General features: G+C 37.9%; 3 protein-coding genes across 7 annotated transcripts in view; 1 reads left to right on the forward strand and 2 right to left on the reverse strand.

Annotated features, from left to right (window-relative positions):
* Positions 1 to 21803: 21803 nt before the first annotated feature.
* LOC134842966 (uncharacterized) lies at positions 21804 to 33320 on the reverse strand. Its single transcript, XM_063859514.1, has 10 exons — positions 33206 to 33320; positions 27755 to 27889; positions 25364 to 25450; positions 24905 to 25107; positions 23514 to 23656; positions 23275 to 23393; positions 23120 to 23209; positions 22911 to 23053; positions 22384 to 22825; positions 21804 to 22153 (listed from the first exon to the last, which is right to left on the reverse strand). The coding sequence occupies exons 1-10, from the start codon at positions 33306 to 33308 to the stop codon at positions 21939 to 21941; spliced, it is 1680 nt and encodes a 559-aa protein (XP_063715584.1). The 5' UTR covers positions 33309 to 33320; the 3' UTR covers positions 21804 to 21938.
* Positions 33321 to 33590: 270 nt separating this feature from the next.
* Positions 33591 to 46659, forward strand: LOC134842965 (gamma-aminobutyric acid type B receptor subunit 1-like). 2 transcript variants are annotated; one of them, XM_063859512.1, is made up of 17 exons: positions 33591 to 34064; positions 34523 to 34666; positions 35512 to 35682; positions 36045 to 36143; positions 36429 to 36689; positions 37246 to 37509; positions 37595 to 37655; positions 37841 to 37927; positions 38094 to 38250; positions 38563 to 38695; positions 38966 to 39175; positions 39517 to 39534; positions 39779 to 39877; positions 41222 to 41420; positions 41493 to 41620; positions 41932 to 42297; positions 46052 to 46659. In XM_063859512.1, exons 1-17 carry the CDS (start codon positions 33591 to 33593, stop codon positions 46232 to 46234), a joined length of 3054 nt encoding a protein of 1017 aa, XP_063715582.1. In that variant the 3' UTR covers positions 46235 to 46659. The 2 variants fall into 2 exon arrangements, with proteins under 2 accessions (XP_063715582.1, XP_063715583.1); XM_063859513.1 differs by lacking the exon at positions 39517 to 39534 and having other exon boundaries at positions 46052 to 46658.
* Positions 46660 to 64269: 17610 nt separating this feature from the next.
* LOC134842648 (multiple epidermal growth factor-like domains protein 10) overlaps positions 64270 to 71587 on the reverse strand; it is a 185935-nt gene continuing 178617 nt past the window's right edge. For all 4 annotated transcript variants that reach the window (XM_063859087.1, XM_063859086.1, XM_063859085.1 and 1 more), the window contains exons 9-11: positions 67245 to 67426; positions 66804 to 67028; positions 64270 to 64853 (exon numbers count right to left, since the gene is read on the reverse strand). In XM_063859087.1, the coding sequence (XP_063715157.1) occupies positions 64359 to 64853; positions 66804 to 67028; positions 67245 to 67426 (902 nt within the window). In that variant the 3' untranslated portion in view covers positions 64270 to 64358. The remainder of the gene's footprint in view (positions 64854 to 66803; positions 67029 to 67244; positions 67427 to 71587) is intronic.

Consider the following 71587-nt stretch of genomic DNA (forward strand, 5'->3'; position numbering starts at 1 on the left):
GGGTTTAGCAACTAGTATCCTCGTATCCTCAAGTATCCTCAACCAGTATTCTCAAAGCATTTTGATGAAAACATCATTCAAGGGAAAAGAACAGGAGACCGGGACTCAGAGGAAGACTGTCACTTTCGAAGAGCCCGATCAAGAATTGGTAGAAGTCGAATCGAAAAGCCTGGAACAAGAGAATTTGTCCGAGAGGTGGAATGTTGAAGAATGTAGATACATAAATGGACAAAACCAGGCGGACAACGTTTTTTCCGGGGAGTTTAGATAGATGAGTTGCTGTTGTATGTCATAATCTGCCGTTGAGACTTGTTTCACGGCAGACTCATCGGTCGACAACACCTCGAGGAAATCGGAGATTGACACATACTCTGACAAGAACTCTAGCACTGGATCAGAATGGTCAGAGTTGACAATCCACACATTGCTGGCGGAGACTCGAGCAAGAGACTTGGATAGGGAAGTATTTCAAGACCCTGATAGTGATCATCACCTGTTCCCTAGTGAGAAAGTCTTTGATAACGCGGCAGATGACCTAGAGATGATAGCGGTATCAAAAGGTTTGATGAGCCTTTTATCACAGAAGGAAGCAGTCAGGAGGGAAAAGGATTGTGTAAAAAGGGTGTAAAAGAGTGTAAAAAGGGTGTAAAAGGGTGTAAAGGGTGTAAAAGAATTGGACTCTGGTGTCGATGTTGAGGGTGTACTGTTCCCAATATATGACTGATTGGGATAGATGTCTGCCGCAAGTGATGGGAGCTTATAACAAATCGCAGAATTCCACAACAGGAATTAGTCCGCACATGATTTTCGCTTTTGATTTTCTTTTATACACACTATGAAGGAAAAAAAACATCGCCAGACATCTATATAAGGGATTTAACCAGACGTCAGCAGGAGCTGTACGATTCATGTAGGCGCAATACGCAACAAGCTCAGGCGACGCAGAGGAAAAGCTCTGACAAGAAGGCAGCTGGTGCTAAAGCTTACTCGGTAGGACACTACGTTTGGTTTTTCAGAACTTGATACCACCGAAAGGAACGAAGAAGCTCTTGAAGAAGTGGATGGGTTCGTTCATTATAGCGGAAGTGCATCAAGAGGGACGTTTATACAGACTGAGTACCTGCCGAGCTGCGCACTTTGAAAGTATTAAACCGCATAACCAATCCACAGAAGACTGGTGCATACCTTAAAGCATGGATGAGGGTGATTACCTGATGATGGAACGTGCTTGCGAAGTCGATGAGAAAAGTACCAGGGAAAAAAACAATGGTATTGAGGTGTTGAAAGAAGGAAGAAGTCCGCCACTGGACCTGGATCCTAATGAAATAATTGAGACGGACGAGGAAACCGGACCCTATGCGCAAGAGGACGGGGAAAACCCCGAGCAGATAGAGGTTACCAAGAACACTGAACCGTTTCTTCCCTTTTCAATGCTTCAAGACAAAAAGAAAAGACAAGAACCGCAAAGAAATGAAATCCTCGTGAAGACGACTTCGTAGTGGACAGGATAGACCTGAAAAAGATAAGTGAAGACCTCGTGGGTCTAGATGAGATACCCGTGTCACAGAATACAGACATTGTCGATGATCAAGACAATGAATGGATCGATGATCGATCGAAACCTGAAGTGGAACTTGACGACGAGCAGCAGAAGTCGTACGAACAAGGACTAACAAACCTGCGCGTCTTGGAGTGATTGAACGAAATGACATCAGATCCAAGGGAAACTAGTGTCACGATTCAGGACGAGGGCGACAGAAAAGCAGCACGTGGACCCTGAAAAATGGGCTCCGTCCCTAATGAGACTAAGAGACTTCTTAGTGGAGAGGGGAGTGAAAGAACTCTCGCTTCCGGTGTACGATCGAAACCGAGTACGACTGCATCCTCGGGAGCTGTATGCGCTGATACATGCGATCTTTTCGGATACCTATATTGAAGTATCCATACATAAGAAACATTATTTGAAAATAGGTTGAGTGTAGGTCGAGTGTAGGATGTGTGTTGTGTTGATGTGTTAAGTTGTTAGGATCTTGGGTTTGAAAAAGTTAGTGACCACGAATACTCAAACAATTACTTTAAGAATAGATCCAAAGTTTGGACTGTCCATTTTAGATCAAATTTCAAAGATTTAGAACTGAACTGATTTTCAAAGATCAAAATCTTCTTACTTGACTGTTTTTAAACCTGTTTTAATTTGAATTTGGAGCAATGTTGAGAGATGTGATAGTCGTGATATTATTTCTAGATCCGGGTTGATCAATTTAATTTTTGAACTTCAACCTTGTGAAATCAACTTATCGAATTCATTAATCAACATGGTCAGTTTCGACAAATTGACGGTTTTGGCCGAGGCGTACGTAGGGCCAGTCATAGACGAGCTACTGGAGATTATAGGCTGCTGGGGGAGGGGGGAGATTGTGCTCAGGATGATCCGGAGGTGGCCATTTTAACGGCTGCTCTGACCAACATCCTTGCAAGCAAGGAGTGCTGGATCGCCCGAGTCTGCGTGTTATGCGATGGAGAAATGGATCTCTCTCGGGAAGCGATTTGGCGCACGAATCCGGTGTGGGTACCACACGGACGTACCAACCTGGAGAGATGCCTCTCCCAGCCAGGCCTAGGCCCGGTCTGAGGAGTAGACATCAAGCTTTCCATCAGGAAATGAGTCTAGCTCTTAGTTGAAAGTTGCGGTGCCTGCCAAGAGACTCAGAGTGGTAGAAGAAATGCAGACGAACGAAACAATGGAACATCTAAACGAAACGAAAGACGAACTGGAGCGAGTTAGAAAAACCTTGCTCTGAACTGAAGAAGATAAAGATAGAGAAACATGGAGAGGAGATAGAACGCGTGAGGCAGGAAAATAAGGAGCGAACGGATCGACTATGATTGGCGTCATTGGAACGATCATTACCCGCAGGGAGTGTTCCTCGTGGGCAGCCCCCGGTGGAGCTTCTGACGCCTCGCGAACTAAAACAGGCGACAAATTTGCAAATCCAAACAGCACCCAATAGAGTAACGATATTTGATCCAAGTGACACCCTGGCTGATCCAGTAGGGGAAAGAACCATGCAGCAGCTGGTGGAAGCCGCAGGCAGACTTGTGGCCAGCAGAGGTGTGCCAAGTTTCGGAATGACTGCACCCAATGGAACAATCATTGGAACAATCAATGGATACCGGCAGATTAGAGCTCTCCTCAGAAGTAGTGAAGAAAACAGGAGCTGCTACCGTTACTAGATTAGCAAAAATCGCAAAAACCTCCGACATCAAGATAACGGAGTTGCCAATGAAAAAAGTATCGCATGTATTTGACATACAGAAGAATAATCAATTTAAAAACAGCTTCACAGGAGTCCCAGATACGGACATGCGAGCATGTTTCAATCAATCAACCTAGATTCCAGCAGTGAACATGCAGCAACCACCCCTTGGAACGTCGCATCTGATATTGGGCGATAGTTTGGTGAGAAATTTAGAAAAATTGAGAACCTTATGGATCACAATGGTGATGGCATTCGAATGTGTCACAGTAGCCCAGGTGTATCGGATGGTGGAGTTGATGGACCCAGGCAGAATAGTGCACATAATGATTCTAATAGGCGCAAAAATTGTGCCCAGAAGCTCGGACTCAGAAGAAGCCCAATGGTTGGCAATGCTGGTGGGCTTGTCTACCACAGTGTGGCAAAGTTGCGGTTCGCGGTTCTGATTGTTGGCACCATATCGAAGAGCACAAGAACGCAGTCATCCACAGGTAGAAGGCACAATGAAAAATTCGTGAGGTGGAACAACTTAGTGCGTAATCTGGCTCTACAAGTTTGCTGTCCTTGAGGGGCTGCCCTTAGACAACACCATGGGTCCCATGAATAAAAGGCCTCTGCAAGATGTGAGGATGCATCACAGTGAACAAACTAGATAGGAAAGACCAGGGATATTTTTGACAAGTACAGCACCAACGGGGCAACATGTAAAGATGATTAAACAAGTGCGAGCGCCTCCAGCTCATGTGGAAGAAAAAGCCTATCCGAAAAAAGTAACTCTAGAAGCTGAAAGATATGATGAATTGATTTTCCGAATATACGAGGCCATCTTCGCCGCGTGCGACAAAGCAAAGATGAGGAAGGCAAAGATATTAGTGATTGCAAACTCGGTCTTCGTGTATACATCTAAGTTCCTGTTCTGGCCCGATGTAGTAATGTTGACGGGAACCGACATGGATTGGATGCAATCCATATCATTGGCAATCGGGGTTCAACGACAAACCGAAATGAATACGATCACAATCGTGTTCGTCGGCATTGATGATTACCTGCATAGTAGAAGTCTCCTGAGCAGACTCAGTGAGCTAGCGACGGCGGAAGATGCTTTTTGGCCAGCAATTAAAGACATTCTGGAGTCCATGGGCGAGCTCTTGGACGTGGTAAAGGAAGGCGGGTTCCAGAAGATAACGCCAAAGCCAGTATTCGTGTTATCCCCGGGGTATGCACAAATCCCGGTCGGACTTAAATTTGTGGATGCAATGATAGCGTCACTCTCAGAAGAGAGATTTGATGTGATCATACCTGCCCCAAACCGCGGAGTGAAGGCGAAGAATCTGAGGCCAGTTGGGTTTGGAATTGCCTGCAGTCTGGTCGGATATCTCAAACGCTATGAGAGGATTCAAAGACCATTCGCTACACATGCTAGTGTTGGATGAAGTGTTGGGATTGAAACTGTCAAAATTCAGCAGACAGCTCAAAATGAAACCAGGAATCGACGATGATCATCAAGTGATAGTGAGAATGTCTAACAATCTGTGGTTCAGAGGAATGGAGTTCGATGGCCCAACAGGCAGAACGCCAAAGAAACAAAAGTTCACCTAGAAGCTATGCTTTTGCGAATGAAACCGGAGGCAAACAAGGGACTGCACTTGACTCCTCGAATAACAGTATTGTACATAGACGCTTTTGAGCCGGGCTCAACGTTGAAAACGAAGATCCATGCTTACCTAGTAAGAGAAATGAATTTGGCGGAAAATGAGGGAGAGAAGTCAGTGGAGTTCATAGACTGGATGAGCCAGATAACACTCGAAGCTTTTTGGACGCAGAATGTGAGAGCAGAAGAAGGTTTCCAGAGGACATATAGCATGTTGGAAGGGTTGGGAGCGGGAGGGGCCGCCTCCTTCCTGGCAAAAATTTACCCAGTACTCTCCCACTATCTAATACAGAAATTCCTTAAGGCCATCACGGGACTTTCTATCGTAGTGATCCTGGGACTGTTCGGGACGTTTGGAGCAAAAAATTTCATAAAAGTACCAGCAGTGCTGCTCACTGAAGGAATACAAAGTCTCCGACTGGATGGACTCCTGACATTAATTGCGATCACGCATGGAAAGTTGGTAGGGTTGATAAAATTAACCCGCTATCCCGAGCAGATGAAGGAAAACGTGAGAAATTTTGATAAGAAAGAACCAACAGGAACTCTCGCGTATGAACATAAACAGCCTCTCATTGCTGAATAAAGAAGTGATTCGGATGCTGGGTGGATTGTTAGAAAGAGAAGTGTCTAGAGATGACCCTGAATGGGCAGCAACTAGGGCATTGCTGACAGTCAGTGAGAAGGTACGAATAAAACCATCACGACGCCAGCACAAAAAAAACGAAAGGGATTGTATGACAGGGGTTTAGCAACTAGTATCCTCGTATCCTCAAGTATCCTCAACCAGTATCCTCAAAGCATTTTGATGAAAACATCATACAAGAAAAAGAACAGGAGACCGGGAGGACTGACTGCACTCTTACTGGAGCCACCCTAGAAAAGGAAATATTCATCCAATGTGATGAAAGTACCCTTCGCAATTTCAGACCATCGGCCATGAATCACAGAAAGTGAAGCGTCATAGGACAGCTGACCCCAAGAAGAGTACAACCGATTGACAGTATTGGACGCCGTCACGATTGACAAACCCGCCGGAGGATACGAGGAAATGATGGAGTACAGGAACTCCGCTAGAGGACACCTGATCACTCTAGAAAATAAAAGCGCCATGGAAGGTTACTTGGAAGAAATGATACAGGGCACGACGATGAAGCAAATGGCGTTTGTAACGCTAGTTTCCTCAGAAATGCAGGCGGAAACTGTGGATCAATTGGTGAGCTTACCTTGGAGAGCAGTAGTACTACGTCACTTTGAAAAAGAGATGCAAACTACTCAGAAGATACATGCTCTGATAGCAAGTTCGTACGTCAGAACTGAGTTGCAACTCAGATGATTTGCTTGACGGATGACGGGAAGACGATAAAAGAGCATGACTCGGAAGGAAAGAAGAGGTCAAAAAAAGAGAAGGCGCTCTCGATGACGAGTCTAAGAGACCAAATGCTCTGTGAAGGAGCGGCAGTAGCGTGTGCGAAACAAAAAGACGCTCTCTGTTTCGTCCAGTTCATGTTGGATCAAATGTCCGTGCCAGCAATGAACACTTCTGCGAAAATGCTAAGAAAAGTCAGTGATTTAGCAAAGACCTTGCTCTTACAAGCGCTATTAGACTTTCATCAAAGCAAGCCAATGCGGTGAACATAAAAAAAACCTGTAGAATTAGAACCCTTGAAGAAGATCGATGAAATCCGAAGATTCTCAAGCAACGAGCTTAGGCTCACAAAAGAATCAATGGGGACACTGCTGAAGTCCAGTGATTACTGTGGACCGATCAGAAATTGTCATACCTTATGTGTCTGGAACTGTTGGAATGGCATACAATCCTTTCATCAATGAGGACATATGTGATTGTTACTTCGATTACGAACAAGCTGTGTTGCTCAGACTCTGTTCATCAAGAACTTCAAAGATAAGAAGCATTGCCAGTCAGCAAGTCAAATTAGTTTTTTTATTGGAAGAAAAGGCGACTGCACCTTCCATACCAAAATCTGATAACCCAGTGAAATTTTGATTGGGTTTCTCAGATGAGTTACTGAGGACGAGCCTGATGGTGGTGTGCGAGTTAATGAAACCATCATGGTGCCCGGGTCCAAATGCTGATTCTATAATACGAGCGACGCATGATGTGCAAAGAGAATTAAACACAGATTGCAAATTGCAGAACCTCAACATCATCTTCAACTTGATAACAACAGCCTCTAGGAGCAACCGGGAGAATAAAGGGGGACCGGAAGACTGGTTCAAACCTGGAAGCTGTCTCGCAAAAGTCTGTGAACTAGAAAGTTATGTGTGGGGGTCTCGAATGCGTGAAGGAGAAAATCGACAAGAAGCAACGACTAAAGAACAGTTGGAGGAACTTGATTGTCTAAAAGCTTAGATCTTCTTAAGACAATGTGCAAAATCTTGAATATCCCGATGAAACGAAAGAAAATATGGCCAGAAGACAACTGATGCCATGGTTCAGAACCAACGAGACTGCATGGTTGTACGAGTATACCAAAAAGCATATGTTGAAGCAGAGCAGAATGTACAGTTCGTATCAGATGGTCATAGGGTCAGAAGCGTTCAAACGAGCTTTTGTGACGAATCGGAATGCAGTGACCACCGCAGTGAAGCGAACATTGTAAACGGATGATTGTGATGGGAGAGAAAGAGAAGAAATGTTGAAGGAAGATCTGGAAGCGAATGTGACGTTGTGCCTCCACAATAGTTTCTGCAGAAATAGGGAAACCAATATGGACCCTCCACTTTGTAGCAAACAAAGGGTAGAAGAGCAGAGGTATTGGAGGACTGCCTCCAAAAGCGTCAGAATGGCCACCGATGTGTTGCAAGACAATGAAACCGAGAGTGCGGAGTCGATGTCACAGGAGGAGGAGAGGGCGTAAAACAAAAAGCTGAACGACAAGATGCAAAAAGGAGAACTTCTAAACCACGAAAATCAAAAAAAGGAAAAAACGAAGGAGTAACAAAGAAAAGAAATTAAAACTCAAATGAGAAACCAAGCATCTGAGCTTGAAATTGAAACTGAATGAAAGAGTTATTTTAGTTGTTTTTGAGTTTAAAATTTGATGCATTTATAAGTTTGCATTGTGCTTTTAGTTAGTATTATAAGAGACACTTGCTTTTTATTTAGGGAGGCTTGAGTGGACAGCATATTAAAACATTCCGACCTGCATGATTTTTTTTATTGAGTTAAGATGATTTTTCACTTTGTGGTGACATGAAAGACTTGAGTTATCTTTTGAAGAGGGTAATTCATTGTTTCCTTCCTTCTAGGCGCCGAGTTTCTTAATTTTAATAATCAGGACCAATAACAACTAAATTTCCGAAGAGAGGAAGTAGGATAACTTTAGTTAGTTGTGAGGCAGGACTGTCCTTCGTCAAAACACCTTTTTTAACCTAGGAGAAGAAATTTTAAATCGAGATAATGGCACTGAAAGTCAGAAAAGTTATTTTATCTTAAGTCATACCCTCAGGGAGCAGATTGATTAAAAATGTTGGAAGACTATAGCGATGTAGTATGATGCCAATAGTAGCTTGCAGTGAGTCGATATGATGCAGATAAAGGTTTTTTTTCATGCATTTTTTTTGTGACACTGTACCATTTTAATGAACTTCACTAGGTTCAATGAGGACATTGAGCGGGCTGTCCGGGGCTTATGTGACATTCGACCAGAGTGGCGACCGAAATGCATGGCAACAACGAAATTTTGTGGTGACATTTGAGTGGGAAGATTGTCTGTTTGAAAGGAATAACGGTGTTTTCTAATCAATCACACGAGCTAGGTAGGGTCAATTTGCAATGACGAAGTAATTTTTAAAAACTGGTTTGAAATTAAAGACACGTCACGACCTTGTTTTGCAGTTTATGAAAAAAAGCGAGTACCAGAACAACAATTTTTGCGCAAGTAGCTCAGGCTCATTCCACGACGTATGATCCCCAAATGAACGGCTTAGTGTAAAAGAATCGGACTATGGTGTCGATGTTGAGGGTGTATTGTTCCCGATATATGACTGATTGGGATAGATGTCTGCCGCAAGTGATGGGAGCTTATAACAAATCGCAGAATTCCACAACAGGAATTAGTCTGCACATGATGTTGACTGGACATGAAAAATTTTCGCATTTGATTTTTTTTAAACACAGTATGAAGGAAAGAAAACATTGCCAGACGTCTATGTAAGGGATTTAACCAGACGTCAGCAAGAGCTGAACGATTTATGTAGGCGCAGTACGCAACAAGCTCAGGCGACGCAGAGGAAAAGCTCTGACAAGAAGGCAGCTGGTGCTAAAGCTTACTCGGTAGGACACTACGTTTGGTTTTTCAGAACTTGATACCACCGAAAGGAACGAAGAAGCTCTTGAAGAAGTGGATGGGTTCGTTCATTATAGCGGAAGTGCATCAAGAGGGACGTTTATACAGACTGAGTACCTGCCGAGCTGCGCACTTTGAAAGTATTAAACCGCATAACCAATCCACAGAAGACTGGTGCATACCTTAAAGCATGGATGAGGGTGATTACCTGATGATGGAACGTGCTTGCGAAGTCGATGAGAAAAGTACCAGGGAAAAAAACAATGGTATTGAGGTGTTGAAAGAAGGAAGAAGTCCGCCACTGGACCTGGATCCTAATGAAATAATTGAGACGGACGAGGAAACCGGACCCTATGCGCAAGAGGACGGGGAAAACCCCGAGCAGATAGAGGTTACCAAGAACACTGAACCGTTTCTTCCCTTTTCAATGCTTCAAGACAAAAAGAAAAGACAAGAACCGCAAAGAAATGAAATCCTCGTGAAGACGACTTCGTAGTGGACAGGATAGACCTGAAAAAGATAAGTGAAGACCTCGTGGGTCTAGATGAGATACCCGTGTCACAGAATACAGACATTGTCGATGATCAAGACAATGAATGGATCGATGATCGATCGAAACCTGAAGTGGAACTTGACGACGAGCAGCAGAAGTCGTACGAACAAGAACTAACAAACCTGCGCGTCTTGGAGTGATTGAACGAAATGACATCAGATCCAAGGGAAACTAGTGTCACGATTCAGGACGAGGGCGACAGAAAAGCAGCACGTGGACCCTGAAAAATGGGCTCCGTCCCTAATGAGACTAAGAGACTTCTTAGTGGAGAGGGGAGTGAAAGAACTCTCGCTTCCGGTGTACGATCGAAACCGAGTACGACTGCATCCTCGGGAGCTGTATGCGCTGATACATGCGATCTTTTCGGATACCTATATTGAAGTATTCATACATAAGAAACATTATTTGAAAATAGGTTGAGTGTAGGTCGAGTGTAGGATGTGTGTTGTGTTGATGTGTTAAGTTGTTAGGATCTTGGGTTTGAAAAAGTTAGTGACCACGAATACTCAAACAATTACTTTAAGAATAGATCCAAAGTTTGGACTGTCCATTTTAGATCAAATTTCAAGGATTTAGAACTGAATTGATTTTCAAAGATCAAAATCTTCTTATCTGACTGTTTTTAAACCTGTTTTAATTTGAATTTGGAATAATGTTGAGAGATGTGATAGTCGTGATATTATTTCTAGATCCGGGTTGATCAATTTAATTTTTGAACTTCAACCTTGTGAAATCAACTTATCGAATTCATTAATCAACATGGTCAGTTTTGACAAATTGACGGTTTTGGCCGAGGCGTACGTAGGGCCAGTCATAGACGAGCTACTGGAGATTATAGGCTGCTGGGGGAGGAGGGAGATTGTGCTCAGGATGATCCGGAGGTGGCCATTTTAACGGCTGCTCTGACCAACATCCTTGCAAGCAAGGAGTGCTGGATCGCCCGAGTCTGCGTGTTATGCGATGGAGAAATGGATCTCTCTCGGTAAGCGACTTGGCGCACGAATCCGGTGTGGGTACCACACGGACGTACCAACCTGGAGAGATGCCTCTCCCAGCCAGGCCTAGGCCCGGTCTGAGGAGTAGACATCAAGCTTTCCATCAGGAAATGAGTCTAGCTCTTAGTTGAAAGTTGCGGTGCCTGACAAGAGACTCAGAGTGGTAGAAGAAATGCAGACAAACGAAACAATGGAACATCTGAACGAAACGAAAGACGAACTGGAGCGAGTTAGAAAAACCTTGCTCAGAACTGAAGAAGATAGAGATATGTGGAGGAGATTGTTTGAGGATTGCAACAAGAAACATGGAGAGGAGATAGAACGCGTGAGGCAGGAAAATAAGGAGCGAACGGATCGACTACGATTGGCGTCATTGGAACGATCATTACCCGCAGGGAGTGTTCCTCGTGGGCAGTCCCCGGTGGAGCTTCTGAAGCTTCGCGAACTAAAACAGGCGACAAATTTGCAAATCCAAACAGCACCCAATAGAGTAACGATATTTGATCCAAGTGACACCCTGGCTGATCCAGTAGGGGAAAGAACCATGCAGCAGCTGGTGGAAGCCGCAGGCAGACTTGTGGCCAGCAGAGGTGTGCCAAGTTTCGGGATGACTGCACCCAATGGAACAATCCATGATACCGGCAGAGTAGAGCTCTCCTCAGAAGTAGTGAAGAAAACAGGAGCTGCTACCGTTACTAGATTAGCAAAAAATCTCAAAAACCTCCGACATCAAGATAACGAGTTGCCAATGAAAAAAGTATCGCATGTATTTGACATACAGAAGAATAATCAATTTAAAAACAGCTTCACAGGAGTCCCAGATACGGACCTGCGAGCAGGTTTCAATCAATCAACCTAGATTCCAGCAGTGAACACGCAGCAACCACCCCTTGGAACGTCGCATCTGATATTGGGCGATAGTTTGGTGAGAAATTTAGAAAAATTGAGAACCTTATGGATCACAATGGTGATGGCAGTTGAATGTGTCACAGTAGCCCAGGTGTATCGGATGGTGGAGTTGATGAACCCAGGCAGAATAGTGCGCATAATGATTTTAATAGGCGCAAAAAATGTGCCCAGAAGCTCGGACTCAGAAGAAGCCCAATGGTTGGCAATGCTGGTGGGCTTGTCTACCACAGTGTGGCAAAGTTGCGGTTCGCGGTTCTGATTGTTGGCACCATATCGAAGAGCACAAGAACGCAGTCATCCACAGGTAGAAGGCACAATGAAAAATTCGTGAGGTGGAACAACTTAGTGCGTAATCTGGCAAGTCGCAATGCTGGTCGAATGATCTTGATTGACTTGGAGCATGAGCTGAGGGCTCTGGATCAGAGCAGATTCACCACCAGGCCAGGTTGAAATACATTTCGATAGTATAGAAGGACAAGGCTGGATGAATGTGTCTTCCACGAGCGACTAGATGAGTTGGAAGTTGAACTATTTGACACTGGAGCACTCAGAATGGAAGAAGCGACGAACTTATCGGCGATTTCGACCTTTGTGCCTTCTAATCTGGAGACACGCTTGGGATCAGTCCCAGCCGTGCTACAAGTAATGAAAAGCTCGAGTAAGCAAAAACAGAGGTCAGACGTGCTGAATCGACTGGGTGAAGCACCAGTAAGGAGAACCATCCATCCCCGACGAAGATTGGGACCAGTCAATCAAACGACGGATGTCACCTCAGGCACCTCGAGATCTGAAACGACGTTGAGTACAAGCAGGGAAGAGCGATATCAAGATAGAAGTTTTCTGATGTGGTCAAGCCCGATACCGTCCCCCTGGCATGTCTACAAGCAAGATTTAATGAAGAGGAACTTTCAAACATTAAGATTTGCAGCTGATGCGATGAGAATGCTGAATGGCGCGAGACTATCACTAAATGGACTGTACTCGATTGTTGCAGTGGACTGGTTATTAGCAGCAGGTATCAACTTCAGCTCTACAAGTTTGCTGTCCTTGAGGGGCTGCCCTTAGACAACACCATGGGTCCCATGAATAAAAGGCCTCTGCAAGATGTGAGGATGCATCACAGTGAACAAACTAGATAGGAAAGACCAGGGAGATTTTTGACAAGTACAGCACCAACGGGGCAACATGTAAAGATGATTAAACAAGTGCGAGCGCCTCCAGCTCATGTGAAAGAAAAAGCCTATCCGAAAAAAGTAACTCTAGAAGCTGAAAGATATGATGAATTGAACTTCCGAATATACGAGGCCATCTTCGCCGCGTGCGACAAAGCAAAGACGACGAAGGCAAAGATATTAGTGATTGCGACCTCGGTCTTCGTGCATACCTCTAGGTTCCTGTTCTGGCCCGATGTAGTAATGTTGACGGGAACCGACATGGATTGGATGCAATCCATATCATTGGCAATCGGGGTTCAACGACAAACCGAAATGAATCCGATCACAATCGTGTTCGCCGGCATTGATGATTACCTGCATTGTAGAAGTCTCCTGAGCAGACTCAGTGAGCTAGCGACGGCGGAAGATGCTTTTTGGCCAGCAATTAAAGACATTCTGGAGTCCATGGGCGAGCTCTTGGACGTGGTAAAGGAAGGCGGGTTCCAGAAGATAACGCCAAAGCCAGTATTCGTGTTATCCCCGGGGTATGCACAAATCCCGGTCGGACTTAAATTTGTGGATGCAATGATAGCGTCACTCTCAGAAGAGAGATTTGATGTGATCATACCTGCCCCAAACCGCGGAGTGAAGGCGAAGAATCTGAGGCCAGTTGGGTTTGGAATTGCCTGCAGTCTGGTCGGATATCTCAAACGCTATGAGAGGATTCAAAGACCATTCGCTACACCTGCTAGTGTTGAATGAAGTGTTGGGATTGAAACTGTCAAAATTCAGCAGACAGCTCAAAATGAAACCAGGAATCGACGATGATCATCAAGTGATAGTGAGAATGTCTAACGATCTGTGGTTCAGAGGAATGGAGTTCGATAGCCCAACAGGCAGAACGCCAAAGAAACGAAAGTTCACTTAGAAGCTATGCTTTTGCGAATGAAACCGGAGGCAAACCAGTGGCTGCACTTGACTCCTCGAATAAGAGTATTGTAAATGGACGTTTTTGAGCCGGGCTCAACGATGAGAACGAAGATCCATGCTTACCTAGTAAGAGAAATGAATTTGGCGGAAAATGAAGGAGAGAAATCAGTGGAGTTCATAGACTGGATGAGCCAGATAACACTCGAAGCTTTTTGGACGCAGAATGTGAGAGCAGAAGAAGGTTTCGAGAGGACATATAGCATGTTGGAAGGGTTGGGAGCGGGAAGGACCGCCTCCTTCCTGGCAAAAATTTACCCAGTACTCTCCCACTATCTAATACAGAAATTTCTTAAGGCCATCACGGGACTTTCTATCGTAGTGATCCTGGGACTGTTCGGGACGTTTGGAGCAGAAAATTTCATAAAAGGACCAGCAGTGCTGCTCACTGAAGGAATACAAAGTCTCCGACTGGATGGAATCCTGACATTAATTGCGATCACGCATGGAAAGTTGGTAGGATTGATAAAATTAATCCGCTATCCCGAGCAGATGAAGGAAAACGTGAGAGATTTTGATAAGAAAGAACCAACAGGAACTCTCGCGTATGAACATAAACAGCCTCTCATTGCTGAATAAAGAAGTGATTCGGATGCTGGGTGTATTGTTAGAAAGAGAAGTGTCTAGAGATGACCCTGAATGGGCAGCAGCTAGGGCATTGCTGACAGTCAGTGAGAAGGTACAAATAAAACCATCGCGACGCCAGCACAAAAAAAAACGAAAGGGATTGTATGACAGGGGTTTAGCAACTAGTATCCTCGTATCCTCAAGTATCCTCAACCAGTATCCTCAAAGCATTTTGATGAAAACATCATACAAGAAAAAGAACAGGAGACCGGGAGGACTGACTGCACTCTTACTGGAGCCACCCTAGAAAAGGAAATATTCATCCAATGTGATGAAAGTACCCTTCGCAATTTCAGACCATCGGCCATGAATCACAGAAAGTGAAGCGTCATAGGACAGCTGACCCCAAGAAGAGTACAACCGATTGACAGTATTGGACGCCGTCACGATTGACAAACCCGCCGGTGGATACGAGGAAATGATGGAGTACAGGAACTCCGCTAGAGGACACCTGATCACTCTAGAAAATAAAAGCGCCATGGAAGGTTACTTGGAAGAAATGATACAGGGCACGACGATGAAGCAAATGGCGTTTGTAACGCTAGTTTCCTCAGAAATGCAGGCGGAAACTGTGGATCAATTGGTGAGCTTACCTTGGAGAGCAGTAGTACTAAGTCACTTTGAAAAAGAGATGCAAACTACTCAGAAGATACATGCTCTGATAGCAATTTCATACGTCAGAACTGAGTTGCAACTCAGATGATTTGCTTGACGGATGACGGGAAGACGATAAAAGAGCATGACTCGGAAGGAAAGAAGAGGTCAAAAAAAGAGAAGGCGCTCTCGATGACGAGTCTAAGAGACCAAATGATCTGTGAAGGAGCGGCAGTAGCGTGTGCGAAACAAAAAGTCGCTCTCTGTTTCGTCCGGTTCATGTTGGATCAAATGTCCGTGCCAGCAATGAACACTTCTGCGAAAATGCTAAGAAAAGTCAGTGATTTAGCAAAGACCTTGCTCTTACAAGCGCTATTAGACTTTCATCAAAGCAAGCCAATGCGGTGAACATAAAAAAACCTGTAGAATTAGAACCCTTGAAGAAGATCGATGAAATCCGTAGATTCTCAAGCAACGAGCTTAGGCTCACGAAAGAATCAATGGGGACACTGCTGAAGTCCAGTGATTACTGTGGACCGATCAGAAATTGTCATACCTTATGTGTCTGGAACTGTTGGAATGGCATACAATCCTTTCATCAATGAGGACATATGTGATTGTTACTTCGATTACGAACAAGCTGTGTTGCTCAGACTCTGTTCATCAAGAACTTCAAAGATAAGAAGCATTGCCAGTCAGCAAGTCAAATTAGTTTTTTTATTGGAAGAAAAGGCGACTGCACCTTCCATACCAAAATCTGATAACCCAGTGAAATTTTGATTGGGTTTCTCAGATGAGTTACTGAGGACGAGCCTGATGGTGGTGTGCGAGTTAATGAAACCATCATGGTGCCCGGGTCCAAATGCTGATTCTATAATACGAGCGACGCATGATGTGCAAAGAGAATTAAACACAGATTGCAAATTGCAGAACCTCAACATCATCTTCAACTTGATAACAACAGCCTCTAGGAGCAACCGGGAGAATAAAGGGGGACCGGAAGACTGGTTCAAACCTGGAAGCTGTCTCGCAAAAGTCTGTGAACTAGAAAGTTATGTGTGGGGGTCTCGAATGCGTGAAGGAGAAAATCGACAAGAAGCAACGACTAAAGAACAGTTGGAGGAACTTGATTGTCTAAAAGCTTAGATCTTCTTAAGACAATGTGCAAAATCTTGAATATCCCGATGAAACGAAAAAAAATATGGCCAGTAGACAACTGATGCCATGGTTCAGAACCAACATGACTACATGGTTGTACTATTATGCCAAAAAGCATATGTTGAAGCAGAGCAGAATCTACAGTTCGTATCAGATGGTCATAGGGTCAGAAGCGCTCAAACGAGCTTTTGTGACGAATCGGAATGCAGTGACCACCGCAGTGAAGAGAACATTGTAAACGGATGATTGTGACGGGAGAGAAAGAGAAGAAATGTTGAAGGAAGATCTGGAAGCGAATGTGACGTTGTGCCTCCACAACAGTTTCTGCAGAAATAGGGAAACCAATATGGACCCTCCACTTTGTAGCAAACAAAGGGTAGAAGAGCAGAGGTATTGGAGGACTGCCTCCAAAAGCGTCAGAATGGCTACCGATGTGTTGCAAGACAATGAAACCGAGAGTGCGGAGTCGATGTTACAGGAGGAAGAGAGGGTGTAAAAACAAAAAGCTGAATGACAAGATGCAAAAAGGAGAAAAACTAGAGGAATTTAGAAGTCTTCGAACTTCTAAACCACGAAAATCAAAAAAAGGAAAAAACGAAGGAGTAACAAAGGAAAGAAATTAAACTCAGAATTGTTTTTGTGCGAGAAAAATTCATATGAGAAACCAAGCATCTGATCTTGAAATTGAAACTGAATGAAAGAGTTATTTCAGTTGTTTTTGAGTTTAAAATTTGATGCATTTATAAATTTGCATTGTGCTTTTAGTTAGTATTATTAGAGACACTTGCTTTTTTTAGGGAGACTTGAGTGGACAGTATATTAAAACATTCCAGCCTGCATGAATTTTTAAATTGATTTAAGATGACTTTTCACTTTGTGGTGACATGAAAGACTTGAGTTATCTCTTGAAGAGGGTAATTCATTGTTTCTTTCCTTCTAGTCGCCGAGTTGCTTAATTTTAATAATCAGGACCAATAACAACTAAATTTCCGAAGAAAGTAAGTAGGATAATTTTAGTTAGTTGTGAGGCAGGATTGTCCTTCGTCAAAACACCTTTTTTAACCTAGGAGAAGAAATTTTAAATCGAGATAATTGCAATGAAAGTCAGAAAAGTTATTTTATCTTAAGTCATACCCTCAGGGAGCAGATTGATTAAAAATGTTAGAAGGCTATAGCGATGTAGTATGATGCCAATAGTAGCTTGCAGTGAGTCGATATGATGCAGATAAAGGTTTTTTTTCATGCGTTTTTTTTTGTGACACTGTACCATTTTAATGAATTTCACAAGGTTCAATGAGGACATTGAGCGGGCTGTCCGGGGCTTGTGTGACATTCGACCAGAGTGGCGACCGAAATGCATGGCAATAACGAAATTTTGTGGTGACCATTGAGTGGGAAGATTGTCTGTTTGAAAGGAATAACGGTGTTTTCTAATCAATCACACGAGCTAGGTAGGGTCAATTTGCAATGACGAAGTAATTTTTAAAAACTGGTTCGAAATTAAAGACACGTCACGACCTTGTTTTGCAGTTTATGAAAAAAAGCGAGTATCAGAACAACAATTTTTGCTTACAAAAAACAACAACGGTTCTCGACAGTGAAGAATAGACGTGAAGAAGATTGAAATTACAATTGATACTATCCAAATTGTAATGATTGTTCAGCTAAAATTGTTACGGAGCAGTTCCCGAGAATTCGATAGGGTATTGGGAGGATTCAACTACCCTTCTTAGACTGTAACAAGACCGCTCTTCGACAATGGATATGATGAACCCAAAACCTATGGGTCGATTTATCCATTTCTATCGTGTTCACTCTATCCGGATCAATTTGGAACCAACCCGACGCCTCTGGGTCGATCTGTTGTATGTCTACAATATTAATTCTATCCAGACCATTTTGAGACCAACCCGACGTCTCTGGTTCGATTTGTCGCATTTGTACCATATTATTTCTATCCGGATCAATTTGGGACCAACCCGACGCCTCTGAGCTGATTTGTCGCATTTTTATCATATTCACACTGTCCGGATCATTTTGGGACCGACCCGATGCCTCTTGTGGATTTATCGCATTTCTATCATATTCACTCTATCCTGATCAATTTGAACCAGCCCGACATCTCTGGGTCGATCTGTTTTATTTCTACCATATTCACTCTATCCGGATAAATTTAAGACTAACCCGACGACTCTGGGTCGATTTTATGCTTTTCTACCATATTCACTTTTTCCGGATCAATTTGGAACCAACCCGACGCCTCTGGGTCGATCTGTCGCATTTCTTCCATATTCACTCTATCCGGATCAATTTGTGACCAACCCGTCACCTCTGGGGCGATTTGTCGCATTTCTACCATATTCAGTTTATCCGGATCAATTTGGAATCCAACCGACGCCTCTGGGTCGATTTGTCGCATTTCTAACATATTCTTTCTATCAGGATCAATTTGGGACCAACCCGACCCCTCTGGGTCGATTTGTCACATTTCTAACATATTCTCTCTATCGGTATCAATTTGGGACCAACGCGACGCCTCTGGGTCGATTTGTCGCAATTCTATCAAATTCTCTCTATCCGGATAAATGTGGGACCAACTCGACGCCTCTGGGCCGATTTATCGCATTTCTGTCATATTAATTCTATCCGGATCAATTTGGGACCAACCCGACGCCTCTGGGTCGATTTGTCGCATTTATACCATTTGGGCCCACCCAGACGTCTCTGGGTCGAAATGTGACAGCTTCTTTTCTCGTACTTGAAGAATTACTTTTTTGTTTTGTACATATATTTTCTTTTAAGTCTTTTGATACTTTTCATGTTTTTATAATTGTATTATTGTCTTTTTAGAAGACTTGAAGTTACACTTCTTCTTTGACCGGATCCGATAATCCGGAAGGGTCATGGTAAGAGACTGAATCTGGTTTTCGAACAATTTTTATCTTCTTGAACTCAATTTAATTAACATCTAATTCTATTTCCGGATGAGAGAAGCTAGGAGTTGAGGGAAAGGGTTGATCCATCTCCGATGGATATGATGTATTTTATCTACTGAACAAAAACAATAGAATTATGATAACAAGTTGTAGCCCTGTTACTAGGAGTGACCTTTTGGTCTTGGTATACTGATGTAACAGTCGCCTACTTAAGTCATATATGAGGTTAAAGAAAAATAGGCCCTTTAACCATTGGCACAAGAGTCAGGGACACTATCTCTTGCATTTTTCTACCTCAAGCGGTCGGAGCATGGTTACAGCTTAGAGGCCACTACGAAACCCCCCCCCACACTCCAGAAAATAAAGACGCCCTCATACTCAGGTCTCAAAATACCTGAAATACGCGAACGCCGTTAAAAACAGGGTCGGAACTTTATGCAAAGTTACTTTTCATTAGACAGTGGACCTTTGATCTATTTCAGCATTTCAGATGGATCAACCTAAAATCTCTCCCTAACTTAACATAACATTATAAAACACACTGAAGAAAATTAAATTAGGTACTCACATACCGAAACGACCTCTAGAATTGAGTAACTAAACTGAAAAGCAACTCTAGAATTGATTGAAAATTGAGTTTAACTCGAGAAGGTTGTAATGAATAAGTTTAAGCTCAAGAAATAATTTTTGGGTCCGGACCATTGGGCAACTTCGGTTGTCCACCTTTCCACCGAAGGTTCACTCTGGTCCACTCGAGTTTACTGACCCTCCACTCGCTATTACTTTCTGTCTCATGCCAAGAATAGGACAGCTCTACTTTCGTTCGAATTATTTATTTATTAGAAATTGCGAATAGCAATTTCCCGCTGCTATTTTTGACTACTTTCCAGCAATTGTAGTTCGAATCTTCTTATCTTATTTTTCTGATAGTTTCAGTTGTCGCGAGAAACTTGAGCATGACATGCTCAATTCGAATTTTTGAAAAATTGCACTTCATCACAAAATCAAGACTTAACGTTTTTCTCAAGGTCAAACTTCCAAATATGACCGACTGGCACATGAGACCCAGCCATGAGCTCACTATTTTTGCATGTAACTAAGTTAATTTGCGCGATCTGGCCGATAGCCTTAATAGTAACGATATTTTCGGCCCGATTTTATTGGACCACACATTGAACTGGCTTTGGTAGAGATGGTTTAAAGCATGTGAAGCTGTGTTTATACGCCAGCCAGTCGTTTTTGGACCTAGCTTTATTTTCCGTCGGTATCTACTTCCGGGCGAATGCTACATTGCCGAAATCAGGTAGCGTCTTTTATTGATTGGTTGCAGGCATGGTCTTTGTGCCTTTTCATTCCTACCTTCGGTTAACTGTCGTTTTTTAGAATGTTCCTCTCGTGACCGGAATCTAGGAAAATTGATTTTTCGCACGTCCGTTCTTTGGACTGAACTCTGAAAACAACTTTTCCGATGAAGTGACTAATTGTATCGTTGGTAAAGTCATACTATAGAGCGATAGTCTGCTTATCTGCAGAGACTATCTTCAATAGCGTGTTCCTCAGTTTGAACTCAGCTATGACGTTATTTTATAATTGACTGGATTAATCGAACCCAAATACAACAGCATGCGGCCTGACGAAATATCGATTATTGTTTCAAATTGACAATTTTCTCCAGCTTCGTCAGTGTATTTACACCTAGATTATTTACATTGCTGGTATTAATTATACAATTACCATTTTTCCTAGATTTACTGAATCTATTTACTTGAGCCTATTCTGTCCGATCATGCTGAGATTTGGTGAATTTTCGGTTGATCCATCAGAATTCAGAAACGGATCAAGTACATACTTTCTAGGAAAAACTAAGAAAGTTCTCAACCCTGTTTTTATTGACATTTGCTTGTTTAAGGTGTCTAGAGATCTGGCCAATGGGGTGTTCTTTTTTCTATCCAGAATGGGGGTAGCATTTTGGTAGTGGTCTTTAAGCTTCAACAATTCTAAAGTTCGTTGTCTAAGCGAAACGCGATTTGGCTCCTACAGAATTGGTGCCCGACATCAAACCGACTAGACTTCAAGCGAATATATATAATTTAGAAGAAAATAATTTTGAACTTAATATGAACTGAACTTGCCTAAGATTTTGAGAAGATACATTTTACAGATGAAAATTTAGCGTTTTAAGGTGCTTGTGAAGTTTAAATCTCGGTATGAAGTCCCGTCGACCTGTTGTCCTAGACTCGATAAATTTAGGTGTAAGAGCCCGAGAGATAGTGTCTGTGGCTCTTTAGACAATGACTATAGAGCCTCTCATTCGTGACCTCATATGTGGTTTAAGTGAACGACTCTTACAGTCCTTTAGATCAGTTCAGTGTTAATACGATTCACGTTGTTGCGAAGGCGTTTGTAAGTTACTTGTTAATTCCTCTTTGATTATACTGTTACGTTCAATGTCTTATTTGTTTAATTTATTGGTGAAAAACGAAGTTTTTGATCTACTTTTGAGAAATGTTTGCTTTTGTCATTTGGTCAAAATAGTTCATTTTTTGCAATTGTTTTTGTCCAGCTGTACTTTTTCCTCAAAATTGAGTAGAATTTTTGAGAGGTTGAGATAATTGAAAAAAGAGTTTTCATCGGACACGAACAAACAAAAGTAAATAGACAAATTCAAGCAATGAGTCAAGGAGTGAATTTAGCTGGTTGGGCGATTAATGGCCCTTTGGGCCCATCAGCAATAAAGAAATTGTACATCAATATGTTTTTATGCTTTCGCAAGTCAAATCATTACACAAAGAATTACTATAAGTTTACATCAAAGCGCAGTCTCCTTGACCGTTTAAAATACTTCTCTCGCGGTCTTGCAATGCAGAAATAATTATTTCATCGGAATCATCTCGCTTAAGTTTGGACTTGGTCTGGTAGAGTGAATGTAATTGTCTTTCGGCATCCCAGATTTGTCGATACAGGATATCAATCTGCCATGAAATACTTTCAATATAGTCTTGGGTTTCGCCAATGAGCTCTGAAACAGTTTTTACGCATTGAATATTTTTTGTATCTAGCTGCAGGGATTGGAAATATCGATGTGGCCTGAAACATCATTCTACCTTCAAATTGCAAAATTTCCGATTGCTCAACAATCTTCAAAACAAACAAAATTTTTTAAGATGAAATTACAAGGAAGCAATGTATACGGAATTCGGTCTTCTGCTTTCCGACCACATCTTTTTGGTAATTGAATGCAATGCTTACCTTCGAGAATAGAAATCTTCGCAACCTTTTTACCGGATGATCTTGTTGCCTCATAAAGTAGAGCTTTATTGCTGTCGATTCGATCTAAGATCCCGTGACTAGATGTACCTACTCTGTAGAATTCCTCCTCGAAAGGAGGTTCATCTTCAGGGGGAGGCGGTGGTGGGGGTATCGAATCGTCTTTTTTTGCAACTGTAGCAGGCTTTTCTGATTTGGCGGGCACTGGTTGTGAAGTTATCACAGGTTGTTTCTTTTTAGTGACTGGTTTCGCTATTAGTTTTTCTACTGGAGCTTCTAGCGTTGGCTCAACTTGCACTGATTCAACTTTCTGAGGCATTTCAGACGGATACTTGTTGCTTCTCAGATCGTTAACTTCTCTTTTCAGTCGCTCATTTTCTGCTTTCAGCTTTGCTAATTGAATCTGCATGTCTTCAATTGCGGACTAAAAATTTCAAATCAAGAAGCATGGTAACATCAATAAAACATATATTACGATGTGTTTTATGGCTAGTTAGAAACGTATATACCTTAGATAAATTGGTTTCGTAATTTTTAGTCACAGTGAGCTTTATCCCTGAAACTCTCGCTGCGAACTCGCATGTTCGTAGCGCAGCGTCTTTCCGAGAAATATCTGTGTTCATGGTTGCAATCAGCGCAGTATTACTATTGCCTAAAAAGAGGTCATAGAAATTGTCCGCTTAAAGTGACGTTTTATAAAAATAGTATGTATTCAAACCTCCGAGTGAATCCCGTAGCATCTGAGTAAGTTTTGAGTCCCTGTAGTTGATAAAGGATTTTCTCTCTGATAAATCATCGATTACTTTGCCTAAAGAGAACAAGTTTTTCGTTTCGATTTTTCGACATTATAAATTCTTTAGTTTCTAAATTTACCGAGTGCAATTAATGACATGTTGATTTTCTTTGCCTCCTCTGCAGTTACGCCTTCTGAGTCACCCAATCGCTCGGCTCCTGCCAAGTCGACCAAGTTCAGTTTTGATTCCACACTCAACCTGTTAGCGCAAATAAGACTCATTGAATTTTCCAATTCGGTTATAGTTTCTAGTATTCTTTGAATTGAATTGTTTTTAGTGTTGCGGTGACCTAAATGAGAAATGATTGTGAGAATTTACCCAGTAGAATCCGGCGTTGAGGTTGTCCTTCTTTTGATGTAAATTGTGAAAATTCCATGAGATCGAGATGACCTCATGTTATGTGAGGTCGATTTAACTGTCCGATTGAGACAGGCGGTGGTATACAGAACATGCGCATTCTCCTGAAAACAATTGTTCAGCAAGAAAAAACTTGAACTTTACAGATTTTTCCACCACTCGATTATTAGTAACTGAAAATAGCCAACAGACAGTGACAATGAACGCAAGGAAACAGTCAAAATTAGTCCCTTGTTTTTTTGAGAAAACTTCATCTTTCGTACTTCTAAAAAAATTATGGCCTTCTTTGAACATTTTAAGTTTGATAATTTTTTTTTGATGAAATAACCCAAGTTGAGAAAACTGGTTAAAGTTTTTTTCCGACGGGAAATCTAAAAATTAAAATCTTTCTTCGAACCTAAAAGTCATTCCCGTTTTTGTGTTTGATTTGCATTTTCGAAATTGGGGAGCGCAATTTACATTCCTTTTAGCAAACGAATTGAATTGAACTTAAAAAGAATTCAAAACTGCAACAGATCGAATTCGGCGAGAATAAATTTTCTTGAAAAAAATAAGCATGACCTATTTTAGTGGCTTCATTACGTTTATTGAAGCTTAATCAATAAGTAACTCAATGAAGAAGATAAGAATTTTGGAATGCGGTAAAAAAAACAGACAAGTCAAAAAAGACACGTCATAAGTCAAGCAGAATCGAGAAAAGAAAACAACTGTACGCATGAATAACAAGGATAGCCGGTTCCGACCGTAGTCTTAAAAAAATTGAAATTAGACCCATTCGACAGTCATAGCAAAATAAGCCAATTGGAAAACAATTTTCGTAGAAAAATGATTAGAAAAACAAACAAAAATGCAAATAAATCAAAAATGGCGCTAAAAACTTCAAAAAGTTAATTAATTTTTTACGGCATAAATTAAGCATAAAGAAGCTACTGTAGGCCTGGACGCTCACCTTATTAGATTGAAATCAAAACAAAAATCAGAAATTTCAAATCAAATATTTTAAATAATGTCAGGCGAATCACGACTGAAAGGGCTTTAATATGATATATGACTCAGCCCAGTGCGATGACTATTGGTACCTAGTTTTGCGTGGAAAGCAAAAAAAGTAAAAAAAGAAAACTAAAAAACACCCGGATGCAAAAGTTCTCCACCTTTCTCAAATGGTCGGAGCAAAAAATATATATTTTTTTGACTTTGTACGTTTGTTTTTTTTTATCTCGATTCTGATTGGCTTACTACGTGTCGACTTTATGGCCTGGCTATTTTTTGCTATGTAACCCAGAATTTTCCTTAATTTCTTGTTTTTTCTTGTAATGGTGAAGATCAATTCACATTGTCCAGGAATAACTTGCCTCAGATTGACAAATAGGTTTATTGAGTGTCGAATCCAGCCTTTCAACATTGACTCTCTGGAAGTTGCTCTTGTCTTTGTTCTTAGTGTTAAGTAGCATCGTGTCAAAGATCTGCTCCATCCAGATTTCTACGAATGATAGTCTAATCTCAACGCCAGAAGAGCCTGCCAGTCTTTGAAAAAGGGTTGAAATGCATCTCCGAGCTAAAGCATGTAATGAAATCTAGAACAGTTGGGATCAATCTCATCAATACCCTCTTAATTGTTTTTACCATATCATCGCCTTTGAGACGCGGTAATTTTTTTGGAATGATCCCTAAATGCCTTCGGAATTGATATTTTCAACTACTTCGAAAGAAGAAATAGGAACTATTTTGGTTAAAAGCATAAAAATATTGAAAAAGTAAGGCGTTTTTCCTAATTGGACATGGAAAATTGATGTAATGTTTCTTAAACTAACCGAGACCAGCTCCTTCTGTGAAGGACTGTTTGTTGTCCCAACTGCCTTCTATTGTGTGTGTTTTCCCCGTGCCTGTGTAGCCGTAAGCTAAAACTCTATCTTGCTAGATTTTTAATGAAATTTAAAAGAACAGTAATAAGTCAATTATCTGTCTCAGAATTTTGGCATGAAAAGAATCCTGTTTAAATTTGTGATACAAGGGTATTGCAATCGGGTGCGAGGCTTTTTTTTACCACTGACAACTTTGTCAACAGGATTCTTTGTCAACAGGATTATCGCAAGGGTAAAGTTTTTTACCCTTGCGATAAGCAAAGGTTTTGCAATTGGGTACTAGTTCACTGGACTTATCTCCTGAACTCATTCATCTACTGGCCTTTCGTTTGCAACAGACATATTTTGATGATGATAGCATTTTAATTATTTGGCTTTATCGAGATTTATTTGTTTTTGCCTGTTGTCATTTTACCCCTTCGAATTGTTAAAATTTCATTGTTAAATTTTAACCGAGTTTGAATTTGAGCTTTTTCGACATGAACGGTTTTTGGCTTTGTTACCGCTTGGTAATTAAACATCTGGCGCAGAGGTAAAACATTTAGACCATAGCTGGACTTTTTTTAACCTTACGGTAAGCAAAGGTATTGCAATCAAGATACTAGACTCTTTCCCGTAAAGAACTTTGTTCGCAGAATCTCCAACTTTTGAAAACTTTTTTTATTACCTGTCAAGTCAAATGTTGTTCATGTTTTCCCGGAATTTTGAAACTTTCTGCTAAATTTTTCTTTATTATTTTTTCAGTTTTTTTTCGGAAGCAAGGTTTCTGATTTATTTTTCTTCTGAAATTGCGTAGATTTAATTGCATTAATTGGCTTAGTGTCGTTTTGGTTCAGTGTCACTTCAAGTCGATCACCTTGTAGTATCACTTTAAATCGATTCAAGTTGATGGCATAGCGTATTGCTTTCATATGTCGAATTTTTTTTCGAAAAATATCTTGGTGATACCAAATTTCTTTTTTAATTTTAATTTGACTGATTTGTCTACCGATAAATATTGCGCATATCGCGCGAGATTAGAAAGTTTGTTCTTTTTGGCTGAAATGTTAGGAAAAATTTTTTCGTATTTTCTGCAAGTTTTTTGCGGCAATTGTTTTAAACTTTAGAATTCATTTTTTAAGTTTTCCGTCTTGATCTTACTTTATAGCAAATAACGGATAGGTTCTTTTCTTATCCCCAATTTTTCCGGCCGGTTGTCTGGTTGCATGATTTTAAGCAAAGTTTTTGAGTAAGTTAAGAAGTTTTTGGATCTCCATCTTTTCGTTTCCATTTCTTTCTTTTTGTTTCCATCTATTGTTTATGAGAAATAAATTAACGAATTTCATATATTTCAAATTTATCATATGTACCAGGTGATTGCTTCCGCTTTTTTCAATAAAATTCATTTAATGTCTCAAACCAAAATCGAAAATATTATCTTTTGATTTTTAACATTTTATTTTGTATCGAAGTGGTGCGAAGCTCAGCTTCGTCCGTATTGAGTTTCAGTTTTTGTAATTGTAGTATCCACGCTTGAGACGACAGAGCCACGGGGTTTCGATTGCAGTCGAGACCTGTTTCTTTGCAAATTGGAAAATTTGGGCTAGTTTAGGTTGTTATCTGTCCGCTTGTTTTTGTCGGCTTAATTCCTTAGAAGTATTCTTTTGAAAATTTCGCTTCTTTCTAGCAATTCGAAACTTCCTTCCAAATTTTCCATGAAGCAGGGAACTTGGCTTCTGTTTTTTTTTGGGTTTTTGAGGCAATTTTTTAAAATATAGTTTCTGTTAATAAAAATGATGTTTCGTTCAATTGTTTTTCTTTTTTTTCTATCGATTGCAATCATAGTGATTCATTTTTAGATTGAAAGGAGTGCAAAACTCAGTTTCGTTTCTGCGCTACTGTTTTCTTTTTTTTGTGATTTGATTTTTGCTTTCAAGGATTCAAAGTATTAAAAAACGCAATTTGGCTTCAGGGAATTTCAAGTTTCAATTGACACCGTAGTGTCACTTGATGAAACAGTCCTTGAGTGGGACACTCGAAAGAAGTCAACGCAGTTTAGTTTTCTTGATCTTAAGAAGCTTTCGACCCAGTCTATAATATAGAACTTTACAACAATGTTTTTCTCGGGGCGTGGTCCAATTTATGAATTTTTCTACCTTTTCTCTTTTTTACGAACATCCTACCTTTAAAACAAGACACAGTTTGCATATCTTATTAAAAGAAAATTATCGCCAAAAAAGTTTCTTAAAGGCCACATGGCTCATTGTTAAGTCAGCTTCTTTTCATTATCTTCTGATTATTTTTCCTTTTGAAGAAAACTACTTGGTGGTTCGAATTTGTGTGTAATTCTTCTATCCTAACCTATGATGGATCCATTTTCTCCTTCCAGACATCGATCTATGATTGGCACTGCGACTGTATTGAATATGTGACTCTGACTGCAGTCAGGTTGGAACACTTCCAAGAAGTTGAAGTTCCGCTCTTTTCCTTGATGCTCTGCAATAAGCAAATAATTGCTCAAGCGAAACAAAATTAGCTTGTCGCCGTGCAAATGAAACTGAATGTTCCCACCCAGGGGCGGATTTAAGGGGGGACTGTTACCTTTGAACTATTTTGAGATATCCATTTTTGGCTGACGGACCCCAAAATTTTTCTAAAGGCGCCTTTGGCGCCAATCTATCTATTATATATTTAAATGCGGGCTTCACTATCTCGCCATGTTTAAGCTTTTTCAACGTATTATTTTTGCATGTTTAAGCTATATCGTATATTGCAATGGTTAAGATTTTTTTTTTGATTTTCGACTTGATTTTAGTGTTTTATTCACCGAGTTTAAATTAAGCAGCCCAATATTGGTATGCTGTCCGTATTCACCTACTTTGAATGGCCAAATTTTTTTAGCTAACGAAATAAAACTCAAATTTACAAAATGATTTAAAAAACTTGAAGTTCACAACCCTGTAGTTGGGTACTGTCAGTACTATTAAGGATTGCGAGTCTTGCCTCCAAATATGACTGCTCAAATCTTTGTAGTTTTTGGACGTTTTTTGTGATTTTTTCAAAACTTGAAATTCCCAACCCTGTGGTTGGGTGCTGTCAGGGTACTCTCAGGTGTTGCAAATCTTGCCTCCAAATATGATTGTTCAAATTCTTGTAGTTTTTGAGATATGACGTTTTTTGTGCTTTTTTCAAAAATTTTCAGAAAATTTTAATTATTATTATTTTTTTAAAATCTGAAATTCCCAATCCTGTAGTTGGGTTCTGTCAGAGTACTATCAGAAATATCAAGGGGCTGTAAGAGAAATATCAAGGATTGCGAGTCTTGCCTCCAATAATGACTGCTCAAATCCTTGTAGTTTTCGAGATATGACATTTTTTGTGATTTTTTCAAAAATTTTCAAAAAATTTAAATTATTATTATTTTTTTAAAATCTGAAATTCCCAATCCTGTAGTTGGGTTCTGTCAGAGTACTATCAAGGATTGCGAATCTTGCCTCTAAATATGACTGCTCAAATCTTTGCAGTTTTCGAGATATGACGTTTTTTGTGATTTTTCATTAAAAAAATTCAGAAAATTGAAATATTTTTTTTTCATAATTTGAAATTCCTAACTTTGTAGTTGAGTGCTCTCAGGGCACTCTCAGGAGTTAGAAATCTTGCCACATGCGATTGCTCAAATGCGACTGCTCAAATGCTTTTAGTTTCCGAGATGTGATTTTTTTTTGATTTTTTCAAAATTTCTCTTGATGAAGACACAACCTTATTGTCAGCGTATACCCAGGCGTCTGAAATCTTAACTCTAATTATGAATGCTCAAATCATTTTAGTTTCCGACATAAGACGTTTTTTGTGATTTTTTCAATTTTTGTCGGGAAATTTAAATTTAAAAAAAAATCACGAAATTTGAAATTCCCAACCGTATAGTAGGGTGCTATCAGGGGCTCTCAGTGGTTGCAAATTTGGCCTCCAAATTTCTCCAGAGGCCCATTAAGTTTTCGAGATGACGCGTTTAAAATGGGATTTTAAAAAATTTAAAAAGTTAGAAATTACCAACCATGTAATTGGGTGCAGTCAGATTACACTAAAAGTTTGCAGATTTGTTTTCCAATATATGCGGTTTTTCCTGAGCTGTCTAAAAAATTCGAAGCACCGGAGGTGCGTTAAACGCTAGTATATACTTAATTTGAGGGGGGAGCGCGCGCCGAAAAAGCGCGATTGTTTGGTCCAAATTTTCAAAAAGCGCCTAAAACACATTTTAGCCTGTTTTTTTGAAAAATTTGCCTGCGGTGCAGAAACTTTGGTCAAACTAATGTCTTTATAAGGATTTGGGAGAGCTCAGAAAATCAATTTGGTCGATCTAAAAAAAGTTGATAATATTTTTGATTTTTTTTGAGAGTTCTCCCCTCGAGAAAATCCTAGACCCGCCCTAATTTTCCTCGAATCATCCGAAAACCTTTTAAAGATATATTGCATTGCAAAAGGCGACAATTCGTGAACATGTGATTAAGCGACAAACACTGATTCGCGCAAAATACCTTTCGCGCCGAGTGTCAGCGCAGCGGAGAAAGTGGTCGCTTCTTGCCAATGCGCCTTTTCACAGGCTGTCGCTTTTTTCCGACTTTCGTAACGAAAGTAACGGAATATTTGTGCTCTGGGTGGGTTTTTTTTCTTCGGGTCGAAAGAAACTTATTTGGCATAATTGAATTGTTACTAGGGGAGAAATTTATCACTTTGTACTTGATAAGGCGTGTGGGGGGATGATTTTTCCAAAAAATCTCAAATTTTAGAAGAAAAAGTTGTTCATTTTATTTTGTTACATTTAATTTTTTTATGTTATTACTGCTCCATAAACCTTAAAAGGCTGTCGGAACATCCAAGGCTCCGCCCTGATACGAGGACTCTTGTTTATCTTTGTTTTTTATAGGGTTTTTTGTTTCGTTTTAGTTGAATTTTGTTGGATAAGTTTTACATAACTGACTGTTTATACGGCAAATGATTTCTATTCAATTATTTGTTTCTCGTCGTTTTCAAATTCTGCTTTTTAGCGTTAAGAATTTATCTTTTGTGCGGTTTGTAGCGCCATTCAAGGTGAATTTTGCGTTTCCAACATTACTGTTAACCAGCGTCCAATGCTTTGATACATTTTCTCATCAGAGCTTTTAGATACTTTGAGCCTTTAGACGGGCAATTCTTGTGTAATTTTAAATGAATAAATAATAAGACCGCTAACAATGTGATTTTCTGGAGTTCTGTTTCCCCACAATTCCTATGAAAAAATTTGATAAGTTTTTGTGATAGTTTTTTTACTATGATAAACCTATTTAGAGAAAAATTAAATTTCATTTTCGAGTTTTATCCGTTGAATAGAGTCGCGGGGGTGTCCTTTTCTCTGTTAATGAATACTCATTTACAGTAGCAGACTTAGGGGGTGGGGGCCTCTCCTTGGTACAATTTTGAGACATCCATTGTTAAATGACCGGCCTAATTTTAAAAAAACGCCTATTTAATTCTTTTGAAGGGGAGAGCGCGCCGAAAATCTAAACTTTTTGGTCTAAAATTTTCGAAAAAGCTTAAAAACTTGTTTTTGGCCTGTTTTTCAAAAAATCGGCTTCGGCGCAGAAAATTAGTCCAAAATAGGGTCTTAGTAATAATTTGGAAGAGCAAAGAAAATCAATTGGACTACCTCGATAAAATCCTTGAGCCACCCCTGCCTTTTTGTGGAATCTTAACTGAACTTTTGCGTAATTTTATGTGTTTTTTGTGTAACCTTATTTTGAGGCCATCCTATTGTTTTCTGAATTTTTTTTTAAAAATATGTACGGATATGTTTCTGTGCCTATAATTTAAAAAAATTTGAAAAAGGTCAAAATGTGACCTATTATAGCTTATCTTGTTAAAAGTTTTTTCCATTTTTTATGACGCATTTTTTATCTCTTCAATGTTTTCAAATGTTTTTTTTTCGTAACTTTAATTTTTGGTATTCTTTTTTTAACCCTTTTTAGCGGATATAAAGGATGGAATTGAGGCTTTTGTGTTTTGATAGCCGGGTCAAATTTAGAGCAAAATTGAATTTAAAATAAAAGAACTCTTTAAGCGATAATTGGAGTAAATAGAAAAAAATAGATTATCTTCACACAGATTTTTTTTGTTTTTTTTTTCTGTAGAATCTGAATCACGATCCATAGGGCTTAAATGTGACACTGCATTTGAATCATTTTTCATTGAGATTTTCAAAATGGGCTGAAAATCAATCGACTCGAACACAAAGTTCCAGGGGGGATCTAGGATTTTCTCGAGGAGGGGAGATTTCCGAAAATTTCGTCGACTTTTTTTAGGTCGACCAATCTAATTTTCTGAGCTCTCCCGAAGCTCTTAGAAGACTATGTCGCAGTCGAAGTCTTGAAAAACAGGTCAAAAAACGTTATTCGGCACTTTTTGGAAAACTTCGACCAAAAAAATTGCGTTTTTTCGGCGCACGCTTTTCCCTAGAAGTTAGTATAATCAAATTAATTATCAAATTTCCCAGTGAAATAAAAGTTTCGCCTATTGATCCAGTTTTCTCAAATTGAGTTAATATTAACAAAAAAATGTCCATGATAAATTTTTCTACAAAGTCAAAGAGCTTTAAGGCCATCTATTTTTTTCTTCGAAACTTAAAAGTTTTGAAGTTTTGAAAAACCAGTCGGTTTTTTTACAGTTTACTTGCGTTCATTTCTTTTTTCCAACTGTCAGGTGGCTATGTTTCACACTAGCGAGCTTGCGTAGTGTATTAGCATGAACATTTTAATGCCAACCTAACTTGCAAATAAAAGTGCGCTTTTGCTATAATCACGATCTGTATGTAGCATTAGAAATTTCATAACATCTGTTGTGTGCTTTATTTGTGGCTAGTGTTTGCCGATTGTTAAGCATCCGTGGCTGAGAGGTTAGGCTGTGAGATTTATAATTTCTAGGTCGCAGGTTCGAAGTCTACGCAAATTCTCTCTAAGGAAAACTTTGCCTGTTGATCCAGCTTATTCAAATTGAACTAATTTTATCAAAAAAGTCTCAATCTTAATTTGTAACAAATCTTGCGGATGAAAACTTCAAAATTTCAATTATTTTTCAAGTCATTTTCGAAGGAAACTGTTTTCCAATATGCTTATTTCACTATGAAAATTGAAAATGCCTAAAATCTAGTCTTTAGTTATTAAAATCTAGTCTTTAACTAATTTCAAATAACTTATTCTTTGTAGTTTTTAAGAATATGGCCGGAACGTTATGTGCTGCTCGCACAGCAACCGGCTATCCTTTTTAATGCGTTTATTACGGTGATATCAATTTGAAAACCCAGAAGTTAATTCATATTTTCATTTAAATTTCAATTAATTTAAACATAAAATTTTGAGGCCACTCAGGTTAAGTGAAAAATTTTAACTTCAATCGAGACCTTTAATTTTTTTAAAATAAAGTTGCCCGAGCAGGATTCAATTCTACGCCAAAGTACACAGATTTTTGTGCCAATTAATTTCACATTTCATAGTTCCGCGTAAAACGCAAACAATCTGAGTTTTAACGACAATATTACTTTCGATTTCTTTTTCAAAATTGCGAAAAGTGCCCTAAGCTAGCAAAAAACAGACTTCAGCGAAAACATGCAAATTGATACCACCATTTTTTATAATTTTCTTGAACAATTTTAATTTTGATTTTTTTAAATGGATATCACTGGTTTCTAATATAAAAATGCGTTTTAAATGTGGCTGTAGTTCGGGCCCAGGATTTACCGTAGTAAAAGTGCTTATAGGGTTGTATAATTTCTAAATCACGAACCTATCCGAATAGTGCTATTGGTGTATTTGCCTCCTTCCGTCTTGCAGTTTTTGGGTTTGAAAAGTCGACTGTACGTCTTAATGTTTCGTTGTGAAGACTGCATTTTGGGGATGGTGGTTAAATTGAAACATAAAATACGTAAGAATAAACTAATTAAAACTAAAGATTAATATTTTTGGAGCATTTGATAATTGAGTGATCGAATGGAGATTGACTCGTTTTAGGCAAAGTCGACTGATACAATTAAATCAAGTTTTTAATCCAGAAGAGACTGGTGTAGCTGACAATGCGTTCAGTGGTGTTTTACGTTGCTCGTTAAAGGCAAGTTATTTTGCTCTGTTTTACAGATAAAGATAGTTTACATTCAGCATTGCTTTTTGTTGTTATGCACCAATGTTTTTCGCGTGACGTTTTTGACTTCGATGATAATTGTAAACTTACGCGAACAGAGCGACTCTCGCTTATCATTTGTTTCACATCAATGGTAGTTGATGATTTCAGGTCCGACAATGAGAAGTACATTAACACATACCTGTCAAGAAGCAGCTTGAAAAAGCGGGACAGTCACTTGGTCACAATGGCCTCACTTAACGTTTTTGTTCACGCTCTATTTGTTTTATTGACTCAAGTGAGCTTGGCTGAATATAGCAAAGATGATATACTCCCAGATAAGTGTGAAAATTTTTCCTCTGGTACCAAGTTCATCAACATAGGGGCCATGTTTCCCCTCAACGGGAGCTGGGACGGGGGAGTGTCGTGTTTCCCGGCGGCTCAGTTGGCCTTGGCACACGTGAACTGTCATCCCTCGAGGTCTCTGGTGGATGGATATAAACTGAAGTTGCAAGTCACCAACACTTATGTACGTTCACTCATAAGAGCAAGCCTGGACACCGATAAATATATTGGAAAAAAATCATATGACTGAATGGGCTTTAATATGGTATTTTTTGACCCATTCTGATGATTATTAGAAGTAACTGATTTTGCCTGGATAAAATTGAGGCAATCGAATGCAAATTTCCTCTCCACTTTCAGTAGTCGTAACTACTGGAAGTTGGAAAAAAATGTGTTTTTCTTTGTAGCCCTAAAGTTGATAGTAGTAATTGAATTTTCGGAGTCGATCCTACTGAAAGTGAAATGAAAAGAGCACTCAACTGGGAAAAGTGCGGCGCATTGACTGCATATGATTTCATTGTTTTGTTTTTGTTTAAAACATGTTTAAAACGTTTCTTATCTTTTGAAAAATCTGCTAAAAATAATTGAAGAAAGTGCTTTGGTCAATCTGCAGACAACTTAAGTTGCGGGTGTCGTTTTTAGTGTGAACCTGGAAAGGGCGTGAAAGACTTGTATGACTTTCTGTATGAGTCATCGCCTGACACGCCCTCGGCTATACTGGGCCCTGGATGTAGCTCCGTCTCAACTGCAGTGGCTGAGGCTGCCCATTTATGGAATGTGCTGATGGTGAGCTAGATGTTGTTAATATTGATGCATAGCAGCTTCTTTTGAGCATGATTTTTTTTAGAATAGCAATGATTTTTTATGATTTGAATAAAAATTTCGATTTGAAGTACAGTTTCGAGTATTGGATAGCAGTGGTATACAAAATGGCATATCTGGCCCGTTTTAACCAAAGTGGTACAACCGCGCTATGCTTAAACAAAGCAGGGTTTTACAAGTTGCAAAATAGTTGGGTAAACAAGTTATAGCACCTAAAATAATAAAGATGGATTTTTCGGAAATCCTTCTTCTATTCGGAAATCCTACATCTGCTCCTGTGTGCTACTGATGCAAAAGTCTTGCCAGCTATTAACATAATTGTTAGTTCACTAGTTGTAACACATTCCCTGAATTTCATGCTCATTAAAATGATTACCTTTGAATTGTGTTTGCAGAAAATAAAGAGTTTGCTCCTATTTTAGCCGATTTGTGTTTGAAGAGTGTCGAAAAAATGCATGACAATGATGCTTTCTAAAGCATGCATTTTGCAGCAATGTGGATCGACAATAAGATGCTAACCAGGTAATTTTGCTAATTAATTAATTTGAATGTAAGATTTTTAATGCAAGCAACTTTTTTGAACTTCAGCATTAGGTAGTGAGGTTGAATTTTCGCATTGAAGTTTGGAAAAAAATTGTTTCGCCCTTAGCATTGGGACATGAATTAGAGTTTGGAGCCAGTTTAAATGAAAAGTTCGAAAATTGATCATATATCCAATGCTATTAAAATGTTTCAGTTAAGTAATCTTCGCTTGTCTTTGAATTGTTTTGTAATTACTTGGCGTTGTGACCATATCTTTTCTTTCTTAGGTGTCGTATGGGTCTAGCAGTCCTGCACTCTCTGACCGAGACAGGTTCCCCACCTTCTTCCGCACACACCCCTCCGCACTCATCCACAACCCCACCCGCCTCAACCTCTTCTCTCAGTTCGGATGGAAGAAGGCCTTTGTACTAGTCCATTTACAGGAAGTGTTCACCACGGTGAGATATTACTTTTATTATTTATCATAGGGTCCCCAAGAAGTTTATCTCTAACTAGAATTGGGGTGATAATTTCGACAATTAATCTTCGAGGAAAAGAGAACATACGAGATGTGAAGATCTGAAAAGTGAACAGCTTTTAGGCCTTTGACTAAGAAGTAAAAGGGTTTTTAGGATTTTTTGTTTGTCTTTAGCATCGATGCATTACTTTGACTTGTGATTAGTTTCCATGTAAATCCTAGTGATGGTCATAGGGTTGAAAAGGTTGATATGGTGAAGAATGCTCTCATAAGTCATGCTGTTAACATACTATTTGAAAAGATCTGATCTGGTTTCCCCTAATTTAATCTGTTTTTTTTTAGACAGCGGATGATCTGACCCAACAGGGGAAAAAGCATGGCATCGCCGTGAAGAGGTCCACATTCCAAACCAATCCTAAGAATGCAATCGAATCACTGAAGGCAAGTAGCTCTGAAACACCTCTGGTGAGAATCCTCTGCAATAGTTCCCGGAAATCATAATTAGCAAACAAAGCGTGTTAGGAAGTCAAAAAAGTGTGTTATCATGATACAAGGTAGCTTGAATTCAACTTTTAGCTGTAGTTTCAGCTTTTACTGTGATATTCAGAAATTAGTGCAAAAAAATTTCACCAAGATACGAATACCTTGCCCAGAGAGCTGCTTGAAAAGACCTTACATGTGAAAAAATCAAAAAACTATATTTTGATTAATAACTAAACTTTTTAGGCTCAAGATGCACGGGTTATTGTTGGACTTTTCTACGAAACAGTAGCGCGTCAGGTCTTCTGTGAAGCGTATAAAGCAGGTCTGTATGGGCCAAAAATAGTCTGGTTCATTCTGGGTTGGTTTCCTGACAACTGGTTTCACCCGCGGAAGAACGAACATTTGAGTTGTACTTTGGAGCAAATGCGTGCGGCTACCGAAGGGCACTTCACGACTGAGATCATGCAACTGGGATCAGAGGATTCTCCCACTTTCTCCGGAATTGTAAGTTGAAATGTGCAAGGCGAAATTGATTTATTGAAGATACGAGGAGTAAAATTTTAGCTATGAATCTTGCTTCCCCAATTGGGAAAGTTGATCATCTTCATTATTAATCATGTTCTTGGTTCTGATTTTTAAAAATTGTTATCGTAATTACACACTTGGACAGCGTAGTGTATTACTACGAACTTTCTTTTTTTTCTAACCTAACTCGCAATTAAAAGTGTTCATTATTTGGTGGCACTCTTGCTATAATCACCATGTGTAGCTGGAAGTTTCACAGCATTTGTTTTCTGCTTTTTTGTGGATTGTTTGTAATTTATTAAGCGTACGTGGCTGAGTGGTTAGTGTGTGAGAATCATAATCTCTAGGTCGCAGTTGTTCCGAGATTTGTTCCGAGTTTTTACTCATTCGAATTTTATTTTTACTTTTTCTTATTGCACTTTATACAGCTAATTTTTGTATAGAGCTAGTTTTTGCCTCTGTGTAATTATTCTAATTTAAATTAACGGTTATGCTTGGAATAAAGGCCTAGTAGTTGATTTTCTTCTCCATTTAGAAACCTCTGCACTTCCAGTCGAAATTGTTGGACAAATTGGACAAGGCTGGAAAGAATTCGGGAGGGTTTCCGGAGTCGCCTCTAGCATACGACGCAGTTTGGGCTCTGGCCATTGCGATCAACAAAACTATAGTTGAATTGAAGAATGAAGGAAAGAGCGTTGAGGAGGAGTTCAAAGCAATCAGAGACGTGACTGTGTTGAGCAAAGATGCGTTCTCGTTGTTGAAGAGGAATTTAGACAGGACGAACTTCATGGGAGTATCGGTGAGCATGAATGGAGATGTCTAATTGTCTCAGCTCATTTGCACCACACTCATCGGTTTCCATACGTTAATTTTTTTGTTTTCAGGGCAACGTGAGTTTCTTCGCGGGTGACAGAGTGTCGAGTGTGGCCATAGAGTTCATGAGCAGTTAGTTCGTTAATGATTCTACCCACAATTATACGTGAAACCAAAAAAAAAAGAAAATGTTCATTTAGCATGCTATTCTTTAGTGACTTTTCTAGGGGATGACTTGGTGTAATGACTAGGATGCTCTCTATATGTGAAAATGCTTAATATAATGTAGTGTGACGAATAATAGTAGTTGATTTCAGATGGTTCCTACTTGGACTATGGCTCCCACACTGAGAACTATGACGTCAGCATGGTCCAGAATGATCACGACTTCTGGCCATTCAGTGGTAAGTAGAAAACAAAATCTCTTTAATGATGATTGAATGACATTTGGTTTTCAGTTTGTAGCTGAAATAATGTAAAATTGGGGCGTTTTATGCTTTTGTTTCGAGACATAATCAAAAGCTTGGTTTGAAATTTGCAATTAAAAATTGAAGGATTTGCTTGTTTCAGTCAAGTACCAGGCGCCGCGTGACCAGATAGAGATGAGAAGTGAGCTGGACAGATTGAAGCCCCCTGTGTTCTTCACATTCTCCATCTTCGCTTTTCTTGGGATGCTAATCTCCATAGCACTCCTCATTTTCAACAACTCCAGTTTTAGAAATGCCAGGTAAAATAATCTGCGTAAATGGGATATACATTGATATATGTTTTATAAGTTGACTGATATGAAGTTTCGGATCAGTTTTCTGCCACTTCGCTCTCTAACTCATCTGTTGCTGGAAAAACTGTATGACTGCCAACCTGTGACAATCGATTAAACTCTTCTGGAGTCCCCTGGTCAGAAAACGTTTCAGGCAGATGTATTTTAAAATTCAAATGACTCCAGAAATATACTTTTTTTTCGTTTTCTGATCTTTTTTCTCTTTTTGAGCTGAGTTTGGTTCATTCTTCGTTTCTAATGAATCGGTGTGCGTTGTAGCATCATCTATAACTCGCAGCCGGCGATGAACAGCGTGATGTTGCTTGGATGTGTGGTCACTCTGTTCTGTGTGTTCCTCAATGGTCTCACAGACGAACTGGACTCCTCCATCAGAACTGACACTCTCTGCCAGGTGAGGAGGAGGCATATCAACAGCTGTTGCAATCGGTTTGGGTGCTTTAAGCTTGTGGGATTCTTCGAAATTAATACTTGGTTTCTAACTGTCCTCGTATGTAAGTTTCAGTTTTTATACAACATATGATAAATGTTTGGCCAATTTTATACATCTTGGGTTGGGAGGGGACTAATATAAAAGACCCATTTGTTATATGTTTATATTTGATATACCTGAAAATAGTGCTGTTTTTAAATGCAGAGATATCTAATGTTCAATTCTGTCTAGGGTGTGTTGTGGTTGATGTCTCTCGGATTCACTCTGGGCTTCGGCGCCCTCTTTGCCAAAGTGTGGGCTCTGCACGTGGTTGCTGCTAAAATGAAGCCATCCAGGATGAAGGCTCTGGCTAAGAGCAGGGCGTCTCATGGGGGATCTTCAAATGGACTCACCAGCCCCACTTTGATCAGGTCCAAAGCCAAAATGACTCTGGCACAGAGGGTATGTAATGAACAACGTAGCCAATATTAATCATTTTTAAGAGTCGATGAACATAGTGAAAACTCTTATATATGTCCTGGTCCTGATGATTTTTTCTTTCAGGAAAAGTCTCTAAATTTGTATAGGCTCAAATTCGGTTTTCCGCGGTTTGACTTCTGATCTTTCCCAAGTTCAGCTCAATCCCTTTATTAAAGGGAAGGCAACCCCCACAATCGAACAGAGATATTGTTAATGTCACGAAAAACGTGATCGTCTTCTAATTTCGAAAAATGGAGTTGTCGCATTACATGTGCGGATTAAGTACAGCTGAAATGTAATTTTCTATTTGCATATTGTTACAGCCCGAAATTCAAAAAAAGGTTAGTTAGCATCATTTAATGTTGGCTATTTTCAACGTCCTTGTAATTTTTCATCGCTTCTATTGCGTTGTTTAATGTGTCCCTGTTACTTGTGGTTTTTTTTCGTCCGATCATCTAAATCGAACTTGTAATGCGCTTCATGAATCGTGTGTAAAAGAAGAAATAAAGTTGAAGAAAATATGCAACAAAGCTTTCGAAAACAAGGAGCTCGTTTATTTTTAATAGATTTAATTTTCTCTTTTAGGCCAGTGTGATGTCTGAAAGAGGAGACCCTCCCTCGGGCCAATCTTCAGTGGGTGGAGCCTCCACCTTCGGAGGCCATGAACTACCAAAAGATGTTAAGGTCTGAGCTCCCTCTCAATTATTTTATGATGTTTGTTCGGTGACCAATTTCATAGGCCAATATATTTATACACACATGGATGTCACATATAATCCTGAAGTGAATACCTTTTTGTTCCGACCATTGAAAATGGGGAGGAACTTTGTATTCGGGTGTTTTCGTTTTTTTTCACGCAAAATTAGGTACCATAAATAATCATCGGAATGGGTCGACTGATATATCATATTTAAGCCCTTTCAGTCGTGATTTGAATGACATCAAAACATTTTGAAAAAGCTTCTCAGTGACGAGAAAAACCGGTTTGTAATTTTTGGTTTTTGGTCGATAAGTGAGCGTGCAGGCGTACAAAAGCTTATTTAAGCTTAATTAGTGTTTATTAAGTAAAGTTAGTTTTTGAGAGTTATTAGCGCCAATTTGGGACTCAAAAACTTCAAAAATTCATAAAATTACTGCAAAAATCTTTCTGAAATTCTTAATTGTTTTTTGAACGATTTTTATTCCGTTTTTGTAGTCATTTTTCTACAAAACTTTTTACAACTGGTCTAGTTAAGAGTAATGAACGTAGTGAGTACTCTTATAAAGGTTTTGCTGATTTTTTTCAGGAAAAAGTTTTATTTGGTTCACGCTCAATTTTGATTTTTTTGCGGCTTGACTTGTGATTTCTTTTAAAGATCAGTGCATTTACTTTGCTAAAAGGAAGGCAGACTTCACTATCGAACAGCGAAAATGTAAAAGTCACGAAAAACGTTATTGACGTCTAATTTCGAAAATGGAAGTTAATTTTCAGATTTCCCAGCGAAATAAAAGTTTTTAACCTATTGATCCAGTTTTCTCAAATTGGGTTTCAAGAAAAAAGTGTCCATCATAAATCGTTCTACAATTTCAAAGAGCTTTAAAGCCATCCATTTTTTTTCTGCGAAATTCAAAAGCTTAAGATTTTTGAAAAAACAGGTCGGTTTTTTTTTCAGTTTCCTTACATTCATTACTCTTTTCCAACTGTAAGTTCTAAGTTTTTCGTTCAGACCTTTTTTTTATCACACCACGCAGAAAAAAAACGACACAAGTTTGAAAAAACTTTATTTTGTATTTTTGAATGACTAGTCGGAACATTCTGTGCTTCTTGTACAGTAACAGGCTATCTTTCTTAAGCTTTGCAATTGAATTAATTTTTGTGGTATGATATATTTTCATCCACTGAAAGCTAATCTACTAGTTTTCTCCAAATGCTAAAGCTTAAAATGGTCTTAGCAATCTCGTTCCGAACATTTGTTAATTGTTGAGCATTAACAAATGCGTAGCTCAGATGAGGTATATGTTTATTTCAGTTTGGTAAATCTGTTGCAGGTCAGCTCCACACACATGTACGCTTGTCTGTCTCTCCTCTTCCTGCTCGACCTCGCCTTCCTCTCTCTCTACTCATACCTGGCGCCCCTCTCCCTCCAGAATGAGTTCCTGCCCATGCGCAATGTCACAGCAGACGGCGAAGTGAGAGTGAGGCCATACATTAGACACTGCAGATCCACTGACCACAACACCTGGACAGGTATAAAGACCTTTCAATTTTTACAAGTGTCCATCAGTGGATTTAGATAGTTACATAATAACTTCTTTTCAGGACTGAACTTCGGTATAAAGGGTTTCCTCCTTCTATTGGGTGCTCTGTTTGCATACGATTCCCGAAATGTCCACTTGGATAATATGAATGACTCGCGACAAGTTGCCATGTCAGTCTATAACATTGTGGTGAGTTCATCGGATAATTTTGAATTCGAAGAATAAATGTGAAGGAATAAGTGTTTTAAAAAGTTATATTAGATATTCGAGTTTGAAGCTCGCGAAATTCGAAGTTGGCTGGCTCAAACATTCAGCTTTTTTTAAGGAAGACACTACTTCGTGTTAATACATTTTAAAAGCGTCTGAAGAGAAAAATTTGAATATGAAAGCTTTAAAAAAGTAGGTAGTATTTGGCAACTTTGAAATTATGTCACTGATTTCTCACAAAGGAGATTGTTTTTAATTTAAACGTAGAGAGCCAAAAAAAGTGAATCTTTCAGACTTTATTTTGGACCACAGTTCCAGTGACGATGCTGATCAAGGCTCACCAGGACGCCTCCTACATCTTCTCAGCGCTCGCTACAATTCTCTCAGTCTTCGTCACTCAAGGCTTCATTTTTGGACCCAAACTCAGAGCCCTGATTGACGGAAGCAGAAACCCAAATGTAATTGAAGATGTGGCCAAGGAATCGAGTGTGAAGCACTTGGCTGTTGCGGGTGTTGAGCGGAATGGAAGTGGTAGTCTGCCAATGAAGAGAGAGTCGACTAAGAGGAGAAAGGCGGCCAATCGGAAGAGAGCGAATGAACTGGAGTTGTACCATGATTTGAATGAGGAAAATGAACGGATCAAGGAAGAAATTGCTGAGGTGAGAGGCTCATTTGTCTGTTAAGTTATATTTGAAGTTTTGAATAGTCATTGCATTATTTCGAGAATCTATTTTGGTGCAATGGAGATTTTATTCAATATGTTGGATTTTTACACTTAAGAAGCTAGTGTATTAGTACGAACCTTCTTTTTTCTAACCTAAGAAAAATTTTTTACTGTTAGAGCTTCGCCTCTGTGTAAAATTTATTGTTCTAAGTTAGAGCCTGTATCTACAGCGGAAAGGACTAACATACGAGCAAACATTTGTATTACAAATGGGCTAACATACGAGCAATATTACAATCGAGCGGATCTTGTTTTGTCAGCTTACTTTTCAAATCGTATAATTGTTTAATTTTGCTGTACGTGATTTACTTTTTAGAGTTTTAATTTACTTCTGCTGTTAGTAGTTTCTTGTTTTCGTATTTTTTTAAATATTTTTTCTGCTTAAAAACTTTATTCTGCACGAATGATGTCGGCTAATTGTTTATTGGCTCAGTGGGCTAATTTTGAGTCGTTGGAAGCGAAACAGTTTTTATGCTCACTTAATCTTAATAGCAATTATTGTTCAAGTTTTTTATGACAACATTTTTTCCGGCTTTTTCCCCTTGATTGATCTCGGCCTTTATTATATCGGCTTGATGTCATCATATCATGTTTTCAAGGGAAAACTAATTCTATGCTCCCGCTGGATTGAAAAGTTTTCAGATAAAAATTGATGTTTTTTGGCGGCGTAATGGTTTTGTTCCAGTTGTTGTCAGCGTACTGGCCGGGTATTTTATTCCGGTAGTTTATTTTGGTAGATTTTTTATGTGTCTTTTTTAAATTTTCATAAGGGTAAATATAGTTCATGGTTTGCAGCTTTTTATGCGATTTCTGTAAGAGAAGAAAAAAATGAAATTAAAAAGTGAACTTTTTTGGATGTTAAATTGTGATTTTTTTAAATCTAAAAGTGCGCGGATCTAGTTTGTTCTAATTTATTGTTTCGTTTTGAGATTGAGCTATTTTTTGAAATCGTTTCAAGTTGATGGCATAGTGTATTGTTTTCGTATGTCACGAATTTAAAAAAAAAAAATTATATATATAAACTTTCAGCAATTTTTTTGCAATTATGACTTGACTGTTTTATGTACGAGGATATGTGGCTAATATTGCACTAGATTCAGGAGTGTGGATCTCTCTGGCGAAAGTTTTGAAAAAAAAAGGAATTTCCGTGTTTTTTATTTGAAACTCATTTTTTTGTTTTTTTGTTTGAATTTTTTTCAGTTTGATTTCAGGTTATAGCTAATTTTCTTCTTGATCTTTATTGGCTATTGCTTCTGTGGGACATGCAGTTTGGCCGCTTGCAAGATTTTAAGCAAAGTTTTTGACTACATTTAGGAACTTCTAGATCTCTGTTTTTTTTTTAACAAGTTCAGCAATTGTTTTTTATATCCATTTTAATTGACTTTTTAGCCTCGATTTTTTCAACAGGTTTCACATCTCAGGTTTGGGACTTTTTTTCTTCTATTTTTGACATTTTTTGTATCGCAAGTGGCGCGAAGCTCAGTTTTTCCTCTGTGTAAAAAATTTTCCGTTTTTTTTCTGAAAGAAATTTTCTGCAGTGCAGAAATTATGGCCAAAGAATTCCCTTCTCGGCTTACAACAGATTTCGGAATTTTCTAAATGGCTGACCTAAAAGAAAATTGACAATTTGTTTCATAAAACTTCCTTCATGTGCACGCCATTGATGTTTTGATTTTTTTTTTTTGATAGAATCAGCATATACGCGGTATTGGCAAATAACAAACGCTTGCTCAGCTGCGCTAAGATTGTTATAGTCTAGTTTATTTTTAGCCTTGTTGTCTTGCTTTGAAGTTGGCTAACTTGTCGCGTTTCAAGTTGAATCTGCACTATAGAAATATACTGCCAAAGATGCCATTAAAGTTTTTTTAAACAATACTGTTGACCTCCTTTAAACCTTGTGAGGGCCTTGAGAAATATAAACAATTGGGCTCAAGATAAGATAATTAGCCCTATTAATAAAAGTAATGAAGGCGCTCTTATATAGCTCTTGGTCGTGCTCATAGGTCTCGAGTACTTTTATATAGGTCTTGGTTTTTCTAGGAAAAAGTCTTAAAATTTGTTGAGGCTTGATTTAGATTTTTCGGAATATAGGCTTTATTCGGTTTAACAACTTGTATGTTGGTTCTTAAGGGTTCATAAAAGTTTATACTTTTTTTGCGTCTCCGGCACATTGGTCTGAAGAATTCGAAAAAGCCTGGGAAGACAAAGGCACTGGGTTGGACTCTGATAAGACTTATTGTTTTTTCAATTGTGAAACATTCCATATCAAGAAGTTGTCGGCTTATTAGTCAGCTCATGTTTTGTCGGCTTAGTTGTCAGAATGTAAATTTTTTTTGTTCTATGCAGGTTACATTCTAGTTGCTTTAGGCGTTTTGATTTTTCTGCTGTTTGTAGTTATAGCAACCTTGACTTCGTAATTTTTTTGTTTTTATTTATCATCTAAAAACTTTTCAAAAAATGATATCGACTTATACTTTATCGGCTTTAATGTCCTTATTTAAAGATACTTCAATGGAAGTATCAATTCTATGCGCACCTCTAGATTTAACAAAATGCTAAAAATCTTATTGAAATTATGAATTTCCATGACAATGGTGGTTTTTTTTTTTTTCGTTTTTTTTCCTTCTCTTTTTTTTTCCGCTTGATAGGATATATTTAATTAGCTCAATGGCCTCAAATGTCGTCTTTTGACAAGCAAAAAAGGATTGTAAATGCGTGTGGGTGTGTGTTTTGAGGGTGAGGGGGACTTAGTATTTTTTTATTAAGTTGAAGTGATTTTTTCGTTTTTTTTTTCATTTTCCTTTTTTGGCCTAATAGGTTTCGGCCTATATTATATCGGCTTTGTGGCCTTATATTATTACATATGACGAGTAAATAAAGTTTTATGGGTGCGTGGGTTTTGACTTCATGGGGAATTTTTATAAGTCTCAAGGCTAGTTGATTTTTGTGTCTCAAATGGTTTAGAAAGTTGAACTTTTTTCAAAAAACAAGCCAGTTTTTTTTTGTTTACTTGCGGTCATTCACTTTTTCCAACTGTCTATTGACTATGTTTTTTGGTTCTCTCGCAAAATCGGGCTCCACAAATGATCATCGGACTTGGTTGAGTGATGTATTTTAAAGCCCTTTCAGTCGTGATTCGAACTACATAAAAAATTTCAGTGTCGAGAAAAACCGGCTTGAAAAATTTTAATTTTTAAAGCGAGTACAGCGAGGGAGCAAGCTTCATATAGAAGGGTAGTTTTTAAATCTTTTTCGGGCGAGTAAAGCGACGGAGCAAGCTTATTATAGAAGGATAGTGGAAGTTTTGAAGTAAATAAGCCATGAATATTTTATTTAAGCCCTGAAAAATATTTTATTAGTTTTCAAAGATTTTCAGAGCGCCATCTTGGCAATAAAAAACGTAGTCTTCCCTTCAATAGCCTAAAATGTAGATCCTTTCATCACACCACGCAAAAAAATGAAATTTTTTTCTTGTTTAAGATTATGGTCGGAACATTCTGTGCTACTTGCTTGGATTAAAATAGTTCAGCCTTGCGTGTTAAATAATCGATGCTGATGAAAAAAAGTTTGAAATTCCCACTAAGAGCCAAGTTAACACCATTTTTCCCTAAATTGTTTAAGGGGGAGGATGTTAAAGTGTTCCAACCAACAATGAAAAGAATAACTAGTGCTTGCATTGTGTGTTGTAGCTTGATGCTTACCTGATCCGTCTGCGTGACAAGTACGAGGAGCTTTCGAAGGAGAGACTGGAGAACACATTGAGGAAGAGAGTGCCACCTGGTCGAGTGCCAATCGAAGACGTCGACTTCTTCACGGAGTTTCTCTACATCGACGCGGAAGACGTCGACCAGATGAACGTCACCGAACTGTGATTGGACGTTTTTCGCTGAAGTGGATGATTCTAACATACAGAAAGCAAAAGAATGTTGACCGTATACCAAAAAAAGCATTGGAGCCATAACAGTAGCATATGATAGATGTAAAGATGGAAAAACTAAAATCTGATGTGGAAATTTTTGATAACTGGAAAGAAAAAATGGGGTTGCGATTTGTTGGAGCTCCTATCTTAATAAATCAAGCTACGTGATATAATTAAGAGTAATGAACGCAGTGAGTACTCTTATTTTGGTCTTGGTGGTTTTTTTATTTTTTTTTTCAGGAAATTGTTTTTAATTGATTTTTTCGCGGTTTGACTTGTGATTTCTTTTTAAGTTCAGTGCATTTTCGTCGTTAAAAGGAAGGCAAACGCCACTATTGGACAGCAAAAGTGTAAAAGTCACGAAAAACGTAATCGACTTCTTATTTCGAAAACGGAAATTAATAATCAGATTTCTCAGCGAAATAAAAGTTGTACCTATTGATCCAGTTTCCTGGGTTAATTTTAACACAAAAAAATGTCCATCATAAATTCAAAGAGCTTTAAGGCCATATATATTTTTTTCGATATTCATTACTCTTTTCCAACTGTCAGTTGGCTATTTTTTGATTTTTCAAATTTATTTATCGATGCAGTTTGTAGAAGCTTTGGCTTGGTAGTCTAATGTTTTCTAAAGATTTAAAAATTGGCGCATAAATTAATTATTAGGCAATTAAACAAATATAGCTTACTTTTGTGAACGAGCAAAACTTCCTAATGATAATTTTTCGCCATGTATATTCTTCATTATTTAGGACTATTAGAAGAGTGTAAATTATATAGATACGATGTTTTTGCTCATGTTTAGGTTAATACGAATTCAATTCGCTACCTTGTTTTGTGCCATTGTAGCTGTATGATAATTTATAGTTGAAAACTTAAAGCGATGCTATTTAAAAAAAATCAAGATGCATGAAAGCTGTGATATTTCAAAATATAATTTAATATTTTCGAATCATTATCTTTTGGTAGTTAACAAAATTGTCGAATAAGATTCGATGAACGTAGTGAAGACTCTTATATAGCGTGATGTTTTTTTTTCATTTTTTTTTCAGGGAAAATTATTAAAATTGTTCACGATCAAATCTGAGTTTTCACGGTTTGAATTATATATTTTCTTAAACTCAGTTTTTTTCTTTCGTTAAAAGGAACATAAACTCCTTTATCGAACTGCAAAAGTGTGAAGTTCACGAAAAACGTTATCGACTTTAGTTTTGAAAGTAGATTTTTCGCACTTAAGTTTTTCAGTAGAATTTTCAGAATTCTTCAGTGGAATAAAAAATGTAACTATTTATCCAGTTTTCTCCAATTGGGTTAATTGTTCTTGAAATTCAAAGAGCTCTAAGGACATATATTTGTTTCTTTCAAGTTGAAATTTTAAAAAATAATAATTTAATTTTTTTGTTTCTTTACAGTCATGGGCTCTTCCAACTGTCTGTGGGCTATGTTTATAGCAGTCTGACCACGGGACAACTAACTGAAAGTGTACTGGGCTGACGAGAAGTGGTTTGAACATTACCACCGCGTCAATCGTGCCTAAGGACAACTCATGCTCTAAAAACAGTCGCACCCTATAAAAGCTTATGGTCATGTATAGAGTTTTTTTAATAACCTTTGAGTAGTTTTCAAGACGTTTTTTCTATATGATTTTGTTCGAAATGATAAATAATTTCGTTTTGAAAACTTATTTGCTTTGGTCCGCACTGACTTGTAAATTCACGTTGAAGCAGCTAATCAAAAAAATAAATACACAAACGCAACTTATGCAAATTTACGTTGCCATCATGGCCGAATTTGATGGCAAAACTTATTAAAAAAAAACATTACAAGATATGTCCGCTTAATTAAAAGGCAGTTATAGTTGCCTAAGTAACTATTAGTCAAGCTTTCATGGATAAAATTAGTGCAATACTGTGCTTTTCGTCTCACTTCGTTTAATATATTAACTACTCTTGCGATTAACAAGCGTTATCAAATCGGAATATAGACTTTTTTCGGGTTAACAAGTTATTTAACATAACCAACTGTATCTTGGTTCATGATGAATTTAAATTTTCATGAATCTCCAGCACTTAACCTAGGTTTCAAAAATACGCCTGGGATGACTAAGTTTGTGGGTTTGAATCTGACCCGGAACTTTTTTTTCAAACTGGAAGTTTTCCTTTCCAAAAATGGCCTATTGTTTGTCTGCTTATGTTTTGTTGGCTTAGTTGCCACATTGTAGATTTGATTTTTTATACGCAATTTCCAATGTAGTTGCTTCTAGTGCTCTGCGTCACTCCTACAATTTAAATTTTTACTCGTCTGGACCTCTGATATTTCTTAGATTTTGCAGTTTTTTTCGCTTAAACGTTTTATTCGACTTAAATGATTTCGGCTCATCATTTAGTGGCTAAAAGAACTAATTTAGGAAAGTTTTGAGGGAAAAATATCTTTAATGCTTCGTTCCGGATTGAACAAAATGTTCAAATTTCGAGAATAGAATTTATAGTGTACCTTTTTTGCCGTTGATGTGTTTCTGGACGTGTTTACCGCAAATAGAACATGATTCCAGACAACATCTTTAATGTTTCTAAGTTGTGTTTTTTGAAGGTGTTCAAGTTTTTGGGAACAAAAATGGCCTATTGTTTGTCTGCTTATGTTTTGTTGGCTTAGTTGCCACATTGTAGATTTGATTTTTTATACGCAATTTCCAATGTAGTTGCTTCTAGTGCTCTGCGTCACTCCTGCAATTTAAATTTTTACTCGTCTGGACCTCTGATATTTCTTAGATTTTGCAGTTTTTTTCGCTTAAACGTTTTATTCGACTTAAATGATTTCGGCTCATCATTTAGTGGCTAAAAGAACTAATTTAGGAAAATTTTGAGGGAAAAATATCTTTAATGCTTCGTTCCGGATTGAACAAAATGTTTAAATTTCGAGAATAGAATTTATAGTGTACCTTTTTTGCCGTTGATGTGTTTCTGGACGTGTTTACCGCAAATAGAACATGATTCCAGACAACATCTTTAATGTTTCTAAGTTGTGTTTTTTGAAGGTGTTCAAGTTTTTGGGAATTAGTTTTTTTTTCAGCCAATTACAATCATACATTCGGCGTATGTGGCATAGAGGTAACACAGCTGCTTGAGACAGCAGAAGCTTGTGGCTCGAATCCGGCCGGTCCCTCTGTTTTGTTTGCAATATTGAGTCTAAGGATTTTTTCCGACTATCGCCCGTCTGTTTTTTTTCTCGGCTTTATCCCCGCAACCCACTTCTCTCGAAAATACAGCTTTCTTCAAAAATGCTCTAACACACGTGCTTGACGTCATGACCCGGGAATTCGATTCCAGTCGGGACTTGTTTTTTTTGCAAACTGAAATGTATGTCAGTGCTTTAAGCAGTATGTCTGCTTATTTTTGCCAGTTCAGTTCCTGCAGAAAAGATTATTGAACGTTGGCTTCCTTCTAGCATTTCGAAATTTTCTTGTAAAGTTTTTTTTATCGTGCAGGTAACTTTGTTCCCGACCTTGTGGGATTTTTTGCTAATGTTATAATTTTTATGGCAAAACGTTTTTTGAAGGTTGTTTTTTGTTTTTCTTTTCATTTGATTTCAATTACGGTCTTTTATTTTTGTATCGCGAGTGGTGCGAAGCTCAGGTTTACCACAGTGTTTATAGTTATATACCTAATATGGGTGTAGTGTCGTATTACGAATAGCACGTCTTCTACACAAGTAAGGCGTTGTAACATCTTTTGAATTTCTTTTTTGTTTAAGCAGAGCGTATTGTCATATTTCGTTGTGCGCTTTTTTGCAACCCAAGTCGCAATTGAAACTGCTCAAGTATTTTTTGGCAGTTTTGCAAAAATAATATTTAATTTACTATCACGACAGCATTTTATCCTTAACTCTGATTCATTGTAGACCAGTGTTTGAAGAATGACATAAAGACATGGCGCAGATACTGGGACGTGTGACTCTCAATTTCCAGGTTGGGGGATCGATTCATGCGTTCCAGGTTGAGTTGAGACAAGTCATTTGGTCGTTTCATTAGGATTTAAGACGTTAATCACATCCCTTTGAAGTTTACATTTGCGAAAAGGATTTAAAATACTTTTTTTCCAATAACTTTTAAATTGGCCAGGAAGTGCTGTCTGAGCATTCAGCGCTTTGCCTTGATATACAAGCAGTCTTAATTAAACTTATAGTGAACTGGTTCACGAGCAGTAATTAACGAAACATTTAAAGGTCTTGAGATTTTTGGGAATTTTACAATTGGATTAGGTTTGCAAACGATGGCGGCTTGCGTGCAAGTACCTTGGAGCTACGGCTCGCCTCTTCGTGAAATGGTTTCCTATGTAACTGAGTAATTATTGTTCTGATAATTGTTGTTCCATAGATTTTCTCCTTTTTCGACTAATTTCGACTTAATTTCGAGCCAATTTTGAACGGAATTTTTAAAGCCACCTGGATGCCAGTGTGTAGCTGAAACTTAAAAGTTATTGTTCCGACTTTCGATACGAAAGTAACGGAATATTTGTGCTCGGGGTGGGATTTTTTTTTCTTCAGACAAGTTTCGACTTTAAACTCGCCATTTTTGACGGAATTTTTTTTTTATTATTCAAAAAGTAGTGTTGTCCTAAGCTTAAGTTTGAAGAGATATTTCACCTGTGATCAATTTTTGTGAAGTTATGGGGGTTTAAAGATTGCCATTTTGGTCAATTTGGGACAATTAACGCGCGATATTTTTCGCGCTCTTAACGCGTAAGCGGAGATTTAATCCGTCTTAGAAATCGTTCCAAATTGGTTGAAAGAAGCTTATTCGCCATAAATGATTTGTTACATGGAGCGAAATCTATTCTTTTGTAGTTTATATGGCGTGTGGGGGGATGAGTTTCATTCAAAAAATTCAAATTTTAGAGAAAAAAAAATCATTTTATTTTATTACATCACGTTTTTTTCATGATATTACTGCTCTATAAACCCTAAAAGGCAGTCGAAACATTCAGGGCTTCGCCCTGATACGAGCAGTCTTGTTGTTCCGACTTTCGATACGAAAGTAACGGAATATTTAAGCTCGGGGTGGGTTTTTTTTCTTCAGAAAAATTTCGACGTTTTAACTTGCCATTTTTGACGGGATTTATTGTATTATGATTCGGAAGGTATCGTTGTCCTGAGCTCAAACTTGAAAAGATATTTTACCTGTGATCATTTTTCGTAAAGTTACGGCGGTTTAAAGATTGCCATTTTGGCCAATTTGCGACAATTAACGCGCGATATATTTCGTGCTATTAACGCGTAAGCGGAGAGATAACCCGTCTTAGAAATTGTTCCAAATTAGTTGAAAGAAGCTTATTTGCCATAATTGATTTGTTACAAGGAGCGAAATCTATCTTGTTGTACTTTATATGTTGTGTGGGGGGATGATTTTCAAAAAAAATTCAAATTTGAGAAAACAAAAGTTTTTCATTTTGTTTTATTTCATTTAATTTTTTAATGTAATTACTGCTCCATAAACTTTAAAAGGCAGTCGGAACATTCAGGGTTTCGTCCTGATACGAGCAGTCTTGTTGTTCCGACTTTCGATACGAAAATAACGGAATATTTGTGCTCGGGGTGGGGTTTTTTTTTCTTCAGACAAATTTCGACTTTTTAACTAGCCATTTTTGACGGAATTTTCTTATATCATTCGAAAGCCATTGTTGTCCTGAACCTAAATTTGAAAAGATATTTTACCTGTGATCATTTTTTGTAAAGTTATGAGGGTTTAAAAATTGCCATTTTGGTCATTTTGACCAATTTGGGACAATTGACGCGCGATATAGTTCGCGGTATTAACGCGTAAGAAGAGAATTAATCCGTCTTATAAATCGTTCCAAATTGGTTGAACGAAGCTTATTTGCCATAATTGATTTGTTACAAGGAACGAAATCTATGTTTTTGTACTTAATGGCGTGTGGGGGGAGGATTTTCATAAAAAATTTCAAATTTTGGAGAAAAAAATTTTAATTTTATTTTATTTAATTTCATTTTTTATGTTATTACTGCTGCTCCATAAACCTTAAAAGGCTGTCGGAACATTCAGGGCTTCGCCCTTTTACGAGCAGTCTTGTTTTACTTGTGATGATTTTTGAAAAATTATGGGCTTTTGAAATTTGTCAATTTGGCTAATTTGTGACAATTAACACGTGAGATATTTTGTGCTATTAACGCTTTAGCGGCTAATGCAATTCGTTCATGCATCGTTATGCATTGATTTGAGGCAAGATCTTTGTTGTAATTAATACATTACTAAGCGCTAAGAACATCACACTGTATTTGGTATAGCGTGTGTGGGGGTGGAGAATTTTTCAAACTAAAACCCGACAAAACATATTTTTTTCATTTCTTGCCTTTCAAAAATTAGTTCGAGGCAGGTGAAGGGAAGTCAGCACAATCAGGGTTTCGACTTGACACGCGCAGTTTTTAATTTATTTTCAATAGAAATTTGTGCGTTTATATTTAAGAAATAGTAGAGCGATTTCCATTGTCTCACTCACGATTGAGCATATAATTAAGAAACATGTAGTACATTTCGCGTGCATATCTGTTCCTTGAGATTGACGTTTTTATCTGAAGTAACTTCAAGAAGAATCACTTACATTATATCAGTTAAATACTTACATTGATAGATAATTTACGAGTTCAAACTACAAACATGAGATAACTTCAGTAACTTCAGATCTGATTTTCCAAAACATTTCTTTGGGAGATGTTTTTTGCACCGATTAGTACTCTTTTGTGGCATGTAGTGGTTTTTGTCGTTTGACCGTTATGATCAAGTTAAAATCAATTTTGTCTACTGAACCGAAAACGAAAGAAAGTTATCTAATAAAAACAAGGCAACTTTATCAAATCTTGACTTTATTCTATAGCACCATGCAAGAGCTATGAAAAATGATGTCAGGACTATTTGCTCCAAATCAATCGGCCCTATGCCAACTTGCCCTATACTAACTTACCCTGCATGTCAACTTGTCCTATGCCAACTTGCCCCACATGACAATTTGTCCGATGCCGTTTTGCCCTATACTGAACTCTTTTACTTGATTCTTTGATGTTCCTTGATTTAAAAAATCAACCTTGGCCCGCATAGCAGAAAAGGCACTATCTGAATAATAATCATTAAGAGTGATGAACCCCTTGGTCAATTCCTTTAGCCTGGGGCGTACAATAGTCTATAAAAGCATTAATTAAATGAATGACGTATGAACTAAATTTCCTTCATGTTTTCATTTTGTAGTTATATTACTTATATCCCGTTAATTAGCTACCTATAATATGACCACGACAGCCCTAGAGAAAAATATACAGCAGACAAAAGTAAAGCAACATGATAACTTAAGTATGAGAAAAAAAATAGAAAAAATTAACTATACAATGAAGAACAGCACCGCAGTAATCCTATTGAACAAGCCCTGAGGCTTTTATCCACCTGCAGGGGTGGATCTAGGATTTTCTTGAGGGGGGGGGGGGGGGGGGAGGAGTTGGTGGCGGATTTTCAGAACACTTTCCAAAATTTTGTCGACCTCTTTTTTTAGGTCGACCAAAAATGAATTGATTTTCCGGTACTATGATAGTGGTCCCTTGAAAATAACCTGGTCACTTGCGAAAAAGACTTATTTGTCATCAAAACTCAATGTTAGCGGTTTTTGTTTAGTTTCCTGATAATGCATGCGGAACCTGTCTATCATAGTTGCTTCTTCGTGGGACCACACTATCAGAGTAGTACCGATTTTCCGAGCGAAGAACCTTGAAGACCCTATTTTGACCAAAAGTTTTGCTTTTAAGGAAAACTTTTTGAAAAACAGTTCAAAAAAACGTTTTCAGGTTTTCCGTTTCTTGGAAACTTTTGTCCAAAAAAGTTGCATTTTTTGGCGCCCGCTTCCTTTTAAAAAGTCTTAGGGTTGGTCGGCCCAAAATGGATGGCATAAAATAAAACGAAAAGGGGACCCTTTGGTTGGTGAAGGGATCGAATCCCACCGCGCCACCACCGACCCCCCTCTAAAATCGCCCCTGTCTACCTGAGAAACTTTTATATTGGCAATATCATAATCTTCATGAAACCAACCCAAAACACAGGTCAAGCAAGCCTTTACTATCTTCTAAGCCAATTTTTTTCGAATGGAAAGATTTCATGCTAAAGAGGTCTGAGAGCGGCGGATCTACATAAAAATCTCCCCTTTTCAAGAAAAGTGGGTGTGTTAAGTATGCCTGTGAAAGCAAACTGAAATTTCACAGATTTTTAAAAGTATGTGGTTGCATTACTTTTTTGATCGGCTCAGTGAAAAACTGAAGTTGAGTTAATTGAGTGAGCATGGAAAGAAGAACAGCCCTGAAGGTGATTGGTTTCACCATGCTTTCCAGTATTTTATCATCATGTTGTGGCGCCGTGAGCAAAAAGAGCGGCTTAGATGGAAAAGACATCAACTTATGTTATGCGGCTATTAACATATTGTTTGCTTCATTTACTTTCATTATTGACACCAAGAAAACCCGATTTGACGAAGAGTTAACTATGAAATTAATTAAATCATTGACCAATGGTTTTATCTTTTACGGAATTTACACTTTTTTCTTCTTCCGTTCTTTCGATTTGATTCCTTATGGAGACATGTATGCGATTATTTACAGTGTTATATTTCTCACAACTTTGACCATTGAAAAACTCAAGCTGAAAGAAAAACCATCGTTTCTTACTTTAATAGCTATCATTTGCAGTCTGAGCGGCCTAGTTCTTTTTTCACAACCTGAAAGCTTTCTCGAATCGGTGCAAGACAGTAGGGTCAAAACTTTATGGGGAGTTACATTCGCCGGGTTATCGGGACTGGGTCAATCTTTGTTTTATACCAATCTGCAATACCTGAAAAGCACGCCAGTTTCGTTTCACTGGCTTGCCTATGCACTGGGCTCCGCTGCCGCCTCAGCCGTTAATTTGGTTTTCATCTCTGGAAGTTTATCCAGATGTGATTTTTCACCGAAAGTGATCGCAATTACAGCTTGTTTAATTTGGCCGATAGCGTCTTTGAACTCAATTATCGGGTCTCAACTTTCACTGCCATCGATTATGTTTTCACTTCGTCTCGTGACAATTGTTTTCGGCTACTCGATGCAACTTTTTTTGCTACATGAAGAGACTAATTTGTTTTCGGTTATGGGAGCATCAGCTATATGTATCGGCGTCCTAACTCAAGTTTTATCTCTCTACGTGCAGACACGAAAGAAACCACCCATTACTTAAAAGAAAATCCCTTAAGCTGAAGTGCTCGGGCAAAATACCATACATTACTATAATGTATTTTTGTCGATTATAATACAAAAAAAATATTACTTTTTTTTCAGGCAACATGATAAAAATTGGCCAAGATACCGTGCCGTTACATTTTAATGCCACTTGAGAGCACTCCAATTGGCAAAATTGCCTTTCGAGATTTTGGTTTCTGGCAAGTTTTTTTGTTTTTGATAAATGACAAACAAAATTTTTGACTCATTTTGACTAATTAATTATGTATGACTAATTTGTTGTTTGCTCAAAAAGCTCTTCTCGAGAAGAGCTTTTTGAGCAAACAACAAATTAGTCATACATATATACTTAATTAAAATGCAAAAAAAACTACACTAATTTGGAAAAAAAAACTTTCTAAACCGTAGTTTTCAAATGACTATGGTCGGAACATTCTGCGCTACTTGCACACTAATCGGCTACCCTTGTTTATACATGCTTTAGCAATTTAATTTGTCTGAAATTGAAATCCGTGATTTTTTTGCCGAAGTTTTTTGTCCAGATTTCTAAGATAAGACCTTGGTTCTGTAAAGTTAACAGATTTTGTCAGATACGTGTTCAGTTTTTAATTATATTAATTTAAATTGGTTCTTAGAGAAAAACAACTCTGCAGAGATTTTTTTAAATGAGAGTTATTTCATTTTATTTGAGGTAATCTTTTGAACGAACGAAGTTCGACTTATTTTCTTTCATTGAATTCATTAGTTTCAAGATAATGCAACCATCTGCCGAGAAGGTTTTCTTACATTGATCCAAACGATTGAGAAAATATGTATTCAAATCGAAACTGGCAATAGACCCGGGAAACTTTTTGTGATTCAGTGTCAAAAAATTTTCGAAGGAAGAGCACTAATTGCAGCCTATTTGAAAGTAAATGCTTCAAAGTTTATCTTCCGAATCTCTTTAAAAGGCTTTTTCAGAGTCAAACGCGTTATACTGATCAATCCAGGTCTTCATTTAATTCATATACGCACCGCGCTTACTGCAAAAATCAAATTGATTGTGCTGTATAATCTTAAAAATCTTTCATTTTAGGGAAGAAGTTTAACGTTTGTTCAAGGTGCTATATAACTCGACCCGTCATAAAATGAATCAGTTTGTTTGAACCATGAGTTTTTTTTTACAATTTTGATTAAATATTCAAAAACGAGCTTTTTTCCGATTAGATTGATAATCTGAGTTGCGACAGTAGTTAGCATAGCTTCCATTTTTGGAATAGATTAAGTCAAGGACCCAGTTGGTCTGCTGAGCTTTTACTAGCTAAGCTACGTATCTTGACAAGTTTCCTTTTCGTATGAGAAGTTTTTTTTGTTCCGACTTTCGATACGAAAGTAACGGAATATTTGTGCTCGGGGTGGGTTTTTTTTTCTTCAGACAAATTTCTTTTTAACTAGCCATTTTTGACAGAATTTTTTTTATCATTCGAAAGGTATTGTTGTCCTGAGCTTAAATTTGAAAAGATATTTCACCTGTGCTCATTTTTCGTAAAGTTACGAGGGTTTAAAGATAGCCATTTTGGCCAATTTGGGACAATTAACGCGCGATATATTTCGCGCTATTAACGCGTAAGCGCAGAGCTAATCCGTCTTAGAAATTGTCCCAAATTGGTTAAAAGAAGCTAATTTGCCATAATTGGTGTGTTACAAGGAGCGAAATTTATCCTTTTGTACTTTATATGGCGTGTGGGGGGATGATTTTCATAAAAAAATTTCACATTAAAAAAAAATTTCATTGATTTTTTTATTGTTATTACTGCTCCATAAACCTTAAAAGGCAGTCGGAACATTCAAGGCTTTGCCCTGATACGAGCAGTCTTACATATCTTTGTTCCTGATATGGATTTTGTTCATTCAGTTGGTTTTATCGGATAAATTTTACGCAACTGATTGTTTATTCAGCACATCAATTTTATTAAGAGTTATGAACGTAGTGAGTACTCTTATAGGTCTTGCAGATTCTTTTTTTTCGGGAAAAATCCTAAAATTTTCTCAAGCTCAATTTTGATTTTTCCCGGTTTGACTTGTGGCTTCTTTTAAAGATCAGTGTATTTCAATTGCTAAAAGGAAGGCAAACTTCGCTATCGAACAGCAAAAGTGTAAAAGTCTCAAAAAAGGGGTCGACATCTCATTTCGAAAATGGAAATTGATTATCAGTTCGCAGCGAAATAAAAGTTGTACGTATTGATCAAGTTTTCTCAAACTGGGTTAATTTCAAGTAAAAAGTGTCCATCTTAAATTGTTCAACAAATTCAAAGAGCTTTAAGGCCATCTATTAGTTTCTTCGAAATTCAAAAGTTGAAGGCTCTTGAAAAAACAAGTCAGTTTTTTTTATTTTCCTTGCGTTCATTACTTTTTTCCAACTGCTAGTTGGCTATGTTTCAATTATTTGTTTCGCGCTGGTTTCAAAATCTAATTTCTATTTGTGTATGAGATATCTATTGTGGGTTTTTTAGGGCCCTTCAAAGTGGATTTCCGTTTTTTATTTTGAGTTCAAGATTTTTTTGAATACGGTTTTGTTTTTGAAAACAATAATGCCTAAAAAGTTGTCGAAAACGGATTGCAACTGAAGGAAAACAAGTAACAGCAGGCCAATGAAACACTTCATCTCAGCAGATAAAAACAAGTTGCAAACTTTTCTCGTTCTCAATTAACTCTCCCTCTAACCCACCTCATTTTGCCTGGAGTTTGATTGCTAAGAAATATGTCAGGTATGTGACGCAAAATACTCCAAATTTTGGAATGAAGTTCGGTTTGTTGTGATTTAGAGGGTAATTTACGGTTCTTTAGGAAATCGAGCGCGAACAAAGACCTCTGAACAGAATAACATGCAAGGCGTTCGTGAGCGCGAAGCTAGTCGCAATGTAGTCATAGTGGAGAAAAAAGCAGAACAACAGCTAGCAGATATGTTTTGGTAAATCTAAATGAGTGATGACAATAGCACTGCGGTAATTCTTGCGCTCTGTACCGGAATCCAATTTCGGCAGCCTCTCCTGCTCAAAGATTTTTGTCAATAATTTTTACTTTCTAAGTTATGGATCCAGTACAAATGTGATATAAGGGTCCCGCTAAAAACCAAGTGTAAGAAAGGGTACTACTATGATAGAGTGGTCCCACAAAAAAACCACTATGGTAGACGGGTCTCGCATGCATTTCGCATGTTCTAATTTTGACAACCAATTGGTGCATAAATTTTTTATTTCAAAAATGTCGCGAAATATGTTAAAACAGAAACTTTTCAGATTAAAAACTGTAACTAATGTGTTGTGTATATCAAGAAATATGCTCACTTCAACTTATTTTACGGTTTATCAACCGTAATTGGGTTAAGTTATTTGTCATCAAAACTCAATTTTGGCATTTTAAAAAAAATTCTACCTTAAAATGGCGAGGGAGGTTTTTACAAAGTAACAAAACATAAAATTTTCAGAGAAATTTCAAACAGTTAACGAGGAAATTGTTTAAACAGGTCAGTTTTTCCAGACAACAAATCGCAGTTTTTCAAAGTTAACTGAAGTCGTATTACAACAAGGATAGCCGGCTACTGTGCAAGTAGCACAGAATGTTCCGACCAGTCCTAAAAAATAGAAAAAAGTTTTCACTAGTTGGTGTCGTTTTTTTTCTGCAAGCTGTGATTAAAAAAATCTAAACGGAAAATAGAATTTAGCAGGGGTGGATTTAGGGGGAGCGGACGCCCCCCTCCTCCTCAGGGATTAGATACCCTGCCGACCCAAAGGGTCCCCCTTTGATACTTTTTAAGAAATCCACTTTTGGCCGACCGACCCTAAAATTTTTCTAAAGACGCCTTTGGCGCCAATATTTACTAATTTTGAGGGGGGGGGGGGGGCTCCTGGAATTTAGGCATACTTAAGAGTCATAGTAAAATAGGTCATTTGGAAAACATTTTTGACAAAAAATGACAAGTAAAAGGTTTTTTTTACAAATTTTTTGTTTGATTTTTCATGTTTTTGATTCCCAAAATTGCGCTAAAGAGCTCCATAAACTACTTTTACGGCTTAAATTAAACTTAAATAAACTACTAAAAGCATATACGGTCAGGTCACCTTATTAGCTCAAAATTAGACCAATAATCAAAAATTTCAAACCAGTTTTTCTCGACACTGTAAAAGTTTCAACATTTTTTTAAAAGTCGTTCGAACCACGATTGAAAGGGCTTTAATATGATATATCACTCAACCCAGTCCGATCATTATTTCTGGCACCTGATTTTTGTAGCATCTGAAAAAAACTAAAACACACCCTAATACAAAGTTCCTCCCCTTTTTCAATGGTCGGAACAAAAAAACTAAAACACACCCGAATAAAAAATTTTCAATGGTCGGAACAAAAACTATTTTTCATACTAAGCTTCAATAATTCAGTTATTATACCTTAGACCACAGAGTTGTCTGAAGATCCGATTTTGATAGGTTCGTGTAAAAATATCCTGGTATTGAGAATAAAACGAATAAGTTGTTTCAAACTGGCGCATTAGATTTTGCCTTTCACCTTCGAGCGAAAATCAAATGAAAGTTCAGATGCTTACAAAAGTCTCAAAGGGAAAAGTTTACTTTCCTTGTTCAAAAGGTAGCAAACAATCGAACCCCCTCCCTCTTAACCAAACTGTTCCACTCGTCAACCTTTTTTTCTTATCCTCTTTGCTCCTTTATCTAGTTTCTTTCATAAAAAGGGTTATTTTTTGCACCCCTTTCACTGCCACTTACCCACGCCTTTCGTGAAAACGCACTGTGTTAGATCAACATTGATGCAATGTGAGAAAATAAGGGGTTTGCTTTAAGCACTAATTTTACCATTGTTGTTTAAGAAAAATGGCAGGCAGCAAGAATCCAGATATGCGAAACATTTGAATCCAGATACGTACCCTGAAGAAGCTGAAAACTCAAAGAATTTTTCCGAACCTTAGACATTATTTTGTGTCATCAGAACAATGCTGTTGTATATATATTTTTATATATATTTTCATTTGAATACTTGAATACAGAAAAACTCACATGTTTTTCTCGAAGCGTTTTGTCTAAGCTCTAAAGCGACATTTTTTGAGAGTTTAAATTCAAATATAACTCTGCCTGGTTTTTTGTGATGCCTGGCTTTTATGTCTGACCGGGTCAAGGTACGTGGGTGCCGCCTGTATGGTATGGCATGTCTAACTAGCTCTGTTTGAAATCAGTTAGAACACATGCCGCGTATCTGAATTTTGAATGTGCACCGGAAAAACAGACATACATCTGATCTGTGACATATCTGTGAAAAAACTGGAGTTTGAATGCCCACTCCTGCCTTCAAAATAAAGTTCAATACGGGCCACTTCCCGTGTCTGTTTTTTGTTTTAATTAATGTTTCCTGTTCTACAAAATTTTTGGGCATGCTTGTGTTCGACTATTGTTAAAAATTTCGAGAGTTTTTTTTCGCTTTTTTTCATATAGAAATAAGAACAGAAAAAACATCATGAAGTGATTCCCCCTTCACTGTAAGTAATGCGACTAAAAAATATGGAGTGTCAACATTTAAGCCTTCATTAGTCATTCGTGGAGTTTGTATGCTACCATGGGTTCTCAAAAAACAGTAATCATGGGTTTGTAGGTTTGTGAGTTTATTTTAAATCCTTATAAGTCCATATTATATCGAATTTCGATCCATTCAAACCGATTCAGCAAAAATGATTTGCTTTTCGAAATTGTTATAAATCAGTTTGAATAGATCTATTTTGAAAATTTGGGAACCAATTTAGGGCCTAAAAGTGAATGTAACCCGACTTTGATGCTCATTAAAATTGATCTGAATATCCACGAAATCAGTTTGAATTGATTTTTTTTGCGCTGTAAAATTTTCCGCTTTGTAGCTTTAAATACTTTTTGAGCCTAATTGTTCCGGCTATTTGAAAAATGAGGAGGAATTTTGTGTTCGTGTAAATTTTAGTTTTTTTTGTTTTTTTTTCTTCATGCAAATTCAGCTACCATAAAAAATTATCGGGGAGTGCTGCGTGTTATTTCAAATTCAAGCCTTTTTAGTCGTGATTCAATTGACATTGAGAAATTTCCAATAAAGTTTCCCAGTGTCAAGAATGACTGGTTTGAACTTTGATGTTTCGTCTTAATTCGAGCAAATAAAGCACGTGTGCGGGCCTACAACAGCTCAGTTATGCCTAGTTTAAGCCATAAAACTTAGTTTTAATCAAGTGAAACTAGTTTTTCTTGAAGTTTTGGAGTGTTTTAGCTCCATTTTATGAATCAAAAACTTCAAAAGTTTTTTTTTAAAAAAGGTTTTAAATTTTTTTTTTGATTTTATATTTCCTTAAACATTTTTCAACAAATTTTTTGTCTACATTGCCTATATGACTACGGCTGTCAAATATGGCTAAATTATAGTGTTACGTCAGGTCTTTCTACCACACGACGCAGAAAAAACTGCAATAATTTGAAAAAAAAAACATTTTTCTGTAGTTTTTTTAACAGACTGGTCAGAACATTTTGTGCTACTTGCTTAGCAACCAGCTATCCTCGATAACTATTACTTGTGATCATAAATTTGAGCATCATTTTTGTTCCTGAATAATTTCATCAAATGCTAAAATAGTAGTTTCTGGGGGATCTTTTTTGTTCCGACCATTGAAAATGAGGAGGAACTTTGTATTCGGGTGTTTATTCTTTTTTCTTCTTTATTTTTTTTCCACCCAAAATCAGGTACCACAAATAATCATCGGACCGGGTTGAGTGAGATATCTTAATCAAGCCGTTTCATTTGTAAGTCGAACAATCTTAATTTTCCAAAATTTTCCGAGTGTCGATAAAAACCGGTTTAAAAAGTTTGATTTTTTGTCTGTTTTCGAGCGAGTAAAACGAGCAAGCCGCCTCATCTAGATTTTCAACCAAAAGCATTTGCCAGAAGAAATCATGGTAATTGGCAGAGTAATAAACCATAAAAAAGCCTTTTCAGCACTGATTCAAGCGACAATATAAAAATCAAAAGTTGTCCCAAGTTGAGAAAAACCGGTTTGAAATTTTTGAAATTCGATCTGTTTTTGAGCGAAAAAAACCAAGCGAGCAGGCGTATTTTTTTAAAGAAAAGTGAACGATGAATTTTCGGTTTAACTCAAGTAAAATAAATTTTGGAAGTTTTTTCACCATGTATTTGCAAAAAATTCTGAAAACAAAAATTAAGAATTTTTTTTGAATTTTTTTTCTTGCTTTTTCAACTAAAATCGTTCCCGATCTGCCTATTTTACTGTGGCTGTCGATTATGACTGTTTTTTAGATTTTCATTTCATCTTTTTATCACGCAACGCACAAGAAAAGCAACGATTTATTTTAAAGAGTATGTTCGGAACACTCTGTGCTACTTGCAATGCAACCGGCTATCCTTGTTAGCATTTTGCGAACTTACGGTTTCCGCAATAATAAAAGTAAAAAAAGCACATTTTCTCCATATGTAATTTTTAAGGTCTACATTTGTAGTGTAATTTGTTGATGCGATTTAAAAATCTCAATTAGGAGAAAATAATTTCAGTACAAAAAAATCGCACAAAAATAATTTTCTCACTTTTTTCAGATTAAACATCGGCATGAAAAGTCAACTGAACAGCCCTGTTTATAAATTCACTTTCTGTAAACTCATATCAATTATAAGTCGAACAAATAAAAAAAGCTTGTATATAATCAAAAAAATGATTAATACAAAATTGATGATTGAAAATCAATTTAATTGTGTTCAAATGGGATTAAGGATTATATCATTGAATTCAAAAACCAAAAGATTTTAAATAGCGTTAGATTGATGTTTAAATTTCGAATTAAGATTAATTTAATTCTTTTTAAAGGTACTCCAAATCCATCTTAATTTGCCGAAATAGGTTTTGACACCACAACAAATCTGCATCGAGACTTGTCAGAGCAGGTAGTTTCGTAGTTTTTGCCAATAGGACTGTGGTAAAAAATTCTGAGCTTTTTTGCACAGCAATTGGTTCTTTTTTTCATTAAAATTTTGTTTTTGCAAAAGTACCACCAAGTTTTTTAAATATACTAAACTTTATTCCTTTTCAATTTTTTTGTTTTGATGACTGATAGTTGGGAAGAACTTTGTATTTAGGCGTTTTAATTTTTTTTCACGCACAATGGGTTGAGTGTTGTATCACATTAAAACCCTTTCAGTCTTAAGTGGATCGAAGTTTGAAAATGTTCAAAATTTTTTCAGTGTCGAGAACAACTGGTTTTAAAATTTGGAGTTATTATTGAAGCTATGAAGCTATTATTGAAGTTTTAATTAAAAGAAGAGAACTTAACTGAAGCAGAACGAAAAAAAAAATCGAATTTTTATCATGAATATTGAAGCACTGTAGTCACATGTAGTTAACTCAATTTTGTGGAAAAAATTCAGTTTTTTTCTTTTTTCTTGAGTTTTTGTGTGTAGGCAGAAAAAAATTAAGTCTCAAAAAAATAATAATGACATATAAAAGTTTTCAGGTTTAATTTCGCTTATCTCTTACATAAAAAATTAAACAAAAAAGAAAAAATGAATTCTTTTCCCAAAATTGAGCTCAATAGAAAAATTGAACAGAAGCCGGCAGAATATTTTTCGTTTTTTAAAATGGCACCATTTTAGTGCGATGCAGAAAAATTTAGATTTTGACTGTTCACCATGGTCATACTTGGTGAAAATTAGCACTAATAAGTCACAAAAATATATTTGATTGGAAAGTGAGTAAACATTAAAATCACAAAGTGACAATTACAATAGCTTCACTAATACTAAAGTGTTGAGTTAACTTGTCTTCAAGAATATGTTTCTAAATTTTGGCTGCCATATAGTTCCATTTGAGCACCATATGTATCGGACGGAGACCTGTAGTGCTCCGAATGACTACTCTCACTCCTCAGCATAAACGACGACATCCTGCTTGCATTCGTATTATTACTGTTCCCGTATGTATCTCGCGACAGCGTGGCCACGCTAGGCTCTGTTGGTCTATGCAGTAAAGTTGAAAACTTGACCGAGCCTGGTTTAGGTTCCGCGGTTTCGTATAGCGAGGCGTAGTTCATTTCTTCGTATAGGTTCTCGTCTCTTATGGTCTCGTATGTTCCGCTATCGTAACTTGCTCGAGCATCGTTTATGGGTTCGTTGGTAAATGGGTTGTAGTGACTGCTCGACGGAAGGTTCGCCGACGGCGGAGGATTGTCGAGTGAGTAATCGTTTGGAACTGTATGCTGGAATGGGTTTCGAGAGACGACAGGTACCATATATGGCAACTCGACTCGTTGGCCAGGACCCTAGAATATAATATTATTGGTAAAAAAATCAAGTTTTAATGTTTTTGTATCAGTTGAACATTGTTTAACAGCATTATAAATTTTGCAATTCTCCACCCTTTTGTAAGGAAACCGTTGACTTTTATGTGTCCTGCTCAATTTTTACACTTACGAGAGCAAGTGTCTTGTTATCGGGGACATGAGAGCAAAATTCATGTTATCAAGTGCTAGAACTTTTTCCTGGTAGCAACTTTTCTTACAAGAAATTGCACTTGCTTCAACATTAACTTTTAACCCTTGCGATAGCAAGGCTATTGCAATCGGGTACTGGACTTTTTTCCGTAAAAAACTTAACGTACAGGATTCATCTCCTGGACTCTGGACTCATTCATCCACTGGGCCTTTCTGTTGCAACAAAGACATTTTGGGCATGTTAGCATTTCAAATATATGGCCTATTCGAAACGTGTTTTTTATGTTGGTTGTAATTTTATCAACTCGCTTTGTTAACATTTCATTTTTGTTTGTTTTTCTTGTTCTTTTTTCTCGGTTAAATAGGTATTGCCTTCTTTCACATCGCCTAGTGGTCCCATATTGTATCGTTTGATGAGCGAAAATTTTATTTGTGTGCATGTGTATGCGTTTTGAGGGGCCTGAGTTTAACAATTTTTTTCTAAAAAATTTTGACCTTTTTTACCGAATTGTTTTCAGTTTTTTTCGGCTTTAAGGGTTTCTGCTCAGTTATTTTTTTTACCGCTTGTCAAGCTCTGCGATGGTAATTTTTACATTCTATTGTTTAAAATTGTTTTTGACTTCTAGAGTAGATCTGTGTTTTTACTTTTCTGAGTTTTTTCGATTATTCTACCAATCTTGGGTTTTGGGTTCAATCAAAATTTCAGGTTAAGTGAATTTCCTCTGCATCAGCGGCATATGCCTAGTTTTTTTCTAAGCAAAAAAAACTAATACTCTAATACAAGTGAAAGTTATGAACTTTGACCGTTTTTTGAAGATTTTAACTTCACTCGAAAATTATCGTGACAATTCCCGAGTTAAGCGTGCAATTGAGAAGCCCAATTTTCATAATTTTTCTGTCAATGGCCACTATCTGCTTTAAGCAGAAAAAAAAATTAACTTTCGATTTTTTTTCTGCTTAAATGGCCAAAAAGTTATCGTGGTGGTTGCATGTTTTGTGCGTTTTGATTTTAGGTTGGACTTAAAGCTTTTTAAGATTCAATTTTATTTTTTTTGGCTCAACTGATTTCTGCGCAACGACCGACGGTTTTGTTTTCTTTTCGTAGCTTTGCTCCTAACTTAAAATTTAAAAGTCGTTCTTGGCATTTTAATCTGAAACTTTTCTTTAATAGAAACAGCTATTATGAAAAAATATGGGATTTGGGCTTGTACTTAATTTTATCTTCAATCAAAATAACTGATTGTGGGAACTTTGCCTGCATAACCGAATGCACCCATGTTTTTACACAAAAAATTATGGCCTCGAGAAAGTCGTTAATTGGAAATTACTTGAACTTCCTCAAAAACTACCCTCTCAAATCTCGGTAATTTTTTGTATGTCCTTGGGAAAACTACAAAATTATTTAAGTAGAGAAACAACTAAGGTTTGGGCAAAGTCCAGTTTTTAAAACTTGGAAACTACCCATTTCATTCCGCATCAGTAAATGATTTAAAAAAAAACTTTTCTTCTAGGTATTTCCAGCTTTAGCTACGCCCCTAGTCTTTTATCTGGTCATAAGAAAATTTTGGTTTACCTTGTTTTTTTTTTCTTTTTTTTTTCGACTTCCTTTGATTTTTTTGTTTGTGTTGTGTAGCAAGTGGTGCGATGCTTTGCTTCAACTTTCTGTATAATATTCTGATTTCATGTCAGTACTTTTAGTTTTTCACTATTTCTGTATGCGCGAAAATTATAAACTATTCTGATCGAAGAAATTTCTGTTTTTTTTTTGTAAAAACCTACCTTAAGGTTATCCCCATATGAATGTTTGTGAGGCACTGTGGAGTATCCCCGGAAGTTCATCTCGGGTGGCAGTGCAACCAGCATCGGCTGCTGGTCTTTTTCACTGCAACTGGAAGGCGAGCCCAAGTTGACCCCCATACTAGTGCTTCCCTCTAGGTTCCGCCTTGGACCAATAGTGCAATAAGCTTGTGGAACACCTGTGACTGGATCACGGTGGAAAATGACCTAGAACAGTTTCATGGATGTCATTTAAGCTAAAGTTTATTTTAAAAAAACTGTTGAAAATAAAAAAACTGCCTGTAATTCACAGCATGCTCCATTTTTTATTTGCTCCACTTTAAAAAGCAATCTTTTTGTGTCTGCCAAAAATATTCCTTCGCTCGCTTTTCGAGTCGAATGAAACCCTTTGGCAAACAGTTTAAGGGCTCTTTTCTCTCTGACCTCTTCTGGGTTGAGCATGAGTCTGGCGGCGCCCTTTGATCTCTGGTGCTTAGTGTCCTGTCTATGGACGATGACCCTCCTCATGATGAAGAGCAAGATGAGGGCGACCATGACTGCACAGATGACTGCGATGGCTACTATGATTATATTCATGTGGCTGTGCTCATCCGAAGCAGCAGCACCTGCACAAAAAAACACGATGAAATCAAACATTGCATCGTTTTATAATAAAACTACCGTCGCAAATTATTTATAATTTGAAAAATAAGTACAGGAACCAGGGGCGGATTTAGAGGGGTTTTGCAAACGCCCCCTTCAGGGATTCGACCCCCTGACGTCCCAAAGAGTCCCCTTTTGTACTATTTTGAGATATCCCCTTTGTACTATTTTTGGTAACAGCCCGAAAATTTTTCTAAGGGCGTCTTAGGCGCCAATTTATATTACTTTTGAGGGGGGAGCGCGGTCAAAATTTTCCATAAAGTGCCGAAAAATGCCTTTGTTGGTCAAAATTTTCCATAAAGTGCCGAAAAACGCCTTTTTCGGTCTGTTTTTTTTTAAGTTTGAAACCCCCCGCCCCCCTCGAGAAAATCCTAAATCCGCAGCTGAACGAATCTAAGGTAAGGGGAATTTTCAAACGTTTCATCGGCTTTTGTCTCAAGTCGACCAAATCGATTTTTTGGAGACTGATTTTGAGCAATTTCGGGAAGAAATGTTTGAAGTTTGTATAAATTGGCGCCCGTAGAAAATTTATTGGTCTGGTTGATTGAAGAAAGAAGTGAATAGTAGTATCCAGTAGCGGATTTAGGGGGGTGGGCGGACGCCTTTCCCCTCTTAGGGGTTCGACCCCCTGCCGACCCAAAGGGTCGCCCCATTGTACTATTCTGTGATATCCATATTCGCTGACGGTGTTAAAATATTGGATTAAACTAGATAACTAGGTTAGACTTGGTTAACTTAAACTAAGACTAGTTGAAGACTTGATATGTTGATGGTCTCTACTACCGAATAGTTGACTTTTATCTAAGACTAGAATAAAAGACGTGGGGTTAATAAGACTACGCTAAGTAAATACGAAGGATTAAGAAGGATAAAATAAGATTAGTTTTAATAACAAGATTGGTTGCAGTTAGAACGTTTAGTGACTCCATCTTCAGATATGCAAAAAGTCGTTGCGCTTTTGGCAGTTGCTTGGCTAATTAACAATAAGTAAATGAGCAACATAAAGGTTAAAAGGTCGCTAACAAATGATATCCCTTTTGACATTCCCCGCGAAAATTAAATTGAAGTTTGCATATACTTTTCACCCACAAATATTGTGTTAAGGCAAGGAGGTGAAATAACGGAACAAACCCACCAAGGATTTCGCCCGATGAAAGTGGTAACTAGCACACAAGTGGTTCAGGATATTATCAATCGACTAACCGAACCCAAAATAAATTTAACAGTTACAAGAGTTGTACTAATGTTGAACTAAGGGTTAATCCAGGTAAAGCACCAATTTTCAATTGAGCTAGTTTTAGGATTGTACTTTTAGGTAATGATCTAAAAATAGCGCCGTAATAGAGGAAAGACAAAGGAAATGACTTAAGAAAAAAAATTGAGATTATGACCAGAAAGAGAGTTCATGGTTAAGCAAAATTGCGGCGTCACGACTTTAGGCTCTGATTTCTGTCCATTTCCTGAGTTCATCAAGAGTCATAGGGCGACCCAGTAGCTCCATTGCTGCAATCATGGAAGTTTTATTCAGCCAGTCAGGGTTAATCACAATAGGCGTCTCAATAACATCAGCAGGCTCGGAGGGTAGGCCCGATGGATTAAATTCGATCTTCCGCACTTCCGATTTAAATTGCATTTTGTTAGGAGAACGGATTGGTGAGAGCAATAGAAATAGCTGTATTTTGTCTTTTGGTTCAGATCCAGCTTCCGTAAGGTTAACTACGGTCGGTTGTGGTGTAGAAGAAGTTGAAGAAGAAGTTAGGTCAACGACATCTATCTGGTGGCTTTCCGATTCTATTGTCATAGTTTCTAAAGATAGAGTGGATGGTGGGGTTGTTTTATAGGTTGTCGTGTGTTCTCCTGGTCTATCGTCCGAAGTTTGGACAAGGCTAGTGAATACTTTCTCGCCGAGTAATAATGGCGGTTGTCTGGTCAGAATCAGTCTGGTGTTCTGACGATTTTCTTGGAGGCGGCGATTTCTTAGGGGAAAAAGCTTTCCGTTTAGGCATACCCGTTAATTTAGGTTTGGATGAGCTCTGGGTGGGAGTAAGGTTCTTAGTCTGGTTCTCGGTGTTCGTCTTCGTTATACTCGTATGCCGCTCTGTGGACTGAGAAGTTTTTGGGTTGGTTGACTCCGGTTTTTTGCTTTCAGTAGTTAGTTCTGATCAGTTTTTATCAGATTCAACGTGGCTGTCCAACTGGATGAGTGGTGGGGTCGCACGCTGGTCTGAGTTATTATCCCCTGAATCTAGATCAATCGGCGTATGACAAGCATTTTGCTCCTTCTCTGTGTTTGATTCTTCTTTTCGGGAGAATTTCCTGTTTGATGTTGGTTGGTTCTTGCGCTGTTTGGTCTTGTCGATTTTCTAAATTACTCCTAACAAGTGGTTTCAGATCTTGAAGTAAAAAAAAATCGCTGGCATTGTCATCAGATATCGTATCATTTGGTGGGTTCGTCAAAAATATGTCGGGTGTATGTTTTCTTTGTGGACGGATGGGTTGACCCGGCGGGCTTACTTCTTGATTGCTTTCTCTGTCAAAAGGGTACCTTAAATATTTTCTTTCCTCCTCTTCCTCTCGTAGCAGAGTTTCTCTCGAGCTGTTCATTGTCGCATTTCGCCTAGCGATATCCAGTTTTTCAAATTTTGCCAATAATTTTTTCTTCTTTTGTGTTGACTTAGAGCTCTTGAATCCAATTTTGTTGACGATTTCATAACTTTCCTAGGTCTTTTTTTGGCATGAAACCGGATGAGTTGATTCTTCTCTTGAGGTTGAGGGCTATTTTTTTTCGGTGCAGAGGGCTTTTTCACGGCTAAATCAATTTTACGAATTACTTTCCCGTTTTTAAGGGTAATTTTATGATCCGATTCTCTTATGATTTCTTCCTTAAGTTCTTTACAGTATGGTTTGTCCTTCTTTCTATCTTGTACTTTTCTGTAGATAAGTTTCTTACCCGATGAATTACTCAAGTAGGGATTTTTCACGCCTAGGGTTTTTCTTTTCTCTGCGCGAGAGAGGACTTTGACAGGGGAACCGGAGCTTGTAGGTACATATCTAGTTGCATCAGATGTGTCGTCTGATGAGGATGATTCTTTGTCTAGGTGTCGGTCTTCAATTTCATCAGGGGCATCACAATCATGTCGTATGTCCTGGCACATTATTTTTTGTCCTTTATCTATACATAACAATGTTTTGTTCCAATCCAGGTTTCTTGACGATGGAAGTTTTACTAAATTATGCCAAATCGTGTTTGGGGATCTACCGAAGAGTGCTTCGAAAAGGGAGTAATTTAGTGATTGTTGTGTTACAGTTCTTAGGCACTTTATGATCTTTCGTAATGCAATTACTAAGGAAGGTTTTAAATTTTCTTGCGCCATAACCATAAGTCGTTCTGAATTATTCTAATTAGACGCTCGACCTGGCCCCTAGCTCTATGGTCACCCATTGGATTGAATATGACGTTGATTTTGTGTTCTTGACAAAATTCTCGAGCTTCCTTAGAGATAAACCCCGGCCATTGGTCCTTTTTAATAGTTCTGGGTGTTCCGTGGAAAGTCATATTTTTTCTAAGAAAGTTTATTACCGATTTAGCGTATGTGCTTGATGTTATTTGTACCGATGGCAGATTTGAAAATCAATCAACTTTTAGGAGTATATGTTTTTTTGTTCCCGAAGTTAATGGTACCGAGCCGGCAAAGTCTATTTCCATTTCTTGATTTGTTTCAACGACCGATGGGAGTTTTCCAAGGTTATCATGTTTTGTCAGTGGCTTCAAACTTTTACCTGCTTGTACACACTCGATACAATTTTCTCCATGTACTTGAATTTCTCTGTAGTTTTTTGGCCACCAGATGAAGAGGGTTGCCAGTCTTTCAATTGCAAACTTGACTGGGGGAGCTTCATGTAATCTGTGTAGCATCGTCGTCTTCAAGCATGCTGGTATAACCAGTCTATCGTCAAAGTAAAGGCATCCTCCGTTAACGTGCGAGTTGTTGATGTAAGGTTTGTAATAGTTTCCCAGCTGTAATAAGTAATGTTTTCTGTCTTCTTCGATTGCTTCTATAATTTTCTTTAATACCAGCTGTTGCTTCGATAAATTTAGAATCAAAGATTTCAGGCCATGAGAA

Source organism: Symsagittifera roscoffensis, chromosome 3 (assembly GCF_963678635.1).
Source record: "Symsagittifera roscoffensis chromosome 3, txSymRosc1.1, whole genome shotgun sequence".
NCBI classification, from domain to species: domain Eukaryota; kingdom Metazoa; phylum Xenacoelomorpha; order Acoela; family Convolutidae; genus Symsagittifera; species Symsagittifera roscoffensis.

Bases quoted from the DNA above. Each gene is read 5' to 3' on its own strand.
- LOC134842966 (XM_063859514.1), bottom strand. From the start codon at position 33,308: ATGCAGTCTTCACAACGAAACATTAAGACGTACAGTCGACTTTTCAAA. The intron at 23,394-23,513 runs GTAAATTCTCAC...TTGCGCTAACAG, and splicing joins TCAACGCCGGATTCTACTGG to GTTGAGTGTGGAATCAAAAC. The intron at 22,826-22,910 runs GTATATACGTTT...TGAAATTTTTAG, and splicing joins ACGAAACCAATTTATCTAAG to TCCGCAATTGAAGACATGCA.
- LOC134842965 (XM_063859512.1), top strand. From the start codon at position 33,591: ATGCACCAATGTTTTTCGCGTGACGTTTTTGACTTCGATGATAATTGT. The intron at 41,621-41,931 runs GTGAGTTCATCG...TGAATCTTTCAG, and splicing joins TGTCAGTCTATAACATTGTG to ACTTTATTTTGGACCACAGT. The intron at 42,298-46,051 runs GTGAGAGGCTCA...TGTGTGTTGTAG, and splicing joins TCAAGGAAGAAATTGCTGAG to CTTGATGCTTACCTGATCCG.